Raw genomic sequence first — 62,687 nt, forward strand, 5'->3', positions numbered from 1 at the left:
TTATTGTTTGTAAGCTGCTTTGTGATTCATTGGAATGAGAAGCATATAACAAACAAATAAATAAAAGATATCAGTGCCCCTGGGTCACCAGGCTGTTGGTAGCAGGGCCCAGAATATATCTCCCTGGGGAACTCTTATGCTATGATAAGACTTTTTGAGAGAACTTATGGAGTGGTTTACTAAACACACATATAGGGGGTGGGACTGTGCCCACTAGTCTCCCCCTCCTTCAACACACATTTGTGCCAGTGGCGGACTTTGTTCTTTAACATTTCAGCAGCACCTTGTGCAAAGCTAAAATTCAGCACCCCGGTGCCTCTCATCTTCTGTTCTGCTCCATTCACTGTATTATAGTTGTGAAGCCCTGCAGCGCCCTCTAGTGTTGGCTCCCAGTGCAGCAGAGCCAGTCGCACCAAAACCTGTTTCTGTTTGTGCATACCTTCTCAAAAAAACCCTACACACATTCTGAAAGTACTGAGGGCTTGACCAGTGACTGTGATCCTGTCTTCCTACACACAGAGAAAGAGAGAAAGAGAGAGAGAGAGAGAGAGAGAGAGAGAGAGAGATTAGTTTCAGAAAATGATTGTATAGCATCTACATAGTTCTTGGTTCAAAACCCACCCACAACTCCAAATTTGTTGCATGTGTTTTTGTACATTTCAAGCATTCCAAAAAGTTGATGAGATGAACTTTGGAGAAGCTGCACCAGTTATTCTACTACAACAAGGCATCCTTTATGACAGGAGTGGGCAACCTGGACTCCAACTCCCATCGGCCCCAGCAAGCGGGTCAATGCTAGGCTTTATTTAGCAGGGGTCAAAGACCCAGTTTGGCACCCCACCCCATGCGCATTTACGCGCGCGCGCACACACAAACACAGGTTGGGAGCGTCAATGGCGCCCCTCTGGAGCCTTCATCCGGGACAAAAAATCTGGGTAACCCTTCCCCCCGCCCCTCGCCCCGGCCCACCCCGCAGGTACGGCTCCGCCAGCAAGTATGGCCAACCGTCAGGAGTTGTGGTCCAATTGCACTTGGAGAGCCACAGGTTTTCCACCTCCGCTGGAGCTGTGTGGAGACTCCTAGATTTAATCATTCTCTCCACCCAATGAGGTGCAACAGAGACGAAATACTTGGCCCGGCCAGCTCCTGAGCCTAAGTTAGTTTCACTTCGCCGTGCCTTCTGCAGCGCTTCCTGTTCGGGTGTCTCAATAGTCTGTTAACCTGTTCAGCAACCTTGAGGACGCGAAAACCTTTCGCTGGTTCTTTCTTTGCATGCGCAACAACACTTGCCTCCGCTCGGCTTGCATGGGAAAGGGGAGGGGGCGTTTGAATTTCTGGGGGTGGCAATCGAATCCTGCGAGGCTTCGGTCGGTCTCTCTGCTGCTCTGAAGGAACCCGGGCTCGCCTTTCGTTCCCTCCCGCGCGTGGGAGGGGATTAGGGACGCTCCTTCCAGCTGCCTGCAACCTGAGTATCACAGCCACGGGAGAAAGCAGGAAATAAGCTACAGCCCAAGCCAAGTTCGGTGAGGAGGAAAATCCAAGGGCGAAAGCAGGCGCTCTTCCGAGCCGCAGCGACATGGGCTTCCTGCACGCGTTTCTGGTGCTCCTGGTGGCTGCCCTCTTGGCAGCGTTCCTCCTGCTGGTTCTGGGAAGCATTTATTTCGATTACGCCAACTCGGAGATCCCTCCTGGAGTCGAGCACCCGGCCAGGTTGCGAATCATTCACGCCACGCTGATTGGCGCGTCTGTCCTGGTAAGTGGATCGCAGCGCTCCATCCAAAGGCGAGGTTGTAACTTGCGGGAAATCCATGAACTTAACCGCCTCCCCATCCGCCACGCGCAATTGCGCTCTCCTCCTGATTTTAACCTGTTTCTATCCGACATCGAGAATGGTGAAGTGGGCGCTCCCCTGTCGGAGAGGGAGAGATCTAACGAAAGAGGAATTATTGGGCAGGAGGAGGGGAAAGGAAAGGAACGAGCTTGGCAGTGTTTAAACGCAACCCAGAAAAGTTTGACTCTGGTGCTGAATGACTGGGCAGGATTAACCCTCCAGGTTCAGAGTAGCTGCTTGGCGCTAGCCTTTCGCTGAACTTTCTGCAGTGACTTGAGTGAGACTCTGGTCACATCCACGCTGCACGTGACTTTCCCCCAAAGTATCCTGAAGTAGGGACGCGGTGGCGCTGTGGGTTAAACCACAGAGCCTAGGACCTGCCGATCAGAAGGTCGGCAGTTCGAATCCCCGCTACGGGGTGAGGTCCCGTTGCTCTGTCCCAGCTCCTGCCACCTAGCAGTTTGAAAGTCAAAGTGCAAGTCAAAGTGCAAGTAGATAAATAGGTACCACGCCGGCAGGAAGGTAAACAGCGTTTCTGTGCACTGCTCTGGTTCTCCAGAAGCGGCTTAGTCATGGTGGCCACGTGACCCAGAAGCTGTACGCTGGCTCCCTGGCCAGTAAAGCAAGATGAGCGCTGCAACCCCAGAGTCAGTCACGACTGGACCTAATGGTCAGGGGTCCCTTTACCTTTATCCTGAGATGAGAAGTGCAGTTTGCTGGGACTTGTAGCTCTGTAAGGAGCAAACTACACTTCCCAGGATTCCTTGGGGGAACCTGTGTGCTTTAAACAGTCTGGATGTGACAGCTCTCTCTCTCTCTCTCTCTCTCTCTCTGTGTGTGTGTGTGTGTGTGTGTGAGAGAGAGAGAGAGAGAGAGAGAGAGTTTTAAAAATTATTAATGGTGTTTGACAGGACCTCTGGAACATTTTCATCCAAAGGCCAATTACTGCCTGCTGTGGGAGCAGTAATGTTTGTAGCAGGCTCACAGGCAGACTTCAAATGAATAAATGAAAGAATGAGAAAGAAGAAACTTTGTGAGAAAGAAAGTCAACACAGATTTTTTTTAAAAAAATAAATTACACAATTTATATCGTGCCCGTCTTTTAGTTTGGAGCCCAGGGAACCTAAACATTAACAGATGAAACAGCTGTGCTGAAGTAAAACAGAAGTTAAACTCTCAAAGTTGGCATGGCCAGAGCTGCTGCGATAATATCAATAAAATTGCACTCCAAGTCACCTCTTAAAACATATCTGAGGTGAGCACAGACTGAAGGGAGCTCCATTGGCAAGGTGCCACCACAGAGAATGGTATGAAGTGAGGTGAAGGAGGCATGTTCAATCTTTTCCTGCTCACTCTCTTTCCTGCTGAAGCACACCCACCCACACCTGGGCTGCTGTTTGCCCTTGAAAGTGTTGTTTACTACATATTAACCTTTCAGAAGCAGATAAAAGTTAATAGGCGGGTAGGTTTCCTCCAGGCAATTAATGTAGGAGGGATTCTGCAGCTCTGTGGTAGCTGCTACCCAGTGTTAAGGTGGAAATCAGAAAGGTGGCACCAGAGCTATTGAGAGGGGGGCGTTTAAGAAGGATATTGACAAACTGGAATGTGTGCAGAGGAGGGCAAGCAAGATGATTGATGGTCTGGAAACCATGCCCTCGATGAGGAACAGTTGAGGGAGTTGGGGATGTTTAGCCTGGTAAAGAGGAGACTGAGAGTTGATAGGAGAGCTGTCCTCAAAATATCTGAAGAGCTGTGGCATGGAAGATGGAGCAAGCTGGCCTCCTAGTGGTGCAGCAATAAAACTGCTAGCACATTTGCAAAGTTAAGCAGGGTCCAGTATGGTTTCAAATTGGATGGGGGACCGAGGGTTGAGATGCCGGCATTGCAGAGGTGTGTGTGTGTTGGACTTAGATGACCACCAGGATCCCACCAGGTTGGTAGGACCCAAACCAGTGGATTCAAATTATAATGAAAGAGTTTCCTATGAACCATTCTGATGATAAGAGCTGTTTGACAGTGGAACTGACTCCCTCGGAGAATGGTGGGCTCTCTCTTTCATTGGAGGTTGGATGGCTACCTAGAGGGGGTTTTGTTGAATTTATTTGCATTGCAGGGTGGGACTGGATGACCCTGGGGGGGGGGAGGTCCCTTCCAGCTCCACAGTTCTACAATTGTACAGTTCTATGGAGCCAATGAATTCAACTTTTGCTGAGTTCAACAAGGACAACACTGAGATTAGGGTGGTGGTAGAGGAAGTTGATAAACAGGCACAACAGGCAGGCAGGCAGGGACTCGCTGAGACTGGTGGAGCAGGGCCTCATTCCCGCCAGTGGATCAGCCTCCATTGCCACAGCAGCTTTTTCTTCAAAGCAATCAGCTGAAGCATGCCTTCCATAAAGCTAGTTTGTTCATCTAGCCCAGCAGTTCCCCAAAGGGGCAGTGGGATTACCTGGGTGGGGGCCGGGGGGGTGCTAAGAAGCAAAAAAAGGGATGCGGGTGGCACTGTGGGTTAAACATCCTTACATTTTGAACATCTAAATAGTTGTTTGGATGAACTTGCCACCAGTTAATTCCTATATGACTTTCGTTTCTTCTCCCTGTCCCACTCTCAAAAGGGAAGGATCTTAGAAAACCTACATATCTGCACACAAATCCAGTTTGTGCGGTTTGTGCGAAACAGCCGGAAACTGGGGAAAGAAAACGCGCTCTTCATTAAAGACGCAAAGTTTAAGCATGTGCCTGTCCGGATTTACCAACCGAAGGCTCCCTCTGCTGGCAGAAGGAGGGGGATCGTGTTCTTTCATGGAGGCGGCTGGGTGTTCGGAAGCATCCGTGAGTTATGTCCAAACTTAATCTGCGTCAACATCTGAATGAAGTGGGGTAATGCATACACAGAGAGCATTTGCAGAGGGATCTCTTCTGAATTAAAACCCAGTTCATAATAAGGTTTCTCCTCAAAATAATCAGCCATCTAACCACACCAAAGCATTCCACCACAAAAGTATCTCAAGCCAAAGGGGGCTTTCTGGAGTCAGGATGTGCCTTTACAATCCTAAGTGCTGCAGCCATCATTTATTGACAAGTTTCAAAGTACCGTATTTGTCGCTCTATAAGATGCACCAGACCACAAGACGCACCTAGTTTTTGGAGGAGGAAAACAAGAAAAATATTCTGAATCTCAGAAGCCAGAACAGCAAGAGAGATCGCTGCGCAATGAAAGCAGCAATCCCTCTTGCTGTTCTGGCTTCTGGGATAGCTGCGCTTCTGTTCTGGCTTCTGGGATAGCTGCGCAGCCTGCATTCACTCCATAACACACATGCACATTTCCCCTTACTTTTTAGGAGGGGAAAAGTGAGTCTTATAGAGCAAAAAATACGGTAGTTGTTGATTCCTGTACATCGTTGTTGCTGCTGCTGTTTTGTTTTTTTTGTTTTTTGTGTTTTGTTTTGTTTTGTTTTGTTTTGTTACCGCGCCACCCCTCCAACAAGCTCAAGTTGACCTGCACAATTCTCCCCGCAATTATATCTTCCCAACAACCTTGTGAGATAGGTTAGACCAGTGTTTCTCAAACTTGGGACTCCAGCTATTGCTGGATGCTGGGAGTTGTAGTCCAACAACAGCTGCAGACCCAAGTTTGAGAAACACTGCTTTAGAGCATGGGGTGGGAAACCTTTAACTCTCTTGATGTTGCTGAACTCTAACTCCCATCAGCCCCAGCTTGTATTACCAAAGGTGATGAGGGACGATTGAGTCCAACAACATCTGGAGGACCAAAGGTTCCTCATCCTAGCTTTAGAGAAACAACACCAACCTTCTAGTCCTCGTGGGCTCTAGAGGAAAAACTCTGAAATCTTTTTGAAGAGACTTAAAAATCAGAAGGTGGTGGTCAAGGCTTTCCAGTATAAGGCTGGAGCTTTGCATCTTGGACCACTTTTCAGTGGGGTTATATTTATTTATTTGCTCTGCTTGTAATTAACCTGCTAATTTAGCCCACCTTAACTCTCTGTTCTTCCTTCAGTCACTGGAAAGTAATGGACAAAAATCTTTTGGGAGGTGGGGCAGTGATCTGCATTTTGGAACTAGAAGAAACTGTAGGTTTGGGATTTATGTGGTTTACAATAATGCAATTCTGTAATTTTACTGTTCTTCCATCCACTCCCTGTTGACCAAAGGGGATGGAGTCTGACTGGGGCAGGCCCTGATGCCCCCCTGATCATGGGGGAAAACATATTTATTTTCCCTATTTTGTCAAATGAATATAGTGCAATAACATCCCCAGGGAGTTTGTTCTCTGTTAATTTTGTTGACATATATTTTTGGTGGCGCTGGTGGCGCTGTGGGTTAAAGCCTCAGCACCTAGGGCTTGCTGATCGAAAGGTCGGCGGTTCGAATCCCCACGGCGGGGTGCGCTCCCACTGTTCGGTCCCAGCGCCTGCCAACCTAGCAGTTCGAAAGCACTCTCGGGTGCAAGTAGATAAATAGGGACCGCTTACTAGCGGGAAGGTGAACGGCGTTTCCGTGTGCGGCTCTGGCTCGCCAGAGCAGCGATGTCATGCTGGCCACGTGACCCGGAAGTGTCTTCGGACAGCACTGGCCCTTGGCCTCTTTGAGTGAGATGGGCGCACAACCCTAGAGTCTGTCAAGACTGGCCCGTATGGGCAGGGGTACCTTTACTTTATTTTTGGTGGTGATGAAGTTCTTCTCATTAACTGTTGCACCTGGGAGGTACATAATCAAATCATCACATCTTACTAATGAATAAATACATGGATAACTCTGTGAATATTTTTGTTTCAGAAACCCATGAAAATATCTGCCGCTATTTGGCCCGAGAGAGTGAATCTGTGGTTGTGTCTGTGGAGTAAGTCAATGTTTTCCGCCCCACCCACCCCCAGCCCCCCGTGGTCATGATGGACTCAACCACAACATGGCAAAATGTTAAGAGCAGCTCACTTGCCGGCTGGAGAAGGAAACCTAATTGTGTGGTTGCCCCGTGAGCCGCACCTTACCCTAGCTCTCTGACCACCTTCCAAAGAGCACTGAGCAAGTCGGATAACCCACTCTACATACATAAGAGGCTACTTTATACCATGCCAGACTTTTGTCTATCTAGCTCAGCATTGCTCATCTCAGGGAAAGAGCGCCCTTTGCAGCCCAAGGGGAACATTCCCTTTGTGGACCACCTTCCGGGTCTGCGTGCCCATGGAGCAGTGCCGTAGCGTGGGTTGCCAGCACCCAGGGCCATGCAGAGCAGTTGAGTGGGAAGGAGGGAAACAGACGGAGCATGCATGAGCATTCAACTGCCTAATAGCATCTGTGCCAATGTCCCTGTGGCCCCCTCCCATGCTATGCCACTGCCAGGGAGGGTAAGCCCATGTGCCTAAATGGCATATAGGGGGAAATGGGGCCCTGCACCACCAACCTTAGTCTTGATTCCGCCAAGCCCTGCTGCCTTGTTATTTACAACCCAATACCATCTTATCGGGACGCGGGTGGCACTGTGGGTTAAACCACAGAGCCTAGGACTTGCCGATCAGAAGGTCAGCGGTTCAAATCCCCACGACGGGGTGAGCGCCCATTGCTCGCTCCCTGCTCCTGCCAACCTAGCAGTTCAAAAGGACGTCAAAGTACAAGTAGATAAATAGGTACCGCTCTAGCGGGAATGTAAATGGCATTTCCGTGCGCTGCTCTGGTTTGCCAGAAGTGGTTTAGTCTTGCTGGCCACATGATCCGGAAGCTGTCTGCGGACAAACGCCAGCTCCCTTGGCCAATAAAGTGAGATGAGCGCCGCAACCCCAGAGTCAGCCATGACTGGTCAGGGGTCCCTTTACCTTTACCTTTACCATCTTATCAGGAGGTCCATTCCACACAATGTAGGAAGTACTTTTGGTACTGTGGCATCTACCTCCTCCTGTTAAATATTACAGGTGCTGTGAAGATATTCCTCCTGCAACAAGCCTTTTGAGACGTATTTTGCAGTCTGCATCTGTATTGCAGCTGCTCTTACGATGTTTTACTTGCTTTTTTCATTTGTGTGCTGGCTGCCCTTAGCTTCTTTGGGAGGTAGGGTAGAATATATTTTTATAGTAGATAGATAGATAGATAGATAGATAGATAGATAGATAGATAGATAGATGATAGATATAGATAGATAGATAGATGATAGATAGATAGATGATAGATAGATAGATAGATAGATAGATAGATAGATAGATGATAGATAGATAGATAGATAGATATAGATAGATGATAGATGATAGATGATAGATAGATAGATAGATAGATAGATAGATAGATGATAGAGATAGATAGATATAGATAGATAGAGAGATGATAGTAAGTATGGTTTGTCTGCTTCCTCCTTAATCTCAGCATTGCTCCTGAAGAACTCAGCAGAGGGGAGATAAAGGGAAAGAGTAGAATTAGCTGTCTGTCATTGGCTCTGGCTCCACCTGCTGGTGGGCTTCCTGCCTTTCACCCTATGGGGACTGGCCACGATTTGATCATTCAAAAGCAGCAGCAACATATACAGTCTCAGATGGAGATGATTTACTGTGGATTGATTTTGCTTTAGGTACCGCCTGGCTCCTGAGCACAAGCATCCAGCCCCGCTCAACGACTGTCTTGCTGCCACCACCCACTTTCTGGAGACGGCAGAAGACTATGGTGTGGACAACACCCGTGTCATCATTGCTGGTGACAGCGCAGGTGGCTGCATGGCTGCCTGTATCTCCCAGAGTTTAGTGAATAGACCAGGCCTTGCAAAAGTGCGTGCACAGATCCTCATTTACCCGGGCCTCCAGGCTGTAGACTTCAACTTGCCTTCATACCAGCAAAACCACGCCGTGCCCATTTTATTCAGGGAACGGGCTGCTTTTTACATATTGCAACATGTGAATGGGGAAGCTTCACTCCTCGAAGATATTTTGGAAGGCTCTCATGTTCCGGTGGACCTGAGATTGAAGTACAAGAAATGGCTGAGTGCAGAAAACATCCCGAGTGAATTTAAAACCAGAGGCTACAAGCCCGTGGCGACAGTTCCCTGTGATGATGAAGTCTACAACAAAGTGAAGGTCCTAAGTTCTTCAGAGTGTTCGCCCCTCCTTGTCGACGATGCCATTGTCCGCCTGCTTCCTGAGACCTGCATCGTGACCTGTGAATACGACGTCCTGAGGGACGATGGATTACTCTACAAGAAAAGATTGGAGGACAATGGCATAGCAGTGACTTGGTACCACATTGAAAGTGGGTTCCACGGGATTCTGACCTTCTTCGACAGAGACTGGTTGAATTTCCCTTCTGGTAAAAGAGGGCTGGACAAGATAGTCAATTTTATAAAGAGCTTATAAAACCAAAAAACATCTTTCTAAATCGGGGATGTCTGACCATTTTGGACCGGCGGGAACATCCTGAACTTTGAGAGAGTGCTGGGGCACCAGCCATAAAATAGCTACCATGGAGGGGCTATGATATGACACTAAATGGCTGCTAGGGGGTATGGCATAATGAAAAATGGCTGCTGTGGGGAGCATGGCATAACACAGAGAGAGACAAACACACCCAACCTTATGCTTACAATGGGAATTGAGCTATGTTCTGCTGGAAATCACACACACACACACACACACACACACTGATGCCATCATGGTTTAACAACCACAAGGAGTTTTTCTCAGTATTGAGAACAATATACATATTGAGAATGATATATGCTGGCTAAGCTAAGCTAAGCTGGCTAAGCTAAGATCTTGGAGAAGGAGTCTGGTAGGACAAAAGTTAACATCCCCTGCCTTAAAGAGAGCTCATATGTACATGTTAAGCAGTTTAATAAATTGTTCTGTGCACACGTATGTTCATGTGGCAACCCTAATACAGTGGTACCTCGGGTTACATATGCTTCAGGTTACATACGCTTCAGGTTACAGACTCTGCTAACCCGGAAATACCCGGGCTAAGAACTTTGCTTCAGGATGAGAACAGAAACTGTGCTCCAGCGGCACAGCAGCAGCGGGAGGCCCCATTAGCTAAAGTGGTGCTTCAGGTTAAGAACAGTTTCAGGTTAAGAACGGACCTCTAGAACGAATTAAGTACTTAACCCGAGGTACCACTGTAGTGCTTATGGTCCAAGGTTGTTGAACCCTTTTTAAAAAATCTTCATATGGATGATATTTAGGAAAAGAAGCAACCTCAATAAATGTTTGAATGTTGCCAATTTAAGGACAAGATAATTGGGAAACAGCTTTGTGTCTTTCAGCTTTTTGTGCCAACCTTTTTTTCTGTAGGGGATCAGTCATGTGACCATTCTTGGCAAACCATTCCTACAAACCCTCAAATGTTTAGATGCTTTTTTAGAGGAGCAAGACTGGAGTCTGTACCTAGTATCCCTGGGGGGCAACTGGAGCCCCAAATCCCTGGAAGGGTTCCCTACCCCGCCCCCACAATTTAACAAAATTGGAGTGGTGGTCAGAATGTTGGACTAGTATCAGGGACATCAGGGTTCAAATCCCCATTCCACCATCCACTCAGTCATGAAGATATTATATGATGTTAGACCAAGGAGAAAGGGGATAGAGACCTTGTGCCGCTGGGAGGAGGCCAAGCAGGGAACCCAGTGTGATGTGACTTCCTCTCTCATGCTCAGGAGAAGCCAGCCATTGAACCGCACTGTGCTCAGCCTCCTCCGCCTACTCGTCATCAAGGGGGCCCAGCCCTCTACCAGAAAATATTGGGGGGTGGAGGCAAAGACCCCACTAGGCATTGTCAGGAGCTCGTCCTACACTTGAGTAGGACCCTTGCAGACACACATGCCTGACTGGCATGTTCTCTCCCTCCTGGTTGTTCGTTCGGGAGCTTCAAAAGCTTTCTTCAGCCCGAACATCACAGCGACCGATGCCAACAGACACCCGCACATTTAGGGATCCGCAGAGTGTTCGCAGTGTGCGTCACAGACCTCAGCAACTCAGCATTTTGGCTAATCTACTTTATGTACATATAAACATAGACGGAGCACTCCAACATGGCTCCCTCTCTCTCTAGCATCAGACAGCAAAGAGAGAGAAAACAAAGGACAATAGTCCCACTTCACGGAACACAGTAAGACAAACACCCTGTCTCCGTCACTTCCCACTCTCTGGAGTCAAAACATACACCGTCACATGAAAGACAACAATCCCATGACTGCAATCACAGAGCAGGAATTCTAACAGGCGTTGGTGTGCCTGCATTCTGACCACCTGGTCCAAAACAATAGCCAGGTGGACACATCAGATTGTATCCGATGTTAGCTCCACTCACAGCTGACCCACAGGAGTTAGCAGATATGACATACCATAGATCTTTTAATTGCAATGGGTAAACTCTGAGCAGGACTTAGTTGGATACAACCCATTTTGTACCAACCGAAGCTTCTGAGACATCTTCAAAGGTAGCCCCACACTAAATGCTTTGCAGTAGTCTACCTTGGCAAGTAACAAATGCATAAATAAAGGAGGCAAAAATCAGACAGTGTAGTTAGAGTTGCAATTGGACTACTAGCCTAAGTTGGGTAGGGGGTGGGGAGAGTGAGCGCCTAGCCACCACTGCAGCTGCATGGGCTTCCCTAGAGGGCAATATAGGTTTGCTTTGGCACATTGTGCTGTTTGTGGTAGTGCTGTCTGCCACTAGGTAGAGCATGCTAATGGAAAATGAGGGAATCTGGCTCCCTAAATAAAGCTCAACAACACTGTCAGTTCTTTAATACTGTGAGTAGATCGCAGTCTCTTGGGAGTTGGACATGCCTGCTGTACACATTTAGCTAAGTGTAAGTTCCAGGCAGTGGCGTAGCGTGGGGGGTGCAGGGGGGGCCGGCCACGCCGGGCGCAACATCTGTGGGTTAGGGTTAGGGTGCGCAAATCCACAGGTTAGGGGGCGCAAATCCACGGGTTAGGGGGCGCAAATTACTTGCCTTGCCCCGGGTGCTGACAACCCACGCTACACCACTGGTTCCAGGTTAACCCAATGGGAGTAGTTTCTGAGTAGGCATGCATAAGGATGGTGCCCTTTTCTGTCCAAACCCAGACATCTTCACAGGGGTGAGATTGCAATCCAGTTGTGGGTAATCTTCATGTTGCTGGATTCCAGTTCCACCAGCCCCAGCCTATCATGCCTCTGGATTTGGGTTCCTCATCTTTGGGGGGTAAGCAGCAAATTATCCCCTTATTCTGCGTCCATTCACAAACACGTGTTTTGTTGCCTTCAGTGGAATAGTAGAACTGATTTCACCACGGTAGAATCCCTTGTTGCCTGGAGTGTTACCATGGGGATGGTCAACAATAGGCAACCCGAGACCAAGGAACATCAGAGGTTAAATGTCCTGCTCTGCACATACAGAGATGGAAGTCTAGGACCTTTCAAGTTCACTATTTGCCAAAGCATGTGAACGGGACCATGTTTACTCAGTCTAGAGATGCACAGGAATGGTACACGCCCGGCTGGAAGGTAGAACCCAAATATTCTACTAAAGTACTTATTGGAAACTGGCTGGAAGAAAGAAAAAAGGTAGGTTTGGGAAGGAAAGAAATAAGGGGAACTAAATCCCAGGTGGTTGCAGTAGAGAGGGGAGGGAGAAGATTCTAATGAAGCATCACCCCACCCCCAACAGCTATAACATGGGATAAAATTGATGGGACACATTAATTTCCTGGTCCATTTCTAGCCACAGATCAAAGGGCTTGCATTCCTATAAAGAATACCTGAAGGAGTGTCTCCACCCCCATCGTTCTGCCCGGACATTGCGGTCCAGTGCTGAGGGCCTTCTGGCGGTTCCCTCTCTGCGAGAAGCCAAGTTACAGGGAACCAAGCAGAGGGCCTTCTCTGTAGCGGCACCCGCCCAGTGGAACGCCCTCCCATCAGATGTCAAAGGAAGAAACTACTACCAGACTTTTAGAAGACATCTGAAGGCAGCCCTGTTTAGGGAAGTTTTTAATGTTTAATAGACTATTGTATTTTAATATTCTGTTGGAAGCCACCCAGCGTGGCTGGGGAAACCCAGCCAGATGGGCGGGGTATAAATATATTATATTATTATTATTATTATTATTATTATTATTATTATTATTATTATTAAGCTCTGTGTGGTTTAGAAACCAACTACTGCAGCTCGACACAGGCAGAAAGTCCCAGGTTCAATCACTGGTCTCTCCAGGTAGGGCTTAGGAGATACTTTCTCTGAAACCCTGGGAAGCCACTTCTGGTCAGTGTAGACAATACTGCAGTAGATGGACACATGGTCTGACTCAGGATGAGCTGGTAGAGCAGATGCTTGACATGAAGGAGGCGTCCCTAGCATCTCCAGACAAATCTGTCCCCCATCTGAAACCACAGAGTGCTACTTCCAGTCAGTGTGATGATAATAATAATAAGTTTATTTTTTGTACTCTCCCTATCTGACTGGATTGCTCCAGCCCACTCTGGGTGGCTTCCAGGAGAATATACAAAAACACAGCAGAACAACATGGATTAAAAGCATCCCAATAAAGGGCTGCCTTCAGATGTCTACAGAAGGTCGTATGATTATGTACACAATTCTGAGCTACATGGACCAATGGGGTGAATTAGTCCAAAACAACTTCCTGAATGACTGTATAAATTTCTTGGGGACCATTATGTTAGAGGTGAGGTGGGTGTAACTACTGGCAGGGTCTTCTCAGTGGAGACCCCTGGATCTGGCAATTCTCTTCCCAGAGTGGCAACCAGGGCTTGTTGGCGCCACATGAAAACACTTTTGAAAACGCCAGTCATTTTGGATCTCTGGTAATTTTGAAAGCCAGATTTTATCTGATTGTGTTATTTTGTTTTTGCAAGAATTTGTGTATAACTTTACTTGGATTATCTTGGACTTTCTGTTGGGAGTTGCTCTGAAAATTGGGTTTTCCAGCTTATATCGTGGGGTGGTAATATGATAGAGGTGTAAAAACATTTGCACAGTGTTTATGCATCGGATTATGCACTATACCAGAACTTGGAGACACCCAGCAAATGTGAATGTCAGAGATCCAGGACAATAGGAAGCACTTCTTCAGAGCTGAACGATGGAATTCACTGGCAGAAGATGGGTGGCTTTAAGAAAGGATTAGACCAGGGTTTCCCAACCTTGGGTCTCCAGCTGTTTTTGGACTACAATTCCCATGTCCCTTGCTAGCAGGACCAGTGGTCAGGGATGATGGGAGTTGTAGCTGGAGACCTGAGGTCGGGGAGCACAGGATTAGACAGACTTCAGAAGTTGATGAACTACAACTTCCACTATCTCTTTGCTGACTGGGGTTTATGGAGCTTGGAGTCTTATTACATCTAGAGAGTCACATGCTAGCCACCACTGGAGACCAAGAAGATATGGATGCCCATTTGTTCCTTACCCTTGCTGTGGAATCTGAGAGGGTCATAATTTTGCTCCAGGACTCCAAGGTGCGTGAATAAACCATGCTTGCTTCCCAAAGAGTGACTGCCACTTGTCTGCATTTTCATAGTTCATACGTGACCATGAGGGAACTGGCGAAAGCACCTATGACCGAGATTACGTTCGTTACCCAGGTCAGATTCCAGACCGAATTGTGATGAAAAGAATTATGAAGCAGCTGGATGTAAGTAATAGAGAGGGTGGGAAGACAGATCTGGGGCTGCATGTCTCCAAAGGCAGAATGGATTCTTGTGCTAACGCTCAGCATGTGTTATACTTTAGGGCCTGCCAAAGAAGTACATATTGACCCACCACGAAGAACCGAAACACCATCACTTAGTATCGCAATATGACGATCAATATAATAGGCACGGCTACAACCCTTTGCTGCCTCCGCTTCGCAAATGGAATAGACACAAAATGGCTTGGATCCCAGAGAAGACAGACTACCCGCTTGTTGGTATGTGGTAGCATGTCAAGAAAAGAAAAGAGAGACAAGGCAACCTTGAAGGTTGACAACAGCGGAGGTTGCTCTCATCATGCATACCAATCCATCATTTATTATATGGTCCTGTTAACCTATTAACATCCCATTGACCCATTAACATCCCAAGAATCTATTCCACGGGGATCCTGTGCGAATACTGTAGGAACTTCCAGATGTTGATGGCCTCCAACTCTGATCATGGTCAATAGTCAGAGATGAAGGGGGCTGTAGTTCAGCAACATCTGAACTATGTTCACACAGCTTCCCCATCCCTGCATTAAAAGAATATTGTAACTAGCAAACCTATGGCCCTCCAGATGTTATTGGACGACAGTCCCAGCCAGCATGACCAATGGGCAGGGATGTTGGCCGCTGTAGTCTAGCAACGTTCTGAGAGTTACAGGTTCCCCATCTCTTCTACCTGCTATTTGGATTGCCCATCCCTTCCCCTCATTAAGGCCTTTGGTTTATTGCCAGGTTTATTCCATCATCATCATAATGCCGAGAAAGTCATCCAAACACACAGATTTTTATTTTTATTTTTGCCCTATGCATCACAGTGCTTGCAATATTCTCCTCACTTGTGTTTCTGCCCGGATAATTCATTGGTTAGATACTTTGTTTGGAAAGATTTATATGCTGCTTAAGCAAAGCAAACCAAAGCATGAAGCGGTTTACATTAGTGGGGTAGGAGAGCTGAAAATAATGTCAATATATTTCAAAAACAATGTGTCCTTTTGCTTTCAGATGGTACCTGGGTAGGCAAGGCTAAAAAGCCCAGGACACAAATTTTCTCAGCCCTCTAGCATCTATGGTGGTTCATTTACCAGAATTAATGGTGGCGCTGTAGGTTAAACCACAGAGCCTAGGACTTGCCTCAGAAGGTTGGCAGTTTGAATCCCCGCGACAGGGTGAGCTCCTGTTGCTCGGTCCCTGCTCCTGCCAACCTAGCAGTTCGAAAGCACATCAGAGTGCAAGTAGATAAATAGGTACCGCTCCAGCGGGAAGGTAAACGGCTTTTCCGTGCACTGCTCTGGTTTGCCAGAAGCGGCTTAGTCATGTTGGCCACATGACCCAGAAGTTGTCTGTGGACAAACGCCGGCTCCCTCGGCCAATAAAGCGAGATGAGCGCCCCAACCCCAGAGTCAGTCACGACTGGACCTAATGGTCAGGGGTCCCTTTACCTTTAATGCATTTAGCATTATCTCTGGAAGTGTATATTTGCCTCCTAGAGCATAATATGCATCAGGGGGCTTAATATCAACAGTCTGGGAGTTCCAAAGAGTTGGTGCTGCCATACTGAAGCACTGATTCATTACAAGTGCAGAACGGACATTATGTGACACTTGTAAATGTGCCAGTTGCACAGATGGAAGTGGTTGAGTGGGCAGATATAGGGTAAGGAGACCATTCAAGTAAACCTGTCCCAAGCTGTCGAGGGCTTGAATTTCAAATTTTGAATGGCTAGGTCTTGTTTCCGAATTGGTAAATCTGTAAATCACATCAGAAAAAAATGTTGCACAAATCACATCAAAGTTGTTTCCAGCATTTCACCTAACCTAAGGCCCAGGGGCTAAGCTCAGAAATAAATAAACTGCAAACTTTCTGCAAGACCATCAATCCAGGAAGCTCAGTAGCAAAACAGAGAAGAAGAATAAGCCAATGAAAACAGGTGGGTCTCTAAGGCCACCTGGTATGAATTCTAAAGTTGTGGGGCTACTACAAAGACAGCCCTGTCCCGAATGCCTGTCATGAGTGGCAGGCAAATGAGAAGAGCCTCTGTCATTGATCTTAACATGCAGGCAAGCTGCTCTGGGTGCAGGAGACTTTTCAGATAAGTACCTCCATCCCTAGAGCAAGGGTGGAGAAACTCAGGTCCAAGGTCCTCTCTACCTGGCCTTCATGACTCTTTCCAGGTCACACCTCCTCCTTAGTCACCCCGCTTTCCCCAGACCACACCCTCTCACTTGCCTTGCTTTGCATCCTGCTTGAGCATTTTTGCCCAGCTGTAATGTGGTCCTTGAATTCTGATGATGATTTCCCTGTGCAGAGGATCCAGAGGAATGGATGGCTGTGTGTAGAAACTAGGACAGTTTCTCTGCCCACTTTTGCCTTTGTCCTCATTTCAGAACCACCAACCAACTATGGGCTTTTCGAGCACATTGTGAAAAAATGGGGCCAGAATGTGCCTGGAGTGATGAACAGCGTCTACATGGTCTCCTACGTCAAGCCACCTAGTACAGCCTATAGTGCTCGCCGGCGGCCTGTCGCATTTCACACCCTTGAGGCCAGTGTTCCTCAGTGGCTGCCACGAAGTTCTGTGTAGTCTCTCTGAAAGGGTGCAGACCATCCATGTTTCAGCGCAGAGGTGAATTAAATGTTGTATCTTTACCCAACCAGCTGCAACAATCAGTGCTTTGTGTCAAGTTGTAAGGGTTTGGATGGAATCATGGAACTGCAGAGTTGGAAGAGATCCCAACTAGAGTCAACTAGTCCTACTTCCTGCAATGCAGGAATCTCAACTAAAGCATTCATGACAGGTGGCCATCCAAACTCTGCTTAAAAACCTCCAAGAGTCCACCACCTTCTTGTGGGAGTCTGTTCCACAAGCAAACAGCTCTTACTGTCAGAACATACTTCATGATATTTAGTCAGAATCTCCTTTCTTGTCACTTGATTCCATTGGTTCAGGTCCTAGCCTCCAGAGCAGGAGAAAACAATGTTGGTGGCAGTCGTTTAGATAATTGAAGATGGATATTGTATCTACTCTCAGTCTCCTCTTTTCCAGGCTAAACATGCCTGTTATTTGCAACAGGCCCCAGATCTTCTGATGCTTTCCCTGCTTTTTTTTTAATTATTATTTGCATTTGCAGATTGTAAGCAAATTTGGGTCATGAGCCTGGGCCACTGAGCCCTTGAAGTAACTATCAGTTCCCTGGTGATCATGCTTATGACAGCTTCATTGCCAAAGCAAGGATCACATGTATGTCCATGGCCAAGTAAGCCCTACCCAGAGTAGACCCACTGGCCCAAAGAGAGGTGCCTCCTAGAGGCACCATTCGCCTGAGGAGCTTGTAGCCAGGGCTGCTGCAACAAACAGCTGTGTAAGCCTTTGGGAGGCAGAGACGCGAGAGGCCATCAGAGGAGGGGGGGGGGAGAAAAGAGGGACAGAGGCCAGTGTTGTCCATGGCACCCCTGACCATCATTCAAGGCACCCGAGGGTGCCATGGCACACTGGTTAAAAAACAACTACTCGAGGCAGAGTGTGCCGATGCAGTTAAGCTAGCACTTGCAACTTGACTGATCTCAAGGTCTCCCAGGACGCAGTAACCACGACACCCCCCTGGCTCTTAGGTTTATTCAGCAAGCCCTAAACCACCTGGGCCCAATGTACCTTAATGATTTGCTATTCTACATGCTACACTTTGATCACTGACATCTTCTGGCGGGGCACTTTCATTGGTCATCCCATGGCCGAGATTTGGCCAGGCTCCACCAGGAACCAAGCCTTTGGAGTGCCAGACTGCCCCCTGCAGAACATCCCACCAGTAGAAGTCCTGCCAGAATCAGTCCTGCTTTCTTTGAGATATCTTTACAAACATGTACCTGTTCAGATTGGCCCTTTGGGAGGCTTTTATTGTTGTTACACAAACCATTCTTAACTGATGATTTGGTAGTATTACAACTTTACGTTTTGCGCTGCCTTGGTTTTGCATATTCTTTATTTATTGTAAATGAATACAAAAATAACTCTTTAGGCTGGACTCGAACCAGATGACCTTCTTCAAACAGAGAGACGGTCCTCTCTAAAGGCAGAACACAAGGCCACCCTAATGCAAATAAGGCATGCATTCAAGGTGAACGAAAGTCACCGCGTTCCTGCCAATTCTCTGGCTCTCAGTGCAACTTGCAAACAAACCTTTCTGTGCCCTTGGCTTCAGTAGACCTTTATACACCCTTGGCTTTGAAGGTGTGTACATCGCCCGGCGCTCTGGGAAGCACATTACGTACACAAAAGCAGTTGGAGATGCACTGAGCCAGCAGGTTTTGCCTTTGCTTTGTAGAAAATGAGGACACAACCTTCAAGTTAAGGCTGCCAGCCACCTGGTGGTGTGTGTGTTTGTGCGTGTGATAGAAATTACCTGGCCTTTACCTTTAAGTGCTGATGGAGCTGCAAAAACCTACAGCTGACGTGTTTCATGGGGTGCAGATAAAGCTTGCCGTTTGCTAATATTTGTAGGTCAAGCCACAGTGGAAAAGCACATAGGCTGGCCACCAGGTTCTCTCAAGGTGAGCTTGCTGTTTTGTTCATTTGCAACAAAGGAAGCTGCCTTATACCAAATCAGCTCCACCTAGCTCAGTATTTGTCTCCACTGGCTGGCAGGCGTGTCTCCTGGCCCTACCTGGGGATGCCGAAATTGAACATGGGAACTTCTGCGTGAAAAGCAGGTGCTGTGTCCTGATTTGCTAGTACAACAGCCATGGCACAGCACATCCCCTGGCAGGGGTCCTAAACCTCTTACTATGCTGAAGTCTTACAGGTACAGTTCCAGTGACAGGTAGGTAGCCGTGTTGGTCTGCCATAGTCAAAACAAAATAAAAATAAAAATTCCTTCCAGTAGCACCTTAGAGACCAACTAAGTTTGTTATTGGTATGAGCTTTCATGTGCATGCACGCTTATTCAGATATAGCTCCACTTCTCCAATGGGAAAGAGAGTTAGTGTTTCTTTTTTTGCTCCTTGTACAAAAGTCAAGTCACAAGATGGTCCTGCCCAGGGTGGGAGCAGGGGAGACAGAATAAAGCAGCTGACAACACTGAATATTCCTACTTAAATTATAAATCAACATAGGCAAACTTTGTGCAATTCTCTGGTTCTCTTTGTTGGTGAAGTGTTAGTGTCCACTCTAAACAGAATCCCCAGCCTCAGATGTGCTACTCATAGTCCTGTTAACTTAGGAAAGTCAGGATCTGCCTTATACCAAGTCAGACCATTGCTCATCCAACTCAGTATTTTCTACACTGATTGGCAGCAACCAGGGTGGTGTAGTGGTTAAGAGCAGTGGACTCGTAATCTGGTGAACCGGGTTCACGTCCCCGCTCCTCCACATGCAGCTGCTGGGTGACCTTGGGCTAGTCACACTTCTTTGAAGTCTCTCAGCCCCACTCACCTCACAAAGTGTTTGTTGTGGGGGAAGAAGGGAAAGGAGAATATTAGCCGCTTTGAGACTCCTTCGGGTAGTGATAAAGCGGGATATCAAATCCAACCCTGTATGATTTCAGAGTAGCATCTGTCCCAGCCCTGCTGGGAGATGCTAGGATTGAACATTGGAGCGCCTGTGTGCAAAGGCAGCTGCCTACATTTCTGAGGACTAAGTGATTGATTAAATAAGTGATTTTCCTACTCCCAAAGTGCAGCTTTCCCCAGCACTGACATCGAGGAAGCTGCACCATTTGAACTTTGGCCTGCAACCAGAAGTCAACAGGAAGCACAGCCAGGCAATGGAGCAGCCGTGTCCTTAATGAAGCACAGTGTACCTTTTACACTAATTATCAAGCTTCTTTTTTTCTGGGATCTGGATACTTCGCACAGGCTGGCTCGACAGTTTTTATTTATAGGAGAAGTGTCACCGAGCCACCTCTCCCAAGCAGCATGTCCTATCGTCTCGTTGCTGCAGGCAGCATGATGCTCCACTTAGAACCCAACAAGATGGTGCTTTGATGATGCTCTTTGTTCTACTTCCCCTCACCTGACTCTGTCACAGCTGCTAAGAAGCCCAAGCTGCGTTTCCCACCAAAGCTGTTATCGCCTGGAAGGTGTTAAAAAAGAAAGACTAAGATTAAAACAAACACTGAAATAGCTCGCCAGCTACATGGGAAGATGTCTTTTCTTCTTCTTTTTTAAAAAAAGAGGATTAGACAATTCCATAGAGGGTAGTGCTAGTAGTGGCTACTAGCCACAGAGTGTTATGGACCATCTGGACGATGAGGAATGGTGGGAGGCTGCAGCCAGGAAGCCCTTCAGGGAAGTCTCAGAAGAGGAAGAGGAAGAGCCAGGGGAGTGGTGGTGGGATAAGGAAGATAGGTCAGAGGATGAAGTGAGGTCAGAATGGATGGATGCTGAAAAAGCAACAGGCTAGAGTGAGAGAGAGGAAGAAGAGGCAGAGAGCACTGCAGACACAGGACAGGCAGCTGAGGAGGAGGTGGGGACTGAGATTCACAGGAGCCTGCCAGTCCCACTGTATTCAGCTCCCCTCCTCCCTTGTCTCCAAGGGCACAGAGAGCTTTGCAGAGGAAAGAGCACAGGGCCCCCCTCCCCAATGGAGTTCAAGACTGCTGGGAAAGCAGCCAGACCAGAAGGAGACTTAGAGGGAAGAGGGAGGCACAGATTGTCAGTTCTGGCTGTAGGTTTCTCTGTAGTCAACTTTATTGCTCGTCTCTGAGTTGCTATGCTGACCAGCAGCTGAACCAATCCTGACCCAGACAGGGGCTGTGCTCAACCTCCACTTTCTGAGGCAGCACATGGCCCTGAATATCAGCTGGTGGGCATCGCAAACAGAAAGAGGAGTGGTCCAGATATTGGGGAGAGGTGCATTAACCCCATTGCCTGTTTTTAAGCGGTGGTTCTTGCTTTTAATCAATCAGCATATACGTTTTAGGGGGGGATTTGTCATGGTCAGACTACTTCCTGGTGAAACTTGGACTTTGGGGAGTCCTGATCCCTGAGATCATTGTCTTGAACTCCACAGGAGATGTGCATTGTGGCCCCATTTCTGGCTGAGATCATACAGGCCCTGTCTCTGTTGAACTTTTGGTGTGTGGTGAAGACTTTATTTTTTTCAGCAGGCATTTTAAGAAAGCTTTTCTAACTTTAATGTTAACCTCAACTGAACTATCTCATTCATATATACAAACCCTCCAACATTTCTTCAATGAAAATAGGAATGTCCTAAGGGAAAGCAGGATATTCCGGGGACTAATCAGAAACAGGGTGGCTTCTGTAAATCTAGGACTGTCCCTGGAAAATAGGGAAACTTGGAGGATATCTCTCTATAATCATTGTGTGCCACTTAGAAACTGTAGCGTTAACCAGGATGAAATTTGTTGCAATGATATAACTGTGGCCAGAATGATTATAGCAAAAAATTGGAAGGGAGGAAAAAACTCCCTCAATAAGAGAATGGCAAATAAGATTTTGTGAATATATAGAATCAGCAAGATTTACAGCAGGGGTAAGAGGCCAATCAGACCAGAAAACTGATAGAGGAGTGGACATGCGTGAAGGAATACATCAAAAAACATTTTTCTGGTATTAATATATCAATATCAATATATCAATATGCAATGAATGAAACTTATAGAGTAAAAAATTGAGAAGAAATGGGTATAAGATGAGATAGTCAAAAATAAGATTGATAACACAGCAAAAAGAAGAAAAGAAACAAAGGAAGCCACATATACAGAAGTCAAAATTTATGTCTGTATTTTTAGTTTGTATGTTTGTTGTTGTTTTTTTGTAATCTAAGTTGAGAGGTGTATGTAAAGGTAAAGGTAAAGGGACCCCTGACCATTAGGTCCAGTTGTGACCGACTCTGGGGTTGCGGCGCTCATCTCGCTTTATTGGCCAAGGGAGCCAGCGTACAGCTTCCAGATCATGTGGTGTATGTATCTATGCATAATAAGTTTGTTTAGTGTTCTGGTTTGTGTTTGTAAGTATTGCATTTATCAATAAAAGTGTTTTTGTTTTTAAAAAAAAGAAATTATATAACTTAAGGGTTGTGTCCAATGTTAGTCCTACTCAGAGCAGGCTTATTAAAAATAATATCAGGAGGTCTTCTCCAGGTAAGACTTAGTTGGACACAACCCTAAATAACTAAATAACTGCATTTAATTAGAGGGGGGGGGGAGAGAGTTCCTTTTTTTGGAAAAAGAAAGAAATTCTTCTTTTTTGTAGATGGATGGGGCAGATGTTAAACCATCCATGCAGGTGCCTGGTCATGTTTGGTTGCATTACAAATCCTGCACTAACCTGATCTAATGTGCAGCTGCTTCTCCGTGTCTGCCCGATTAACCTATTAAGAATGGAATTTAACCACAGGCATCATTTCTGCATAGCTGCTGGTTAATTTATTGACAAATTAAACACACAGTCCTTTCTCTCCAACCAGCCCACAGCAGGGTGTGCGCTCGTGTTACAGCAACAATCGCCTTGAAATGTAACTCCAGGACTTTCTGCAGAAATGATTCATATATGAGCTCACCACTGAGGTGTCCCTCAGAGTGACATGGGATGGTTGTAACAGAGAAGGTTGTCATGGAGATGCCTTCAAGCCTGTCTTTGAATTCCCCAGCAACTGAAAGCCTGGCCAGTTCTGATACACACTTCAGGCAAGCAGTGAAGAAGCCCCGTGGCCCTCCAGATGTTGTTGGAAGTAACCAATGCATGAACCGGTAATAGCTCAGTTGGTAGAGCATCAGACTCTTAATCTCAAGGTCGTGGGTTTGAGCCCCACATTGGGCAAAAAGGTTCATGCATTGCAGGGGGTTGGACCAGACCACACTTGTTGCCCCATCCAACGCTACAATTCTATGATTCTGCGAAACCAATTGCAGCTGGTAGAAGGCATGTCTAGCCACTGAGTCTCCAGTCACATGGCTGGATCCCTTGGCACTCACAAAGAAAGTCAACCTGCTCCTTCATATGACATTTTAATGTATTTTTAATCTTTGTTGGAAGCCGCCCAGAGTGGCTGAGGAAGCTCAGCCAGATGGGCAGGGTACAGATGATAATAACAACAACAACAACAACAACAACAACAACAACAACAACAACAACAATAATTTATACCCTGCCCTCCCCAGCCAAGGCTGGGCTCAGGGTGGCTAACAAGCAATAATAAAAACAAGTTGAATGAATACAACTTAAAAACAATATTAAAATACAACATTAAAATATTGAAACATTAAAATATTAAAATGCAGCCTCATCAAAGGAGGAAAAAGGAAAAAGGAAAAAGAAAGAGGGGGAGGGAATCAAATTGGCTCCAAGCCAAAAGCCAGGTGGAACAACTCTGTCTTACAGGCCCTGCAGAAAGAAATCAGATCCTGCAGGGCCCTGGTCTCATGAGGCAGAGAGTTCCATCAGGCCGGAGCCAGTGTTGAAAAGGCCCTGGCTCTGGTTGAGGCTAATCTGACTTCCTTAGGGCCCGGGACCACTAGGGTGTTGCTATTTATGGACCTTGAGGCTCTACTTAATTATTAATTTATTATCATCATCATCATCATCATCCACAGTAGGCAATGGAACAATTTCTTAGACACGGGAGCTACAGTGTTTCTATCATTCCAGGATTCAAGCTGAGATTGGTTTTCCTCCTCCATCTCACCACTGCATCCCTGGTTTAGAACTTTAACGGCTAAAGGAGTGTTTCGCAAACTTGGTTCGCCAGCTGCTTTTGGACTACAACTCCCATCATCCCTAGCAAGACCAGTGGTCAGGAATGATGGGAACTGTAGTCCCAAAACAGCTGGAGGGCTGAGTTTGGGAAACACGGGGCTAAAACCAGCACCCTGAATTGCACCCAGACACAAACAAAATTTTGATAAATTTGCCAAGTTATACAGGAGGGGTAGGGGAGATTGAATCAGAAGAACATAAGATTGGCTCAGTACTGCCTGCAATGGCTGGCAGTGGCTCTCTGGGGTTTCTGACAGGAGTCTCTCCCAGCCCTACCTGGAAATGCCAGGGACTGAACCTTGGACCTTCTGCATGCATGCAAAGCAGAGAGCCAGTGTGGTGTAGTGGTTAGGAGCGGTAGACTCGTAATCTGGTGAACCGGGTTCGTGTCTCTGCTCCTCCACATGCAGCTGCTGGGTGCCCTTGGGCTAGTCACACTTCTCTGAAGTCTCTCAGCCCCACTCACCTCACAGAGTGTTTGTTGTGGGGGAGGAAGGGAAAGGAGATTGTTAGCTGCTTTGAGACCCCTTCAGGTAGTGATAAAGCAGGATATCAAATCCAAACTCCTCTTCTTCTTCTTCTTCTCTGCCACCGAGCTGTGAACGAGGAATTCGGTGGGGGAATTCCAATATCCCTGTGAGGCATTCTGTCTTTTATACAGCAGCCACAGTGACCAAGGGTATTCAGAGCAGTGGCATAGCGTGGATTGTCAGCACCCGGGGCAAGGCAAGTAATTTGCACCCCCTAACCCGTGGATTTGCGCACCCTAACCCTAACCCTCAGATGTTGCGCCTGGTGCGGCCGGCCCCCCCTGCACCCCCCACGCTACGCCACTGATTCAGAGACAGGAAATGCAATCTCTCCCCACTCTGCACATAAGCAGGTTGCCACCCTGAAAGCCTCAACCCTGCTTCCGTTTGAAGCTTCTTCGTTTATATATATAAAATACGCATTTGGGAGTCTGATGCAGCAGGGGGAAGAAACAAATTGAATCAGCTCACTAAAGCTGCTCATCAAGGAGATTACATGGAGCAAAACAATTACTTTCTGCCTTTAATTTTAATCCAAGGATCAGTAGCCTGGGGAGGGAAGTCGCTCTCCCCCGCCCGCCCCCCTCGCCTGCTCCACAGTCTATTCCATGAGTCACAGAGTTGGACAATCCTTTTGTCTGACCCATCCTCTGCAGAGATTAAGAATATGATCTGGGAGGCTCAAATGCATGGTACCACCCGATATCATCTGCCTCCACTAAGGATGGAGAGAAATTCAACTCGCCTCCACATTTAGATGCTCACTCAACTAATTCACTCTTTCCAAAACGATATGCAAACTGAGACTCAACAATTTTTTTACTTCTCAGAATTTTGCAGGGTAGTTCTCCAGCGTGGACAAAATGGCATATCGTGGGGTGATATGTTTCCCCACCCCCCAAAAAATGCACATACGAGTGAAACTAAAGTATAAAAATGCATGATTTGGGGGCAAATTGCTTTGCAAGAATGTGTCTATTGGGCAAGAATGCATACACTAATTTTGCACTAAAGCACGGGCAAATTTTCATAACGACTTGGAACACTCTGGTCTGAAGCAAACGGAGCATTCTGATCTGGAACACACGAGGCTCAAAGCTGCTTACATACTGAGATCCACATGGAGACTGGGATAACAAAAGCCTTGGTGACCCTCATGGGCCAAATGAGAAGGTCTGAAGGACCATAGGATAGGCTGGAGGTCCCCACTCCCCCGATTTAGGAGGTTTGGAGGAACAAGAAGACTCTGTTGGGGCTGGGGAAAACCACAGGTGTGTCCTGCTCCAATTTTTAAAATTGAATTTTAATAACAGCTAGCGAGTTACAGAAAGAAAGGAATGAAAGAAAAATTAGCTTTTCAAAACAGGACAAGTTGTTGCAATTGCCAATAAAGAAGTATAGGATACAGCTATGTGATTTACTGAGTCAATAATAAAAATACCAAGAGGAAAAGGATGTGTGGCCTATCATTACAAAGAGTCATGTGGTCAGAATTAAAGCAATTGTATTTTTTGAATTCAAAAAAGAATATTAAAAAATAACCATGGACTGCACTGAATCCAGGCACTCACATAGAGCTGTGGCAACTGACACACCTGAGGCACCGTATCTGTGTATAAATTAGACAAAATGGCAAAGAAGCAATTTGCCCCCCGGACACTTTTAGCTTATGTGAGATTTTTAATTTTTTAAAAAAACAGTGATTTGCCAGTCTTGGACTGCCAAGTCACAGGTGTTTGAGGGAGAAAGCGTTTGGACCCATCTGTGCTCTCAATGACATCATCAGAAGCATAGCGTAATCTGAAAAATCTGAGCTATTCTCTGATTTTTTTAAAAAAATATATTAAGGAAAATGCAATGGAGGAAACAATTCTCATTCCTTGAGAGAACCCTACACAACAGCTGCTGAATTCTTTCACACATAGCTGATACCAGCACTCAGCAAAGCCAGGCCCCTTCCTGCTGTTTAGAGATGGATGCAAGGCTCTATGAAAGGAAGAAAGGTCAATGAAAAAATGCAGCAGACCAGGCTCCTAAGAGATCAGGGAGCATTGCAGACTCGGCCACTGAGTTTTCCCTCTCTGTGTGTTGGAATCAGTGCTGATTTCCTGAACAAATCTCTGCACGAGAACCCCTTTCTAGTCTAGTTCTGATATGTGGAGGTCGAAGGGGTTATTCAAGGAGACGGAGACATAGCCCTGGGCCTTTTCACAGCTATATTCTAGCTCTGCGCTCACAAAACTGTATCTAGGTCATGCTCATTGTTTTGTCCCCCCCCCCCTTGCAGCAGGTACAACATTTGCTTGTTTCAGGAAGACAGTGTGCGAGAAGTGAAAACGCTTGCTCAGTACCCCCAAATAATTTGCAGGGATGCGGGTGGCGCTGTGGGTTAAACCACAGAGCCTAGGACTTGCTCAGAAGCTCAGCAGTTTGAATCCCCACAATGGGGTGAGCTCCCATTGCTCGGTCCCTGCTCCTGCCAACCTAGCAGTTCAAAAGCACATCAAAGTGCAAGTAGATAAATAGGTACTGCTCTGGTGGGAAGGTAAACAGCATTTCCGTGCACTGCTCTGGTTCGCCAGAAGCGGCTTAGTCATGCTGGCCACATGACCCGGAAGCTGTACGCTGGCTCCCTCGGCCAATAAAGCGAGATGAGCGCCGCAACCCCAGAGTCGGCCACAACTGGACCTAATGGTCAGGGGTTCCTTTACATTGGCCTTACTTTGCTCAGATTCATTGTGAGATGTCTGGACATGTGCTTGGGGATGGGTCTGTGCAGGGCTATCTTGAGCATATGCAGCGCCAGGGTGCATAGATCCGCCCAGCGCCCTCCCCCCCCCCCCCAGATTGCCCAGTCCCAGCACACAGAAGGGCGGCACTGGCCAGCCACCTCAGTGTCTCACTGGCTCGGTCGCCCCCGAAATTGCAGCACAGAGCCACCCGCAGCAGAAGAGCCTGCCGCGACACTCCGACTGATGGGTGGGCTCTTCCCCAGAATCAACTCTTGGGCCCCGGACTCTCGGCCTGGCGCCCATGAGAGCCTGGCGCCCAGGTGCCCCGCACCCCTGGTGCCATATGGGTAAGACGGCCCTGGGTCTGTGGCTCACCGGTAAAGCACCTGTTTTGCATGAAGGTCTCTCGTCTGATCATTGTTTGGTCTGGGAGGTCAAGCGTAGGGTTGCTGCAGCCAGATGGAGAGTGGCTGTTGAAGCTTTTCTCCCTCCCCAATAATTCGGGAACTCAGTTATGTTTCCTATTTAGAAACTGCATGCCATTGAATATCAGGTGACGAGGAGCAGGGGCAATGAATGGTTGTTGCCTCCATATCCTGGTTTAGAGCTTCCCAGATGTAGCTGGTTGACACACAGGATCCTGGACTAGATAGATCTGTTGTCTGATCCAGAAGGGCTCTCCTTTAGGATTAGGGCTAGGATCAGATAAACTGAGATGGTGTTTAGTAACTAGTGTGCTGCCAAAGATTTCTGTGGTTGTTACTGGGTGGGAGAGGTTAGTGTATCTGTGTGTTGTAAGTAGCTTAGGGACCTTTGGGTATCAAGCAGCTATCAAATATAATAAATAATAAGAATGTTGAAACTTGCAATTTGCACACACAGCATAGTCTTCTTAATAATAATAATATGTATTAAAGCTGCTTTTACTTACCCTCCACCTGCTACTGTAGGGCCAGGTAATCCTGGAGATCTGGCAACCTTAGGTGGGAATGCCTCAAAATCTTTCTTAGCAGGTGAGGTACTAAAGGAATTTGGGTTGATCACAAACAAAAGGGATTCCCCCTCCCCACAAGTGATGTTACTGAGCCTATTTGGGGAAGAGGGCAAATATTTGCTCCATAAAAAAATGGGTCATTCGCTTCCCCTCCCGAAGATTTCCAAATGAATGACCCTGAATAGTGGTATCACAAAGTGTGGTTCATTACCTCGTTAGAGAAACTTATGCACAGAAAGTGAGCATTTCCAGGGGACAAAGGACACAGGATACATTTGCAGCTGTGTGACGTTGTTTTATTTTTTTATTAACAACTTTTTATTGGGTTTTATAAATAAGGATCATAGGAATAATAAATCATACAAATAAATAGACCGAGTCTTCTCATGTCACAAAAATAGCATAATAAATTTGTAGTAATATCTACAATATATGGTGCATTATTAGTAGTCAGTGTATAGGTTCTTGGTTGGTGAATTGGTTTAACGAAAAACAAAGGAGCAACAGGATAGAACAGAATTATCAGATAACATTCAACATCGCATAGCTAAACGCCCAGTCAAGAGCCCTTGTGGTTGTGCTTAAATTAAGTATCAGTAATATTCATTTTTCCTCCTATGCTACCAATGAAACATTATAAAATGTTGGTATATTGATGAACAAGGGAGGGAGGGGTTCAAAATGAGGGTAATATTTATGTTTAAATTTAGATTTAGATCAACCAGATTTAGCCAAATGCTGATGGGAGGGATTGTTCATTTTCTGGCTTACTTGTGTACATTATGAAATTAAACCAGGCTTGGATAAGACTGTCTTTCTTGATCTCTCCTCTTATCAACTGCAGTTTATTTGCTAATCTCTCAAGGAGGGCTGCTTCCCAAACTATTTTGTACCAATTGTCTATCTTTGTGCCATAAAGGTATTTCCAGTGTCCTTTGGTTATTTTGCGTCTCACCACTTGTAATAAAATGTAAATCCAGATTGTTGTCTTGAAATATATGTAATAATAAAGAGAATTTAATTCGGCTTCCAATTGTTATTTCATTGTTTCATTAATTCCTTGGAATATCAAATTCCAGGAAGGCTGGATTTTTGCACATTCCCACGACATGTGGCGATATGTACCCTGTGTGGGGCAGCCCCTTCCGCAACATAGTGAGGTACCAGGATGGAGCATTTCCAGATTCCTAGGGGTTAGGTATCACCTACATATTAGTTTAAAGGTTAATTCTCTATTGCTCAGTGAAAAAAACTTAAAAGTCCCCCCCCCAAGTCTATTCCATTTCCCCTGGGTGAAATTCATAGCTGAAATCGCCTTCCCATTGATGTTTAACAGGGTCAAGTGAACTCACCAATGCGCTGAGTAGAATTTTATAGACTGTGGATGTTATACATAGGCCTTGTCCTTCTGTGGATATTACAAGTCTTTCAAATGTCCTCTCTGCATCTGCAGCATATACTTGCTTGTGATTCCAGTACAGTGGTGCCTCGCAAGACGAATTTAATTCATTCTGCGAGTTTTTTCATCTTGTGAATTTTTTCGTCTTGCGAAGCACCACTGTGTATTGACGGTTTCCCATAGGAATGCATTGGCAGTTTTTTTAAAAAGGCGCAAGACGTTTTCGTATTGCGAAGCAAGCCCATAGGGAAATTCGTCTTGCGAAGCAACTCAGAAAACGAAAAACTCTTTCGTCTTGCGAGTTTTTCGTCTTGCGAGGCATTCGTCTTGCGAGGTACCACTGTAATAGCTTTTGGTTTGGGAGGGAGGAAACTTTTAATCTGGCACCTGCAAGGAATACGCTTCTTAATTCGTAACGCTCAACCATCTATATTGTCTGATTGGTTCTTCCAGTTGATTACATCAACAGTAGATCATTCAGTTGTAACCACCCTTGACCCCAAAATATGTTTTGCGTGGAGTGAAATGGTTTGCTTTCATTTACCCCCACCCCACCTGCAGAATTAATGAAAGCTATTATTGTTTTTATTTTTTAAAAAACAAGAACAACGTGGCTTGGGAAAGCTCTGGGAGAGATGAGACCTTCAAAGCTGTCAGAGCCCTTGACTGAGATTTGTACAGATGTCCCTACAAGGCACGCACAGAGAGCATATCATCTGGTTCAAGAGAGCCATGAATGAATCAACAGCTCCCAGTCCCTAGTCCAGGGGTTTCTGACCCCCAGTTTAAAGGACTGATCTATCCCATCCCCCCCATGAAATAAAAAACCCCTCCAAGACCCCACTGGTTCGGGTGGCTGCAAAATAAATGAATCAAAAGGAACGTTGCAGTGCTGGAGTAGGCTGAGCCCAGTGACCTGTTGGGGATGTAAATCAACCCTACCTGGCCATCTGATCAATCACTAGGTGAACAGAGAGTGGGTGACAAACCCCCTCTTCAGCTGATGTGCATGAAATAGCTGAGGAGAGCGGACTGTCTCTCTGTGTGTCCTGGGTCCAACTGTCCATGCAAATGTCCATGCAAGAATGCAGGGTGGATGCCATCTCTCTTGGTCATGGCCATCACTGGCATGTGAGCAATGGAGAGTTGGCCAAGAATGAATGAAGATATATGGCCTAGTCCCACCCACCAACTTACCCCATCACACTGGCTTAATGGCAGAACAATTATATTACACTCATGCATGCATATTCATGCGCACCTAGACCATGCCTGGAGGTGCCTGCCAACATTTCTCTGGTGAAAATAGGGACATCCTTAGGGTTGCCATATTTTGAAGAGCAAAAAGGAGGACCTGGGGAGGGTGGTGGTGGTACGGGAGCAAGGGCATTCTGCAATGTCCTTTCAAAATATGCAAAAACATGCCCTGCATCGTGCAAAACTCACAGAGTATGTATATGTTTTATACTTGGTTGTCTAGTACTGCATATGCAACATAAAAAGTAGTCTGCTCCAGCACCCCCAGACATTTTGGCAAATTCAAAAAATCTGCCCGGACAGATATTTTACCCCTGAAAAAGAGGACATATGGCAACCCTGTAATTCAACAATAATAACAACAACAACAACTTTATTATTTATACCCCATCCATCTGACGGGGTTGCCCCGGCCACTCTGTGCAGTTTCCAACATATATAAAACCATAGCAAAACATTATATTTTAAAACTTCTCTATACCAGGCTGCCTGCAGATGTCTTCTAAAGGTTGTATAGTTACCTATCTCCTCAGTTCGGGGTTTGCAAAACTCCAAACCCACCAACATTTCTCAGATGGAAATAGGGATGTTCTAAGGAAAAGTGGAGGGACGCGGGTGGCGCTGTGGGTTAAACCACAGAGCCTAGGACTTGCCGATCAGAAGGTCGGGGGTTCGAATCCCCGCGACGGGTGAGCTCCCGTTGCTCGGTCCCTGCTCCTGCCAACCTAGCAGTTTGAAAGCACACCAAAAAGTGCAAGTAGATAAATAGGTACCGCTCCGGCAGGAAGGTAAACGGCGTTTCCGTGTGCTGCTCTGGTTCGCCAGAAGCGGCTTTGTCATCCTGGCCACATGACCCGGAAGCTGTACGCCTGCTCCCTTGGCCAATAAAGCGAGATGAGCGCCGCAACCCCAGAGTCGTTCATGACTGGACCTAATGGTCAGGGGTCCCTTTACCTTTATCTTTAAGGAAAAGTGGCACATTCCTGGATCAAATCAGAAACTGGGATGGCTTCTGTAAATCTGGGACTGCCCCTGGAAAATAGGGACACTTGGAGGGTCTGCCTGGATAATGAGAACACCCTAAAACAGGGGTGAGGAGCTTTTCTTAGCTCAAGGGCCAGATGAACATCTGGGCAACCTTCTGGGAGCCAAGTGGGAGTTAAGGGGTGAGGCCAGAGTCTAAGGTGACCAGAGCATCAAATGTTAATTCCACCTTTGTACAGTTAGGCTAGTTTCTACCCTCACTCATATACCCCTCTCTAACCAGACAAGCAAGAGGCATTTATCAAGGATACATTCCCACCAGACAAAAACACTCAAGGATTGGTGAGGCTGCAGTATACAGAGGATCCTAAGAGCCAGGTGAAGAAGCTTGAGGGCCACATTAGGCCTATTCTCTCCACTGCTCTAAAATGATAACAGTTTTTCTGGGTGATGATGGTGTGGAGAATGGACTTAACAATAAATGCACACTGGGGAGTTAGCTGCACAATCCTTTGCAGGTTTACTCATAAGTAAGCCCTGCAAAGTTCAATGGGGCAAATTCCTAGGTCAGTGTACAAGGGGCTGCTAGCCAATTTGCTCCATCCAGGTTTGCATTTTCGGTGCCAGTCCTCTTGTCTGCAGTACGAGAACAAATAACACTCAAGAGAGTAGCACTGAAGATATAGAAAGTGCTCATTATAGTTTGGAAGGCAAGGCTTCCAGTCCACATGAAATGGCTTCCATTTCCAAAGAGGCCTTCAGCCCCCAAACAAAATTAAACGTAAAGAAATAAGAGATGTATCATGTTGATAACAGATGGCCAAATTTATCATGATCACAATCATAACACACCAGGGAGTCCAAAAATAAAGGAAAAATAGTAAAGCAAAAATTAAAAAGAGAGAGATTTGGCTTTCCAACTCTTCTCTGGTTGTCCTAAAGTTATAACCCACCCACCCCGTTTTGCAAGATATTCTTTTAAGCTACAGATATATAGCATTTTCTAAATTACTAAAATAATTTCTTTTTTTAAAAAGTGTCCTTGCTGCAGTATTTTTTTAAAAAAAACCACAAGCAAACAATTACAACTTAATGAAACATAACTTGTAATAAAATCTGTTTCAAAGTATTTCTTCTGTGAACAGAGACATAGATCTCCTCCATGGATGACATACAGTCGAAATTTGTCTCTCTGTATGTTTACCGAGTTTTACTTTATTTTCTGTCGTCATCATCCTAGTTTCATTTCTACCTCACTTTTCCTCCAAAGAGCTCAAGGTGACATACACAATTTCCCTCCCCCTGGTGTGAACCTCAGAACAACCCTTTGCAATTAGACTGAGAGGCAGTGAAACCGCCCAGTGGGCTTGAGGGTCAAATAAGGATGTGAACCCTGGTCTCCCTGGTCCTGGTGCAATACTCTAACCATTGCATCTTGAGACATGATCTCTTTTGTTGGGTGGTTAGTTTGGGATGCTGGACGGCTTCTGCATTTCCTGACAGTGTGACCACTTCGCAATGCCTTCTCAGCCAAGAAAACTGACCGGGTTAAGCTCAGGCCAGCTCCCATCCCTCAGCCTAACCTATCTCTCAGGGTTGTTGTGATGATAAAGTGGGTCAGGTGAGAATGGTGCGCCCCATCTTGAGCTCCTGGGAGGAAAGGTGGGGGCATGAATGCAATCAATCAACAACGTTACGAGGAAGAGCAGGATGGAAACGTTCTAAATAAATATAATAAATTTTCATTTTGAACTGTTGGAGTATCTCATGGAGTTAAGGATTCCTTTACTTGATTTGCCCTCCTTTCCTCCCCTCCTGAACTCTCATTTAGCTAGGAGAATTCCCTGTTTATGAAACTGAACCATGCACAGTTCTCTTCAGCTTTATACATTACTTATTCACAATGCTGTCCAGGGTTGTAAAGACTGCAGAGAGAATAATTGGGTGCACTCTTCCCACCTTAGATCAAATCTATGCTGCCAGGTGCCATAAGAAAGCGGCAGAGATAGCGCGGGATAATACGCACCCCGGAAATGATCTCTTTCAGCTTCTGCCTTCTGGAAGAAGGTATAGGGTTATAAAGGCCAGGACTAGCCGCCTGAAAAACAGTTCCTACGCAAATGCAATTCTGGTTCTAAATGCAGCATAAGGGGTCTCTGTAGTATAGTGTATTTTAAAATGGGGTTTTAGAGATTTAGGGGTTTTTGAATGTTTTCTGTAGTTTTTCAGTTTCATTGTTCTGCATGGGACAATGACAATAAAGATAACGTATCATATCGTATTGTGTGCATTGACCGTATTAATTTTTTAAAAATACTAGTCCCTCCCCCCACAAGAAACTATGTTGATGTGACCGTGACCCTTCTCGTGTGGCATTTTACTGAGGCAGACATGCAAACGGATCTCATCGGTGCTGAATGTACAATCATATCAGGGATGCTTTTTCTCTGCTGTGTTTTATCATTAATGATACAAAGGGTATGGAGGATCAGAATACTACGGCAAATGGCACCTGCACAGTGCTATGACTATGATTCAGAAAGAGGAGTTTTTTTAAAAAAAAAGCAGAGCCACAGAGGCTCTTGGTGTATTCAGGCCACATTCATGTTAAGCTATCATACCTCCCTCCAAAGAATTCTGGGAGCTGTAGTTCATTAACTGTGCTGAGGGTCATTAGGGGAACCCTGTTCTCCTCCCAGAGCTACAATTTCCAGAGTTCCCTGTGAAGAGGGATTGATTTAGTGGGCTTATTCCACACTTCCTCTTCCTCTTGTCCCACTGCTTCCCCCTGGGGGGAACAACTCTTTAGTGCTCAATCGGAGCAAACAGCAATTCAGGTTTTCTCTGGATTGACATTTGCTCCGATTGAGCAGTAAAGAGCAGGCTTTCCCTTGGAAAGGGATGGGGCAAGAGGAAAACCACTCAGACCCATGCCTAGAAAGTGTGGTTCAAGCAGAAAACTACTCAGACCCGTGCTTTTTGGGTACAGGACAAGCAGAAGTGCAGACGAGCCCCAGGCCCAGCAAGACTTTCTGTTGTTTGTCCAAATGCATCCCAAATGTGATCTTGCTGCAAGCAAGAGGTCGGGTGCCCCAAAACCAAGAAAACATGCTTTTCCTTTCTGTGATTCTGCAGGGTCAGCAGAGCTTAATGTTTCCTCAGACACCAAGGGATGAAACACTTTGATACACATGTAAATTTTGAAACAGGTGGAGGAAATAAACTTCATGAGAACAATGATGCAGGTATCCATAAGAAGGCTTCCTTCCATACCAGGAACACACTGTGATTTACAGTGCAGCTGGGCTAATAATGTTTTACTTCTCTTCCTTGCTGCTCATCTGTTAATCGAAATAACTCTGCTATCTGAAATTGCATCTCACATAATCATAGAATGATAGAAACTCAGAGCTAGAGGATCCTTTGAAGGTCATCAGGGCTAACTGTTTGATGCAGGAAATCCAGAACTGGAACATCTCCAACAGATGGCTGTTTTTATTCCTTTAAAAACATTGTGGAAAAACCTAAAATAAAGACTATTAAAAAATAAAACCCAGAGAGAGAGAGAGAGAGAGAGAGAGAGAGAGAGAGAGAGGCCAGAACGAAATCCTAGCCTTCTCCAATATTGGCGATCTCTGATCTTCTTTATTTTCTTCCCTCCTAGTAAATCTATTTTAAGATTAATTTTAAACTCTGGATTGGATCAAGAGACCTAACCAGGAAAGGTTCCATAAATTTAAAGCATTTCCCAGGGATATATAAATGGGGAAATACCATTGAGACTTTGATAGGAGTACTGAGCCCTTAGATATTTGTTTAGTTGCGATGCACTTTTAAATGGTTCTTGTCTCTTCCTACCCTGGTCTTTGGACTTATTCCGTGACACGCCAAGAGAAGGGGGTTCAGTCATCATCATCTTCATCTTCATCATCATCCTTACTGGGTGCACATCTTTGGAAGCAGTTCACAATCAGTGCCAAAACGAAGCTTGACACGATAGCAGCGATGGAGACGGCGACGCCAGAGAAGATTATGATTATAAGGTCTGTGAGTGACAAACTAAATTTGCAGTCCCTGAAACTGGCCTCTGATAATTCACTGAGAAAGACGGTGATTTCTTCCACAGGGACAGTACACTGGATTTCATCGAGACCTGCACGGAGAGAGAGAGGGAAGAAGGAGAATTTTTTTTCCAAAAAAAGTAGCAATATTATTATTTATCCAGTTATAAATGTGACTCTTCCATGCAAAATGAAGCATGGCAGCTCATTCAAGGAAGGCAAAGATTTTTGATGGAAAGATGAAATCATCCATATAGCAATACAGAAATATAACTTTTGTAAGCATATCCAATCCATTTAGCATGTTTGTAAATTGGGCTTTATTTTATTTTGGTTTTTTGGTTTTCGTTTTTTTAGTTCAGTGTGAAGGCCAAATAACGAGGCAAATCAAGTTGATCTGGGAGACTTCCGTACCCCCACCCCTTGAGATGAAGTGCCGTGACAATACCCCTGCAATTGGATCAGTCCCCACCCAAACCTCTAGAATCATAGAGTTGGAAGGGACCTTGACGATCATCTAGTCCAGCCCACTGCAATGCAGGAATAGGCAGCTTTCCCATACAGGGATCAAACCTGCAACCTCGGCATAATTGGTACATCGCTCTAGCCAACTGAGCTATGCAACCTCTAAACCTCCTGCCACTCTTCCACTCTCATTTTTCTCTCTGTAAAGAACAACTCTACAATTTCCTCTATATATCTATGTTTCTCTAGGACAGTCGTGTCCAAACTTTTTTCAAAGAGGGCCAGATTTGATGAAGTGAAGGGCCATGGGGGCCAACCAAAGTTGTTGAGCTTCTTTTAGGATTTTACCCCAGGAAATAAACTGCAACAGAAACTGGATAAAACCAATTGACAGGCCGGATTAGGTCCCCAAAACAGACTTTGGATATGCCTGCTCTAGGAGCTCATATGCGCTTCTGCTTCTCCCATTACTTCCCCCTGAGAAGATCTGTTGTTTACCACTGAATTGAAACAAACGCCAATCCATTTTTTAGTTTCCAGGCACAGAAGTGGAAGTGTGGACGATCACTTAATCCATGGGCCTTGCAAGAAATGAGGCTGTCCAAAGTGTTGCCTGTGGAGCACTGAACAACTCTGGATTTTTTTATTTTTAAGGAACAGCAGTAGAGGATTGTGTTGTTGTTGTTAAAACTGTCAGAGCCCATAGAATATGTTGGATCTCTGATCTTCTTCCCTGCCACCACAAGTTACATAGGTCCCAAGGTTTTATTTCTTTTAAGAAGAAGCTGCATGCTTTAAATACACTTTCAATTTATTGTTTTGGAAGTGACATTAGGGCTCATCTAGACTTCCACATGTCCTGCTCATTTCTCCTGGGAAAACCTGATCTTTGCTACTGAATCGGAGCAAAAGTAAATAGAGTTTTACATGGATTGGTGCTGATAAAGTGTGCGACAAGCAGAAAACTGCTCAGATTCATGCTTTCTAGGCACAGGAGAAACGGGAGAGTGGGTGAGCCCAAGTAAGTGTGCCTAGGATCACAGGCTAAAGCAACCCTTGTGTTTAAAAAGACTAGGAGGCACACACACACACACACACAGAGAGAGAGAGAGAGAGAGAGAGAGAGAGAGAGAGAGAGATGAGCATTTAATTAGAGATTTAACCAGAAGTGAATCATTGCAGCATATTGCAGATTAAAATGAACAGGAAGACCGGAGTTACAGCAGAGAGGAGACGGATCACTCTGAGATTAATCGTAGAACAGGAGACAGGAGGCCTGGAAAAAATCCAGTTCCCTGCGGAGAGGGCAGAAATTCACCCAGATCAGGGAGCGGCATGCAATCCCCAGGGTCAATGCTCAATCCATGTGCAAGCCTCTCCCCTTGCGAGTGAAGAGACAGATTGGGGGCAAGAGCTACTTTGCAATATGAAATTGCCCAGCTGGTGATGCTCAGCCTTATCCCAAACCCAGTGCTATCCTTCCCCTCTCTGGATTCTTCTTTAGCTTCCATTGCAACCAAAGCCAGAGAAGGATTCCTTGGACCCATCCTGCCCACTTTTCTGACAGAGATAGGGTGGTCGTGTGCCATCTACTATATATTTTGGGAAATGGTTTGTATGTTCTCTCTATGTTTCTCTGCCTCTAGAGATATCGCCACCCAACTTGGCATGAGGATTCCCAAGGTGGGGCAGTGGTCTTTGTTGGTGTTTCTGGGCACTATTTTCAATCAAGACGGTTGGTACTAGGTCTGTCTGCCATTTTCAATGCCCATAATGGGCAGTGAATCACAACAGAATAGCAGCTAGACTCCCAAATTGCAGTTGTGCTCCCCTGACAATGAAAGAGAGAAACCAATTGATGAGAACACTTTGCTTAGGGACCATTCAAACCCTGATGATGATGATGATGATGATGATGATTACTACTAGTAGTAGTACTTCTTCTTTGGAGGTCTTTAAGCAGAGGCTTGACAACCATATGTCAGGAGTGCTCTGATGGTGTTTCCTGCTTGGCAGGTGGTTGGACTCGATGGCCCTTGTGGTCTCTTCCAACTCTATGATTCTATGATTCTATGATTCTACTACTACTACTACTACTACTACTACTATTATGGAGAGCCAGTGTGGTGTGGAGGTTAGAGTGTTTCACTAGGACCTTGGAGACCAGAAGTCCAAATCTCCTCTCAGCCATGAAGCTTGGGGTCCAGTCACTGTCTCTCAGCCTAACCAACCTCACAGATGGGGAGAACCATGGGTACAACCTTGAGCAAATTGGAGGAAAAGTTGGATAAAACGAAATGCATAAAATAGTTATTCCACTTGGTGACTAAATAGGATGGTGAGCAGTTTGGAAAGTGTAAAAAATCAGTTGCTCAAACATTAAAATATAAGCACTCACAACTGAAAGAAAATGAAAACAACACAGAGGTGTAAACAAGAGAGCCAGGATGAATCCTAATCATAAAATTGTAGAGTTGAAAGGGACCCTGGGGGGTCATTTAGTCCAAACCCCAGCACTGCAGGAATCATGACTGACAGATGACCATCCAACCTCTCTCTGCTTGAAAACCTCCAATGAAGGTCTACAACCTTCTGAGGGAGCTGCTCCACTGCTCAATAGCTCCTACTTTCATAAAGTTCTTCCTAATGTTTGGTCCTTTCTTGCGTGTGATCAGGGGGATGCCTCTGTAAACAGGTGTGTCTTCAGAAGCTGGTAGAATTCCAATACCAATGGGGCCTCTTGTATCTGAGAAGGGAGTGCACTCCATTGCATTGGTGCTACCAGGAGAAAAGCCTGCCTCTGTGTAACCACAAGCTGATGATCATCATTTCAAAACAAGACCAACCAGGTTCCCTTTGTCGATCCCAGAGTCCTTACCAAGCAACAGAGGGGAGGTCTGCCTTTGTTTAAGGCTTTGTATGTAAGTAAAAAGACCTTGATACAGGCTCAGTGTCTTATCAGTCAACCATTGCAAGTCTCTCAATGTTGCTGTGATATGTGACTGGTATAGACCCTCCAAGGGACAATCCCAGATTTGCAGAAGCCATCCCAGTTTCTGATTTGATCCCAGAATGTCCCTCTTAGGATGTCCCTATTTTCATCGGAGAAATGCTGGAGGGTATGAAATTATCCCACCCCCTAAGCCATCAGAGACATCACCTTGCCAACAAAGGTCCATATAGTTAAAGCTATGGTTTTCCCAGTAGTGATGTATGGAAGTGAGAGCTGGACCATAAAGAAGGCTGATTGCCAAAGAACTGATGCTTTTGAATTCTGGTGCTGGAGGAGACTCTTGAGAGTCCCATGGACTGCAAGAAGATCAAACCTATCCATTCTGAAGGAAATCAGCCCTGAGTGCTCACTGGAAGGACAGATCCTGAAGCTGAGGCTTCAATACTTTGGCCACCTCGTGAGAAGAGAAGACTCCCTGGAAAAGACCCTGATGTTGGGAAAGATTGATGGCACAAGGAGAAGAGGACGACAGAGGACGAGATGGTTGGACAGTGTTCTCAAAGCTACCAGCATGAGTTTGACCAAACTACAGGAGGCAGTGGAAGACAGGAGTGCCTGGCGTGCTCTGGTCCATGGGGTCACAAAGAGTCAGACATGACTAAACGACTAAACAACAACAAAGCCATCTGAAGGCAGCCTTGTATAGCAAAGTTTTAAAATATTTAATGTTTTTATATATGTTGGAAGCTGCCCAGAGTGGCTAGGGCATCCTAGTCAGATGGGCAGGGTATAAATAATAAAATTGTTGTTGTTGTTGTTGAAGAATAAAGGTAAAGGTAAAGGGACCCCTGACCATTAGGTCCAGTCGTGGCCAACTCTGGGGTTGCGGCGCTCATCTCGCTTTATTGGCTGAGGGAGCCGGCATACAGCTTCCAGGTCATGTGGCCAGCATGAGTAAGCTGCTTCTGGCGTACCAGAGCAGTGCATGGAAACACCGTTTACCTTCCTGCTGAAGTGGTACCTATTTATCTACTTGCACTCTGACGTGCTTTCGAACTGCTAGGTTGGCAGGAGCAGAGCAGAGACTGAGCAATGGGAGCTCACCCCGTTGCGGGGATTAGAACCACCAAACTTCTGATCGGCAAGTCCTAGGCTCTGTGGTTTAACCCACAGTGCCACCCGTGTCCCCCCGCCATCCATCCCTATTTTCATCAGAGAAATGTTGGAGTGATATTAGCTGGTAATATTAGCTAGCAAAACCAAGGATTGAATGAGGGATCTTCTGCCTATAGAGCATCTCCTCTGGCACTGATCGCCTTTCCTGGTTGCGCAGAGCATCCTATGGTAGCAGGAGTGGTGTCAGACCTCATGCTCTTGCCCGATTCCAAGGACAACCAGAGGGATCAGAGGAACATAAGGCAGATGCTGCCTCAGCTTAGCCGCCTGCTTTGCTGACAGATGCTGCTGGAGTTTATTGGGGTTTCAGCTTCGCTCTTCCTATCTGCAGAAATAATCAAATTGGCACATTGCCTCCGGAGGCCCATTGCCCCTGCCATTGACGGGAAGCTAAGGAAAGAGCTTCTATTGGGTGCATTCCCAGCAGAGGAGCGGACTTGCCCCCTCTATTGAGGGGGCCCAAGTCGTGTGACTTGCTGACGTGGCGCACATGACATTGACACTCAATATTGTGGGGGCCCAGCGCTCTTCTTATGATGGGGCGTGGGGCAAATTGTCTCTGCCCCCCTAGCTGGCATGCCTGCTTCCTGACACACCTTGGGAGTAACAGAATGTGAAGTAATCTGGCCTCCATTCCAAGTAGTGATGGGTGGGAGATTTGGTTCAGCTTGCACTTAAAGCCAAACTTACCTAATTCACACTTTCTGAAACAATACAGGAACCAAACCACAGCCATCCTTTGAAATTCACACTTCTCCAAATTTTGCAATGCAATTCTCCAGTCAAGTAATGAATACACTAGGGCAGAGGCAGAGCTAGCTGCTCTGTGCACCCAGGGGCGGGACGAGCATCCCAGGGGGCGGGGCAAGCATCCCAGGGGGCGCCACCCACAGTGAGCATCCTAGGGGATGAGAAACCTATGCAGGATGGAGCAAGCAGGCCATGGCAGGCTGCTTCCTGGGTGAGGTGGGGTAGGGTGAGCCACGCCACTTTGCCAGCAGCCTTCCTCCCTTCCCGCTTCTTTTTGACAGCTCTGGGGAGGCTCCCCCCCCCCACAGGAAGCAGCCCGGAAGCAGGGGGCAATGGCGTGCTGCCCACCTGCAACTCCCAAGCCTCCCCCGAAATGTCAAAATAAAGGGGGAAGGGGGGAAGGCCGCCAGCAAGGCGGCTCAGCTCCGCCTCTTCCCCTGACAGCTCGGGTTAGGCTTGGGAGTCGCGGGTGGGCAGTGCGCCGAATGTCACCCCCCTCAGTGAGGGCACCCGGGGCGGACTGCCCCCACCGCCTCCCCTTCCTCCACCCCTGCACTAGGGTAAAGCATGCATATAAATGCAAATGTTTGTGAAAATATAGAAGTCCTCCCCCCCCCCCAAAAAAAACCACCCCTGTGGTTTTAGACTGGCCCTCACACAACCCATATCTAGGCCCCAAACCAATTCGGGAGCCTTGCACAGTGTTTAATTAGAGCTTAATAACCATTTAAAGGTATTAAAGGTATTTTAAGCCCCTTCAACATACATTTAAAGCATGTGATTTATCCCAATGAGTGCTGGGATCAGTGGCTTCCCTCCCACAGAATTACAATTTCCAGCACCCTTAACAGACTACAGATCACAGGATTCTATGGGGTAAGTCATGTGCTTTAAATATGCATCAAATGGGCTTTAATTGCATCGTGTGGATCTTCCCTCTCTAGTTAAACATGTGGTTTGGAAGGGGCCTGTCTCTCTCTCTCCCCTTGCCCTCTCACCTTGCCATCAGACACCCACTCATGTGTGTGTGTGTGTTAAATTAATACTTTTTCAGTGCATTGGTTCAACTTAAGAAAGAAGCCCAGTTATTCCAAAATCCAGCGAGTGATTCAGCCGAGCATTTCAGAACCATTCCTGGTGGTGGAGGTCACATACTTCTTTCATTTTTTTTTTCCAATTAGCTGCATGCATTTGGGTGTCCTACCTCCTGGAATTTTGGCATCACCCCCAGTCCCAGCCTCAAATTTCAAACAGTTGCAGTTTGTATTGCAACTCTAAGCAAAGGTCCTGAAAATCTAATTACAAGGAATTTTGGTACTGGCTAAGTAAAGCATCTGGGACATGAAGTTTCAGCCACTGCAGAGACACCGGGATTTGGGAGACCCTTTGAAGTGAAGCCACACTATCCTGGAGTTAATAATGTCGTTTCCTGGCTGGACAGACTCACAAAACATTACATGGGACAGAATGTCGCCCGCTTTCCAAATTGATGGGGGCCGGTTCTCCAAGGGAAGAAGCAAAGACTTCCTCTTTCCTTTAGAGCCAACACAAGGGCAGAAAGCTAAGGATGGAAACTGCAGGAGGGGAAGGTTTGCCACTGCTTGGCCACTGTGAGAACAGGATGCTGGACCAGAGGGGCCTGATCCGGCAGGCCCGTCTTGCATTCTTAAGTATGCTTCATTTTCCTCCTCCAAACTGCTATCAGGATTTTAGAGTTGCAAACGCACCAGGATGGTTTCTGAAGTGATTACATTGTTCTGCTTTTCTTTTCTTTTTATTTCTTTCTCCGGAGACCCCCAAAATACAAAAACCTGTATTTCCCCTAGATGCACAACAAGTTAGTATAAAACTTTGAAACAGGTCTTAAGAATTTGTAAACGAAACGAAGTGCCTGCAGAAACAAAGTCCAGTCTGGAGAGATTCACAAATCAATCCCTTTACTGAAGTGCAGTGGTACCTCGGGTTACATACGCTTCAGGTTACAGACTCCGCTAACCCAGAAATAGAGCCTCAGGTTAAGAACTTTGCTTCAGGATGAGAACAGAAATCGTGCTCCGGCAGCGCGGCAGCAGCAGGAGGCCCCATTAGCTAAAGTGGTGCTTCAGGTTAAGAACAGTTTCAGTTTAAGAGCGGACCTCCAGAACGAATTAAGTACTTAACCCGAGGTACCACTGTATTACCTTAAAAGGGGGGGGGCAGTACAGTGAAAGTTGCAGTCAACTAAGTCCTACTCAAAGTAAACTCATTGAATTAACAAACCATATGTCAGGGCTTCTTTAGCTGTGATTCCTGAATAGCAGGGGATTTGATGAACTGCATAATTCTATGATTCTGTCTTTGTGCTTTGTGGGAGAAAGAGGAGGCAGAGAGCTGCCCCCTTTCCTCACTCCCTGACCAAACCCAAGATTAAACATATGGTACTGGGGTGGGGAGGTCTCAGCTCTTTCTCCCTTTCCCCAACAACATGAGCATGCGAACAATCAGTTATGCTGTTTCCTGCTGCTCCAGAGGGGCGGGGGACCCAAACAAATGGATTCAAATTACAAGATAGAAGATTGCGAATAATTTTCTGATAGTTAAGAGCTGTTGGATAGTGGAACAGACTACAGTGGTACCCTTGGTTCTCAAACTTAATTCATTCCGGAAGTCTGTTCCAAAACCAAAGTGTTGCAAAACCAAGGCACACTTTCCCATAGGAAGTAATGCAAAACAGATTGATCTGTTCCAGACTTTTAAAAACACTCACTGAAACAGCAATTTAACATGAATTTTACTCTCTAACAAGACCATTGATCCATAAAATGAAAGCAATAATCAATGTACTGTACTATAAAATAAATAAGACACTATTGTAGATGATAAAAAATTTTTTAAAAAAATTCTTACTTACACTGATGATAGTCACTGTTTGGATGGGGGGGCTTTTATCCATTTCCACAGTCACATAATCAATCAATCAGTAGCTGAACTGGGTTCCACACAGACACAAAAGCAAATTAACCGAAAAAGCCTCAAAAACAAAAGCGCCAAATACAGTGGTACCTCGGTTCTCAAACTTAATCCGTTCCAGAAGTCTGTTTGACTTCCAAAATGTTCAGAAACCAAGGCGCAGCATCTGATTGGTGCAGGGATCCCAGAAACAATAGCCGACAGCTGCACCAGATGTTTGGCTTCCGAAAAACATTCGAAAGCCGGAACACCTTCTTCCAGGTTTTCGGTGTTTGAGAACCAAGGTACCACTGTACCTCAGAAGGTGATGGACTCTCTATCAATGGTTTTCAAACAGCAGATGGATTGCCATCTGCCAGGGATTCTCTAGCTGCGATTCTTGCATTGCATGGGGTTGGCCTAGATGACCGTTGGCGGCCCCTTCCCACTCTACAATTCTGTGATTCTATCAATTCAGTGCTCTTATCTAGTCAGCCCCAGAGTTTGAGGGCCACTCTAGATTGGGGGTACCCATGAACAGTCCTACCAGTGGCCCCAACTGCAGGGAGCCCTGGGGACCCGGGCATCCACAATCTTTGGTCGCTCCAATTCGCCACTGCTGCCCTGTATTCCCACCACCCCTGCCACATGCCATCCCACTGCTACCCTGCTGCTGATACCCCCCCCCCCTCGCTTTCCACCTCACCATGAAATAGCATATGCCTTGGGGCCTCTGAGGCCCTGCGGTGGAAGCACAGGTCCCAGAAGTGCAGGCCCAGACCAGTTTTTTTAAAAATGGCACTTGCACGCCCACACGCAGCGCAATGTCATGGCATCATGTCACCCACAGTCAAGAGTCCAAGTTGGTGCCCCTGAGTCCTACAGCAACCCCTTGTTTTGCCTCAAGCACACCTTTAACTGGCCCATCCAAAATGGCTCCACAAACCAAATGGGGAGGCCTAGTGGATCTCATTAGGTCTCCTGCGCCACTGAACACTTTGCAAACAAAATAAATACTGGGGGTGGGGATTTTTGTTTTTGTGACTATGTTATATAACTTTGTGTTTTCGTATTGTGAACCGCCCTATGGTTCTTGGATGAAGAGCGGTATAGAAATCTAATCTAAAAATACGTGCACAAATAAAAATAAACAGCTTGCAGGTCTGTCAGCTCACTTGCACCCACAAACTCCGCATCACACATTGTGCACATCGGTGAAAAAAAGCGCAGGAAAAGCAACCTTCATTTATTTCTCTCTCTTTTTTAAAAAAAAATGTGAGGGATATATAATCCGCTTTTTGAGGAAGCCCTCTACAAAGAGGCTTTGCGACACATGTTACAAATCCCAGTCCAGCTCACTTAGAAATGCAGCCAACGGTAATGATAAAATCCAAAGCATACAAGAGCGATCGTATTTCCCTGCAATAAGCACCACAAGCAGGAAAACTTTCTTTAGCTCAAGGGCCACATTCTTTTTTGGAAACACCTCCAAGGGCCACATGCCAGTGGTGGGATTAGGCCAAAGGCCAAATTGGGTGGAGTGATGGCAACTCGCAGCCTCTTCTCTACCCTCTGTTCAGGCAAGGAAGAAGCCTGTTGAGAACATTTGACACAGGAAAGTACTGAAATCTCCTTCATTGGAGGTTTATAACAGCAGTTGCATCACCTCTAACATTTCACTGGTGAAAAAAGGGACATCCTATTACTATCCCCCTTCCATGAAAGTAGGGACATCCTACTCTACCCCCTCCAACATTTCTCAGGTGAAAAATAAAAAGGTAAAGGTAAAGGTACCCCTGCCCGTACGGGCCAGTCTTGACAGACTCTAGGGTTGTGCACCCATCTCACTCAGAGAGGCCGGGGGCCAGCGCTGTCCGAAGACACTTCCGGGTCACGTGGCCAGCGTGACATCGCTGCTCTGGCGAGCCAGAGCCGCACACGGAAACGCCGTTTACCTTCCCGCTATAAAGTGGTCCCTATTTATCTACTTGCACCCGAGAGTGCTTTCGAACTGCTAGGTTGGCAGGCGCTGGGACTGAACAACGGGAGCACACCCCACCGCGGGGATTCGAACCGCCGACCTTTTGATCGGCAAGCCCTAGGCGCTGAGGCTTTAACCCACAGTGCCACCCGCATCCCTCAGGTGAAAAATAGGGATGTCCTATTACCATCCCCTCCATTTCTCAGGACATCCTATTCCATCCCCTCCAATGAAAATAGGGACAGCTTATTCTATCCCCTCCAACATTTCTCCAGCGAAAAGAAGGATGTCCTATTCCATATCCTCCAACATTTCTTCAGTAGAAATAGGGGCATCCAAAAGTGGGAGCTTCTGGAATCAAATCAGAAACCAAGATGGCTTCTGTGATTCTGGGACTGTCGCTAGGAATCAGAACACTTGGGGGGGGGGTGTCTGAAGTTGGATGGCCATCTGTCAGGCCAAGTTGGATGATTCCTGCATCCAACTCTACAGTTTTATGATTCTATGACATTAGAAGAATGCACAAATAACACTTCTAAATAGGGCTGGAACAGCTGACCATATGGACCATGATAGCAGGGTCATGGTGTGGCGTCACAGTGATGGAAACAAATGACCGCCATCTTGTCCCAGGGCCTCACCAAAGCTTCTACTAGCTCTGCGTCCCATAGAACTACGGCCTTCCAAAAGAGAGTTTTGGAAGCTATGGACAGCCCTGCCAACATTGGGTGGGCGACACAGTGTTCAGCGTCCTTCAAACAAGGCCGCAAAAAAAAAAAAAAGCGAGGGGAGGAGATTTGCACAGCACAAGCATGTGACTGTGCCCTCTGGGCTGAAATCATTAGATAATGTGCAACCCAGGACCAAAATAATAGAAGTGACCTATCTGTAATGCTCTCGCCACTTGTGTGTTCGTTTACAGGAGGGTTTCCTGCCCCAAAAGGGCAGCGCTTCAGAAAACCTGGAGGGCACCGACTCAGCTTGAACTTTAATTGGCAACAGCTAAGATTGGAAGTGCAAATTCCTGTCCTATAAAGAACAGGGTTTCTTTAGAAGAAGGAAAAGGGAGAAGGGGCATGGGCAAAGTGCACTTTCTTCACATTCCTGAATTGCCTTTCTAGAGAAACTGAAATTTGTGAGGAATGGAAAGCAGAGCAAAGCAAGCGAAAGGAAAGATAAGCATGGAACTGGTGGGGGTGGGAAAGACCACTGATCTTTACTTCTGTGTAAGGGGCAGGACTTGGGTGTGATCTGCTCGCTGAATCTGGCTGAGCCTTCCACAAACTGCTGCCTCCACCAAAACCCCACATTGATGCCTCCTGCATTTCTGCTGAAGGCATTGGAGCCCAGGGGACTGAGGAACATGGGGATTTCAGAAGCGGCCTTATACTGAGTCAGATCTTTTCTCCATCTCGCTGGCAGCAGCTTTCCGGGGTTTCAAAAAGGGGGCTGTCTCAGCCCTACTTGGAGATGTCAAGGATGGAACCTGGGACCTTCTGAATTCAGATTGGATGCTCTACTCAGAGGAGTGGTGTTTTCCCTTAAAAATAAAGCAAGATTTCACTCTTCATTGTTCTAACTGAGGAGATTTTTAAAAAGGAGCTGAAGAACCACCTTTTACTGAGTCACCAAGCTAGTCTGTCTATCTCAGTAATGAACTGAAGGTCTCCAGGATCTTCAGGCTAAGGTCCCTTACCTAGCTTGTAGCCACTGGCAACCCTCTCCTCCATGAAACTTGCCCAATCCTCTTTCAAGCCATCTGCGTTGACGGCCATTGCTGCCTCCTGTGGAAGAGAGTTCTGTAGATTTATATGCTGCATGTTTTAGTATTTTAACTTCTGCATGTACTGTTAAAAAAAAGAAATCTTGGTTTTCTGCCTCTAGTCAAAGGGAGTTCTGTAGTTTATATGCTGCATGTTTTAATATTTTGACTTCTGCATGTTTTAAAGTACTGTTGTAAAAAAAAATCTTGGTTTTCTTGTTTTATCTTTTTGAAAAACCACTTTGAGGTGTGTTTTTTAATCAAGTGGTGTGCTTTCTTTACAAAATAAAGAACAAATTAACCACTATCCTGACTCTTCCAACATTCAGCTTCCTTGGATGAGAGAGAGATAGTTCAATCAGTTCAGCATGCATCTCTTCCTCTCAGGGTTGTGGGTTCGAGCCCCACGGTGGGCAAAATATTCCTGCATTGCAGGGGGTTGAGGTAGATGACCCTCGTGGTCCCTTCCAACTCCACAATTCTGTGATACTATGATTCTATTCTAGAATGTCCATGAGCTCTAGTGCTATGAGAAAGGGAGAAGAATATTTCTCTAGCCCCTCTCTCCTTGCATGCATAATTTTTTAAACTTCTATCATGTTGCCTCTTAAGGGCTTGTCTGCACTATTGCATGTCCCATGTCTGAGCCAGCTCCCCCTTGCACCTCTCCTTTCTCAAAGAAAACCTGCTCTTGAGTGATAAATCGAGCAAATGCCAATCCGGAAAAATCCCAAATTGCCATCCGTCCCGATTGAGTCCACGAGGAAGTGTGGACAAGCCCTTACTCACCCTTACTAAAAAAATCCCAAATGCTTCAACCTTTCTTTCTTCAACCTTGCTCCATCCATTTGATCTGTAGCCATTTATGGACAAACCTAGGCACCTCTGCTAGCAGTTTACAAACGAAATGCATCCTGCTTAGTGCTTTCATGGCTGTAGTTTTGCCTGCAGTGACTATCTCCTTCCTCCAGCCCCACCATCTGGGATATATTTGGTTATGTAGCAATAAAGACCTGAATTCTTGAGCGGGAGATGAAGCGGCTCTCAAATCCTGCCTGCAGCTACCTGAACAAGGAAACATGGAAAGCACACATCAAAACTAAGTGCCTAACAGAAGACAACCCAGGAACCTGTGCTTTGACAGCTAAATGGAGCAGATGAATGTCTTGGGGGGGAGGGGGATGACCGTGATTTTCTCGTCTTTAGTGGGTGTGTTTGAGGTTTGTGCATTTTCAGAATGCAGCATGTGTGTGTGAGAGAGAGTGTTTATTGAAGGCTGGATTTGGGGGGCTCCCAAATGCCTGCAAAGGTAGCGTGTCAACCCAGGGTATACCTTAGCCAGGATTGTCAAGATGGCATCTGCTGGGACCAGTGTGACCACCAGCACTTCCTATGGCGCCTGGAAAAGGTCTTGGTATATATGTCCACTCAAAAACCCACAAAGTTCAGACCTTTGATGATATTCCTCCTGCCCAAATTCCATCCAGCTATAACTGAGGACTGGAAGGATGCCTTGACCTTTACACTGACCGTGTGGTATAAAAAGACTCTGGAGAAGCTAACTAATGAGCTGAAAGCCACCAAGGGCTTTGCTGCACCACAAGATTAAGTGGCCATATCTGGCGCGGTGGGGTGGAGATCTTTATTTACATACAGGAGGTACTCTGAAAGACCACTTAACCATTTTTCCACCTGTTTTCTGCAAGTCGTGTCCTCCATCATGTTGTGGTGAGATCGCCATAAACTGCCTCCCTGTTGTGGGGTGGGACCATTTGGATGGTAACAACTCCCCATTGGTTGCCCCTCTGTTGCTGGGGCAGAATTATGGCAGGTTGGGATGGCTATTGGCTGCTGAGGGGCTATTTAAGCTGCTGTACATCTCTGGAGAGTTTCTCTTTCTTGCAACGTGCAGCGGATCACCCGTCCTCCTCTCCCTTTATTTAGGGGTGTTCTTTTGGCCTTGCTATGCCTGTCTAGGGGTCATCTGTTTTGGAGCAGGGGCCCGGTAGGAATTTTGCCATTTGGCTGATTGGCTGGTGCCACTTGGTTTTTGCCTACCGTGTTGCAAATTGCCACAACTTTGTAAGGTTGGTGGTTAGACATTTGGTTCAATGTTTTGAGGAGGGGACATGGTTGGCTGTGCCTGCCCCTCCATTGCTGCTGCTAAGGAATTCCATTAAAGGAATACAGGGGCTTGCCTTGCTTTTGTCCGAAAACCCTGTCAGGGCCACATCAGAGCCTCTGAGAGCATCTGGGGTGAGCTGTGAGATTGAAGCCAGCTTCTCGCTCCCCTAGGATGCTTTCCCTTACTGACATTTGGTGGTGCTCAGTATCAGTCCTGCTCCTGCCACCGTGCAGGTTCAGGTGGTCTGGAACCAATGCCTAAGCAACCACCCACATGATGTAATCAATAAAGTTGTGGCCAAAATTAATGCCAAAACCCTTAAACTAAAATCTGTGTCTATTGTGTCTTTACAGTGGTACCTCGGGTTATAGGCACTTCAGGTTACAGACGCTTCAGGTTACAGAAATAGTACCTCAGGTTAAGAACTTTGCTTCAGGACGAGAACAGAAATCGTGCGGCGGCGGGGGAAGGCCTCATTAGCTAAAGTGGTGCTTCAGGTTAAGAACAGTTTCAGGTTAAGAACGGACCTCCAGAACAAATTAAGTTCTTAACCTGAGGTACCACTGCATTTTGGGGGTGGTTTCGGGGGGTCTTCACACGCAATTGCAATTTCACAGAATTCAAATTTTAATACAATTTGTATTGCAATTTGAAGTTACGAGATTGCAATTAAAGTCAATATGGATACTCAGTGAGACAGGTGCCCCAGCCTCCCATCTTCAGCCACAGACACACAGGCATGCCAGGTCTGTTCTTGTACCCAAGAAATTGCTTTCGCGACATGCAGATAAATTACCGAGGGCAAGCCCAGCACTTCAGCCCAGCCATATTTATTTAAGTGGTTTGTAGAGGTGACCATTTAAAGCCTTTTATGGGAATGTCTTGAGTCGCCGCAAGAGTGACCTTGTTTACTAATGGCTGATGCATTTTTAACATTACTTTTAATTAGAGTTTAAGTAGTCCTCGAAGTGTGACAGCGGTGTCTCCTTTCCCTCATCCTTGACCTTCTTTCGCTTATCTCTCCCCACCACCACCGTCACCACCATCTCTGCTGCCTTACAGTGCCTTGGGAGACATTTTCTTTCCAGGTAAGGAAAAAAGAAAAGAAAAGACTCTCTCGTAGCACCACAGCTGAGTCCATCAAATGAAGGCTCTCCTCAGACACTTCGCCAATGAAGGGCTTGTTTGGGTGCCATGCTAATGGTTGCTCTGAGCCAAAGCCCTTGCTCCACAACACACGAAACACACATAGTGGAGACTAAGGATGGGCAAATCTGTACAGTCTGATTTCACACAGTTCCTCATTTTCCCCATAATCCTGTTTGGTTTCCCGGGTTCACACATCAGTTAGTTTGCGAATTATTATTATCCCTGTGAAAATTCATCAGCATTTTGGTGCGAATTTCTCCTGATATACATTCTTGTATATGGTGCATATTTGTCTAATATACGCAGTTGTGCAAAGCAATTGCCTGTAACATAATGCAGTTGTGTATGTTGTTTTCCCGAGTACAGTCGTACCTTGGTTTTCGAACAGCTTAGTTCTCGAATGTTCTGGCTCCCGAACGCCACAAACCTGGAAGTGACTGTTCCAGTTTGAGAACTATTTTTGGAAGCCAAACGACCAACAGGGCTTCTGCAGCTTCCAATTGGCTGCAGGAGCTTTCTTCAGCCAATCAGAAGCTGCACTTTGGTTTCCGAATGTTTTGGAAATCTTCCAAGGTACAACTGTACAGTGGTACCTCGGGGTGCGAGCGGGATCCATTCTGGAGCCCCGTTCGCATCCCAAAGTGAATGTAACCTGTGTCCGCGCGTCTGCGCATGCATGGGTCACGTTTCGGTGCTTCTGCGCATGCACATGATGTCATTTTGATGGTCTGCGCATGTGCGCACAGCGAAATCCGGAATAACACGCTCTGTTACTTCCGGGTCGCCGCGGAGCGCAACCCGAAAATGCTTAACCCAAAGCGTATTCATCCCGAGGTATGACTGTAGGGCACATTTACCCTAGTAAATAAATGCAGCTCATAGAGGATAATGGGTGTATCTACATTCAAACTTTAAATGTTCTTTTTACATTTAAAAGTAAGAGGCTATCACCAAAAGGAAACATCAAAGATTATTTTGAGTGGGGGCTAATCTTTAATATAATAATAATAATAATAATAATAATAATAATAATAATAATAATAGTAATAATTTATTATTTATACCCCGCCCATCTGGCTGAGTTCCCCCAGCCACTCTGAGCGGCTCCCAATCGAGTATTGAAAACAGTACAGCATTAAATATTAAAAACTTCCCTAAACAGGGCTGCCTTCAGATGTCGTTTAAAAATAGGATAGTTGCTTATTTCCTTGACATCTGATGGGAGGGCATTCTCATATATATACGAGAGATCCATTATTTTTATAACACTGCCAGTGGTCTGGAAAAGCATTTGTGTTGAAATCTTATTCATTATCATTATCCTCTGAAGCGTTTAACACATATTTATGGTTCTGAACCTGGCTGGATAAATCCCACTCACAGCTGAATCCTAGCTGGGTGTTCGGACTAGACAAAAAATGATTCTCTGGTTCTGTGTTGGGCTGGGGAGTCAATGCATCCCTGCAGGGGGCAGAGAGCCACCTAGTGTGAACTTCTGTGCAAGAATAACAGCATTTTCCTCTACAGAGCATTGCTTCCCAGCAAACACACAGTTACAACTCCCTGGTTGCGTATGAAGGCTATTGGAAGGCACCCCAGCTCTGGGGCTGGGGGGGGGGCAGGAAATCCCGTATTAAAACACAATCGAACTAGACCAGATTGCTGGCATTTTTAGTTCTGCCAGACATCCTGCTCTCAGCTGCTGTTCTTCTTTGGGGAACTGAGCACAAAGAGGAGCAAATGGTTTCACACTGGAATGGATCTGCATCCCCCTTCAAAACATATTCCAAGAAGTCTTAAAAGAAAAAAAAATGGTGTTAGCATCCAGCCAAGGAACCATAATAATCTTATCCCCAAGTGGAATTAAGCTTAGGTATATGTAACAACATTTGCTGTGTCCTTGAAATACCCTCAAACTCATCCTTTTTTATTCTCACCTACTGTTAAAATTTGGATTGGGAGAGCCTCACAGCGGAGTATCAAGGGAATACTAATTCCAGAGAGATTACTTAATCTAATGTTCTTTCTGAGAGGAGAAAGGCGATTGGGGTTCCTGTTTCTGGTGGCATAAGAAAAGACCTGCTGCAGGATCAGGCCAGAGGCCTGTCTAGTCCAACATCCTGTTCTCACAGTGGCCAAACTAGATGCACCAATGGGAAGCCCACAAGTCACCACACAAACTTCCTAAGAGCTATTTCCTTGATAAAGAGGAGCTGTGGACATTTAGAAAACGGAACAACACCTTGGTGTGTTGGTGTGTGTCTGCCGTTTTCAAATACAAGAAGGAACAAAACATAACCGGGATGTGAATGGTTCTGAGAGTTGTTCTTATGGTGGTGGTTGTTCTGTCTGTCAAGGGTAAGAATGAGAGGAGACAGACTGATATCTAAGGAGAGAAAATCTAGAACGAATCGAATCAAAGACGGTGCTCCAAAATATAATATTCGTTGGGCAGCAGGGCTCATTACCAATTGAGACTGCGTCATTACCAGTTGAGACTGCGTTGCTGGAATCATTTAAGCTTGGTCAGATAAACATCGTAAGGTTAGATAGATGGTTTAGGTGACACAGGGCTGGATAAAGGGGAAAGAGACGGAGTCCAACAGCACCAGATCCCATCTGGTTTGCTCTGTGGACCAAACATGCAGATTCCCAGTGGCTGGTTTTTAGGTGCATAATGCCTCTTGACAACGGAAGGCAGAGCATAGCCATCCTGGTTAGTAGTCATTCATAGCCCCGTGATCTGCGATTTTATCTGCCCTGAGCCTTCCAAGTTTAGAAAGTTGAATTGCTTCATTCAGAAGTGTCCATGTGTCTTTCTAAAAATCATTTTTGAAATGTAGACATGAGTGATGGTGCTTATGTAGCCAAATTGGTGGGTGTGGTCGGGGGGGGGAAGTGGACAGAGCAGTGGCCGTAACTTATATTTTTCTAGGGTAGGCTATACATTTCAACCATACGAAAGTTGGGGGGTTCCCTTCCCATATACCTCTCTTCATCCTCCATTGATAAAGAAACATTATTCCAGTACTGGGAGAGAATTCAGGCAGGCAGAAGCACTTGGGAAGGGTGTGGATGAGAGAAGTGATCTGGAATATAAATTTCATCAGCATATTTTCCTTCCTTTAAAAGGCCCCATACAGATGTCAGCCCCAGGAGGTCCAGTAGTTTTCTAATTTGCAAGAACCAATGAGAGACTAGTGAATGCGGAAAGGCATTTCCATCATTTTCCCAGTTTCACTGAAGTCTGGAGATGAGGAGGAGGAAGTGTGTCACCAAAAATACAAGGATGAAAGATTGCATCTGCTGCATCAGTTTCTCACATTTCCAATTTCAATTTCATTTCTCCACATTTCCACATCAGTTTGTAATTATTATTATTTTTTAAAAAGACGTTCTCGTCAAAATTCACCAGCATTCCTGTGCAAATTTCTTCCAATATAAATCTTTTTTGTACGAAATTTTGTACACATTTTTGCAAAACCATTTTCCTCCGTATAATTCATTTTTGTATGTTATTTCCACTAATATATGCATTTTATACATACACACTTTTTAATGTATTTATCTTGGAGAACTGCATTTCAAAATTCGGAGAAGTGCAAATTCCAAAAGGCAGCTGTGCTTTGGCTTGAATCTTGCTTTAAGAAGTGTGGTAAGTTCACCTTTAAATGTGAACTGAATTGAATTTTTCCTTGATCCCTAACCAGAAACCTCTCACAAGCCACTGTCATTCAACATCTGGGGCAGGCAGGTGACAGTGTGCCTTCCATCAGTTTGGGTGGATCTACTGCAGGGAGAAGGAATGCGGGTGGCACTGTGGGTTAAACCACAGAGCCTAGGACTTGCCGATCAGAAGGTTGGCGGTTCGAATCCCCACGACGGGGTGAGCTCCCATTGCTCAGTCCCTGCTCCTGCCAACCTAGCAGTTCGAAAGTGCGTCAAAGTGCAAGTAGATAAATAGGTACTGCTCCGGCGAGAAGGTAAACGGCATTTCCGTGCGCTGCTCTGGTTCGCCAGAATGGCTTAGTCATGCTGGCCACATGACCCGGAAGCTGTACATCGGCTCTCTCGGCCAATAAAGCGAGATGAGCGCCGCAACCCCGGAGTCAGCCACGACTGGACCTAATGGTCAGGGGTCCCTTTACCTTTACCGCAGGGAGTACCAAATATTTTGGACCAGTGGCCAAAATTAGATTTTTGAGAAAGTGCTGCAGGTGGCAGTAGTGGTAGCATTACCCAAAATCGCTACCATTTGGGGGTGGTATGTGACATAGAACAAATTGATTGCCACTTCTAAACAGGCAGAAAAGGAGACAGAGCCACAAAATAGTGTGGGCATGGTCATTGGTCAGTGAGGAAAAGGCATCTACATCAGCTGCACCCAGGCGCACTCCTAGAGAGAAGCTCTTTGGAGCTTTCATAGGGTTGGCGTCATATCCTGGTATCCAAGAAAAAGTGGACATGGAACCCATGCATGTCCAGTGTAGGAGAGGCCAAGTCAATCGGAACAGGAATGGGGCAAGAAGAACAAACAATCACTTGTGCATTGTAGATTTTTGAGATCTTTTGAGGAGACCTTTTGCAGGCACCATAGAAGGTGCAGATGGCCACAGTGGGCACCATGTCAGTGACCCCGATCTGGTGACATTTAGGCTGCAAACCTATACTCACTGCCTTTGAAGTGAACCCCTTCCTTGTGCCTTGTGGTCCTGATCCTGATGATCACCCAACAATGATGCAATTTAAATTTTAAAAATGAAGCCCATTTCTTGCATTCACATAATTAATGTGCCCTGTTTAGGGAAGTTTTTTAATGACTGGTGCTTTAATGTATTTTTAAACTTCTGTTGGGAGCTGCCCAGAGTGGCTGGGGAAACCCAGACAGATGGGTGGTTTAGAAATAAATTATTATTATTATTATTATTATTATTATTATTATTATTACTACTACTAATGGAATTTACTTCTCTGTAGACGCGCATAGGATTGTACTGCTAAACAGGAGAAGTGTGATCTGCAAGCTATGCCTGAATTTAAAAGGAGACAGGTCCCTGAGTGATTATTATACTGTTAGAAAATCTGTGGAATGCTCTCCCCAGGGAAGTTCGCCTGGTGCCTTCACTGTACACCTTTAGGCACCAGGCAAAAACATTTACAACCAGACCTTTGCCTGACTTGATCTATGTCCTATACCCTGTTTAAAGATGCTGGCTCCTTGGGTTTTTTTTTTTAATTGGGTTGCCAGTTTTGTTTTGATTTTATGTATTTTATATTTTATGTGAACCGCCCTGAGACCTTCGGGTATAGGGTGGAATAATGATAATAATAATAATAATAATAATAATAATAATAATAATAATAATAGAAAATGAACGTGGAAGTCACAGCCTGCATCATCTTCCTCAACCTGGTGCCCTCCAGATAACTCTTCTGAATGATGTTGATTGGAGTCATACCCTAACATATCTGAAAGGCACAAGGTTCAGGAAGGCTGGTCTACAATTAGCCATTGTGTGTGAGAGAAAGACAGTGTGTTTGTGTGTGTGTGTGTGTGTGTGTGTGTGTACGCACGCATGCACGCACACACGCACACACATACAATAGGGGCTGCACCCCTGCTTGCTCCACTCACCACAGTGGTGTAGTGTGGGGGGTGCAGGGGGGCCGGCCGCACCGGGTGCAACATCTGGGGGTTAGGGTTAGGGGGCGCAAATCCACAGGTTAGGGGGCGCAAATCCACGGGTTAGGGGGCGCAAATTACTTGCCTTGCCCCGGGTGCTGACAACCCACGCTACGCCACTGACTCACCAACCCCTTGCCATCCCTCCACCCTTTACTCTCAGGAGCTTCCCTTTCACACCCCATGCAATTACTAAGTTTTCCTTTGCCTCTTGAGTTTATAAATCCAGCATTGTGACAAGGCACTACAAATCCTCCAATGGGGCTGTGATGACAGACTTAATATTTTCAATGTATACAGAAATACATGCATAGAGGGTCGTTGTTTTTTCAGGGTTGAATTTTAAAAAACATCCACGAAATCTTCCCAAAAGGAAAAATGGGGACATGGGATTCTCCTAGGGAGAAGTAGCAGGAATCAGAAACTATCCCTGCTAGGAAAAAAAAATATCCCGTAGAATACTATAGAAATACTATAGTATACTATAGAAACAATTGGAGCTTATCACTTTGGAATTCTACCTAAAATGGAAACAGAAGCAGAAATTGCCAGTTTTCATTTAATTGTCCCTTGATAACCAATAATGATGGGTTAGTCACTTTTGTTGCTTCAAGTGTGCAGGTGATATACTTTTATGTTCCCCCAACACTATTGTATTTGCATTGCATTTCCTTTGCACTGAAATGTCTGGGATGGAATAGCATGACGGTACTATGTAAATTACATCACAGACGATGTTGAAATGAATGGTAATTTTTGCAGTAAACGAACTGCAGCAGAATGGAAACAGTGCTGCATGGATGAATTCAGGGAAGAATAGAAAATGTTGCCTCCTTACATCTCTAAGGGAACCCAGCACCCATGGAGCATTACAGGGGGGACTGGAGTCCATGGCCTAATTGTAGCTCTTAACATACTGAAGCCAGGCGAGTGTCTATATAGGAGCAGGTGCTTCAGAAAAGGGGGGAGAGAGAGATGCAATGCTAGATGCTCTGGCAGTGCTTTGTTAAAAGCTCTCTGATGGCCTGGGGGAGAGGCCGGCTTGCTGTGTCATAAGGCTTTGTCCTCCATCAGCTGATCCAAAGTGGCAGAAAGATCTGGTGTAGTTCTAGAGATGTGGAAACTGCTGAACTACACACACACACACCAATTCTTACAGTTCTTTCACTGGAGCAGCAAACCTGCCTCTGATATCACTTCAGGCAAAAAATGCAGTGACAAATCAAGTTATTGTTTTCCAAACTATCCACACCACTCCAATCCACTTGGAACTTCTAGTTGTCAGGAAATTGTGGTACTTGACCCAGCCTAGCAATTCAGTGGTGCACCCCCTGTTTCTATTAACTCATGGAACCCATCCCCCCACTTACACTTGATTTGGAGAATTAATGTGCCCTTCCCTGACAAATGGGATGCACAATTGCATATGATGGTGATGATTCAAAATGGATAAATACGCAGAAACTATTGAAGTGCCTCTAGACAACTTCACACGATTTGCAAAATCCATGTTATCTACAAAAGCTGGAGTATGGGGAGGGGGGGGGGTCACAACGAATATGTCGCTTTTTAATTAAATAACCTAAAAGAATCTCCCCTGCTGTTCCATGCGTGAACTGAAGTAGCACAAATAAAGTGGATATTCCCAGCACATTGTCACAAACCATTCAGTATTCAGAGGGCTTATTGCATGTGGCGGCGCTCCTTATTTATGTATACAGCCTCCAAGAGTCTCTATTCTGCGTTATCCTATTTGACAAGGCCCCCTGTCTCCCTATGTAGTTAAAGAGTGTAAGAAGCTCTCATTATTAGGAGTTCTTAATTGCATGCAGGAGGAGTCCCCCCCCTCCCTCCTGCCAGTGGAGAAACTCACCATCAACCTGCCTTAGACGGCATAGATTTTGCTCTCACGGAATCAACAGACCCAAGAAAGAGACCATCTGTCCGCGAAGAACAGCCTGTACACAGACAGGAAGACAGACAAAACAAGACAAAGCTGGGTGGCAGGCAGCATGCCCTGGGAAGCTTTGGAAAAGATTTACCTTTCTGGAGCTTGGGCGCATTAGCCTCCAGCCAGCTGAAGAGGCTGGCAAAGTCACAATCGCAAAGCCAAGGGTTGCCCTCCAAGCGGATGGTCCGGAGGTTGGGCAACGCATCAAAGGTGGCCACATTCAACGTCTGCAAGTTGTTGTCGTTCAGCTCCAGGACCTGGAGCTGCTTCAGGCTCTCGAATGCGGCCTCGTCCACCTCGGCCAGGTTATTGTTCCCCAGGCTCAGCTTGATCAACTTCTCCGCCGACTTGAAGATGCCGGCATCCAGCTGCGTCAAGTTGTTGTAGCTCAAATCCAAGTAGACCAGCTTGCTGGAGCTGCTGAAGGTGCCGTCCTGCAGGGTGGCGATGGAGTTATTCCTGAAGTCCAGGTAGACCAGGTCACTGTAGAAGATGAAGAAGTCTCCCGGGATCTCCTGGATGTTGTTGTCAGCGATGAGAAGTTTCCGCACGTCCAGCGGGAAGGGGCTGGGGACTCGGGGAAGCCCTTGGTCCCGGCAGTCGATGGTGTGGTAGTCCATGCAGCTACAGACGGAGGGGCAGAGGTGCCCCGAGGGTAAGAAGAGCAGGCAGAGAAAGAGCAAAGGAGGTAGGCAGCAGAGCGGGGGACATGGCCACATCGTCAGGCACAAGCCAAGTGGGGGGAAGCTCCTGCTGCTAGGAGAACGGCATTTTTCGTCGCCGCCGCTGTTCAGTAGCAGTACCCGTGTGTTGAAGAGATGGAGCGTGCGTGCGTGGCTTGGAAGTGTGTTGTTTTATCCGAGAGATCACATATCGTAGATCAGATAGCAGCAGGCTAAAGAGGAGGCGGGGAAGAGAGAGAAAGAGAGAGAGAGAGGGAGACTAGTGGAGAGGGGGGAGGAGGAGATGAACGAGAGGATTTGTGCAGGCAGGGGAATGAGAGTACCATCGAATGGAGGGGGGAATGAAAGGCGACCGAGCAAACGGATGAGCCTCTTAAGGGTTCAGCGCTAAAGGAAATGAGGGTTTTGCTGCCAAAAAAAGGCCTTGTCAGCAGCAACAGGGTTTCCAATAAGGGAGCGGATAATAAAAACGAGGCTGGCTGTGTCTGTCATTGAATGTATTTTTGAACACATTGGCTGACGCTGCAAAGGCAGAAGGAGGCAGAGGGCAGGGCCGGACGTGGCGTTATTGCTCCTCAGTGCCTCTTTCTCCATCCCTGTGTGTTCCACATTGAATGTAGGCTCTTGCAGGGGAGTTTTGTTAAGGGCTCCCCTTTGGAAAGGGAAAGCTGCCCCTCCCCACAAAAGCTGATCTCTCTCTCCCCATTAAGAAGGAGATGATGTAGGGCTTAATTTGTGCCTCTGTAAACGCCATGCTAGTTCACAGCAAGGCCGCTTTTATGGGGCTGTCCTTGGAGACTCTTCAGAAACCACTGCAGGAAGTTGTGGCGATGCACCCAGTGAGAGAAGGTCACTGGGAACCACAGTGTCTGCCTATGAGTTGCTGGCAATCACATGTGAGGAGAGCTGCTATCACTCCCAGGTCCTATTTGCAAGCTCTGACTTGAGACATCAAACTGACCTAATGGAGGAAGAGGGTGCTAGACTAGATGGCCCGCTTCGGCCTGATCCAGCCCCAGCACTCTTCCTGTGCTCATTCATTCTTTCCCTCTTGAGGTCAGGCAAGCTCCCACTGCCATTCAGTTTCAACAGCAGATGGGGGGGGATGTTTGTTTCACTGGAAGGCTATCAAAGTGAATGGAGCAGTTGATAAAATAATGTGCAGTCAGCTGGTTTCTACCCACACTGACACACCCCTCTTCGCCCACCATCTAGTGAAGAAAGAGGCATTATCAGAGTTCAAGGATACATTCCACATATCCACCCAAGGAGGATATGGAGGAAGAGTAGTGAGGGGCATTGCCTGGGGTGAGTCCCAGGGGCCTGATCCGGGGTAGTGTGTCCTCCTGCTTCACTGCTTGAAGCAAAGCAGGAAGTGCAGTCTCGCTCTGCCCCACAGAACTCCCTGCCACCGTGCCTCCTGCCACCACGCCACCTCCATGCCTCATTTCACAAGATCTTGCCAGAAATCAGTGCTAATGCCGGTGGCAGAGGCGGTGGGCTGGGTGGGGCGCTCATAGGGGCATGGCCTCAGGACCTTTTGCTGTTTGAGGAAACTGCTTCACCCTGCCTCATGGGTGAGCCAGCCCTTGGCCAGATAGAGAGGCCTAGAAGGCCACATTTAGCCCTGGGTCTGAGATTCTCTACTCTTACCTTGAAGGCCCATTCAGTTTCAGCAGCAAATTGAAAGATGCATGATTCACTAGGCCTACGTGGGTGATGGGAGAATATCCTTCCTATTTTATTCTCAGATGCAAGAAGTCATTTTGGGTTTTTTATCCACTAGGTTGTGTACTTGGTATTCTCTGTTGTAGAGTATATTGTGCTGAAACTCACCCTGCAAACTTTGGGTGAAGGGCAGGATATAAATACTGCGGACAAACCCAGAGGACATGAGTTGACTCTCAACTCCTCTCTCGCTATTTACATACAGTATTGTTATCTACGTTTCCAAATTGCTCCTCATCTGAATTTTGCAGTGGATTTTGGAGTTCTGAATCACCTGGGGAAGGGTCATAGGCCAGTGGCAGAGAATCTGCTTTGCATGCAGAAGATTCCTAGTTCCAATCCCTGTCATCCCCAGGTAGGGCTGGGAGAGAACCCCACCTGGAACCCTGGCAAGCCACTAAATAGAGGTGTGGACAATGCTGAACTGGATGGATCCATGGTCTAACTCAGCAGAAGATGGCTTCCTACATTTCTGTGTTAACAGTTGCTCTCCTACTGTTCCCCATGGGAGACAAAGGTCACTCACTCTGGGCCAGCTCAGGACTTCATGGCTGCCCTGTTGATGACCATGGAGTTCCCCCAACATATCATCAACCTAACCCATGTGGCATGCCATTCTCTGGGTCTGGTTATCTCAATCAGGCCAGAAGAGGCTGATCTGAGAGTGGGGGGAATATTAATATCAGCTGCTTTTTTTCATGGTCAGATCACCTCTTGATGAGATTTAGACTTCCAATGGCTTTTCCCTTCTGCAGAGTTTGGGAAACCTATTAGGATGGTCCACCTATGGAGGCTAATGCGTCCAGGTGGTTTGGGGGGATTTTCCAGCTAATACGACTCATGCTCCTGTTGAAGCTCTGTTTTAATAGTAGAATACTTGGATGGACCGGGCTGTTGATACAATGGCCCCTGAGCGCCCTCTCCCAATTGATAGGGACTGGCTGGCTCCTTGGTGTGCACCAGAGCTAAGGGGGATGAAAGAAGCTTGGAGATGGCTTGAAAGCAAATAGACGAACACTCCAGGTTCCCCATTCCTGATGCAACAACCTTGCAGAGTGTAAAAGAGAAAAGGAAGCTTGTTTTCAGTCGTACGTGGACCAAAGGTGCCCATTCTACTTTCCCACCTCGCAAAGGTGTTGGATACAAAAAGATGAGATGTAATTAGTTTCCTGTTGGCTGTTGACATATG

General features: G+C 46.2%; 4 protein-coding genes and 1 long non-coding RNA gene across 5 annotated transcripts in view; 3 read left to right on the forward strand and 2 right to left on the reverse strand.

The window, feature by feature from the left end:
• The window catches only part of LOC310682905 (arylacetamide deacetylase-like 4), a 12,652-nt gene extending 12,587 nt beyond the window's left edge, over positions 1 to 65 (forward strand). Inside the window, exon 4 of the mRNA XM_083452232.1 lies at positions 1 to 65. This exon is cut by the window's left edge and continues 1,526 nt beyond it. The gene's annotated coding sequence lies outside the window, so the exon portion shown is untranslated.
• A 965-nt stretch (positions 66 to 1,030) lies between these two features.
• Positions 1,031 to 10,069, forward strand: LOC310682897 (arylacetamide deacetylase-like 4). Its single transcript, XM_083452220.1, has 4 exons — positions 1,031 to 1,753; positions 4,447 to 4,663; positions 6,629 to 6,692; positions 8,406 to 10,069. Exons 1-4 carry the CDS (start codon positions 1,577 to 1,579, stop codon positions 9,178 to 9,180), a joined length of 1,233 nt encoding a protein of 410 aa, XP_083308346.1. The 5' UTR covers positions 1,031 to 1,576; the 3' UTR covers positions 9,181 to 10,069.
• Positions 10,070 to 12,133: 2,064 nt separating this feature from the next.
• CFAP107 (cilia and flagella associated protein 107) lies at positions 12,134 to 17,147 on the forward strand. The gene is made up of 4 exons (XM_083452291.1): positions 12,134 to 12,367; positions 14,335 to 14,448; positions 14,547 to 14,724; positions 16,881 to 17,147. The coding sequence occupies exons 1-4, from the start codon at positions 12,257 to 12,259 to the stop codon at positions 17,075 to 17,077; spliced, it is 600 nt and encodes a 199-aa protein (XP_083308417.1). The 5' UTR covers positions 12,134 to 12,256; the 3' UTR covers positions 17,078 to 17,147.
• A 3,195-nt stretch (positions 17,148 to 20,342) lies between these two features.
• On the reverse strand, positions 20,343 to 22,938 carry LOC310684083. Its single transcript, XR_014514680.1, has 2 exons — positions 22,780 to 22,938; positions 20,343 to 20,560 (listed from the first exon to the last, which is right to left on the reverse strand). It is a non-coding gene; the product is annotated as an uncharacterized lncRNA (long non-coding RNA).
• A 9,971-nt stretch (positions 22,939 to 32,909) lies between these two features.
• On the reverse strand, positions 32,910 to 60,618 carry LRRC38 (leucine rich repeat containing 38). The gene is made up of 2 exons (XM_083452261.1): positions 59,179 to 60,618; positions 32,910 to 36,256 (listed from the first exon to the last, which is right to left on the reverse strand). Exons 1-2 carry the CDS (start codon positions 59,804 to 59,806, stop codon positions 36,006 to 36,008), a joined length of 879 nt encoding a protein of 292 aa, XP_083308387.1. The 5' UTR covers positions 59,807 to 60,618; the 3' UTR covers positions 32,910 to 36,005.
• Positions 60,619 to 62,687: the final 2,069 nt, after the last annotated feature.

The sequence above is a fragment of the Podarcis tiliguerta genome (genome assembly GCF_965153285.1).
Source record: "Podarcis tiliguerta genome assembly, chromosome: 8".
Lineage (NCBI taxonomy): Eukaryota > Metazoa > Chordata > Lepidosauria > Squamata > Lacertidae > Podarcis > Podarcis tiliguerta.

Coding starts and splice junctions, on each gene's coding strand:
- CFAP107 (XM_083452291.1), top strand. CDS start 12,257: ATGTTTACTCAGTCTAGAGATGCACAGGAATGGTACACGCCCGGCTGG. Junction 12,368..14,334: donor GGCTGGAAGAAAGAAAAAAG/GTAGGTTTGGGA, acceptor GCATTTTCATAG/TTCATACGTGACCATGAGGG. Junction 14,449..14,546: donor GAATTATGAAGCAGCTGGAT/GTAAGTAATAGA, acceptor GTTATACTTTAG/GGCCTGCCAAAGAAGTACAT.
- LOC310682897 (XM_083452220.1), top strand. CDS start 1,577: ATGGGCTTCCTGCACGCGTTTCTGGTGCTCCTGGTGGCTGCCCTCTTG. Junction 4,664..6,628: donor CTGGGTGTTCGGAAGCATCC/GTGAGTTATGTC, acceptor TTTTTGTTTCAG/AAACCCATGAAAATATCTGC. Junction 6,693..8,405: donor TCTGTGGTTGTGTCTGTGGA/GTAAGTCAATGT, acceptor ATTTTGCTTTAG/GTACCGCCTGGCTCCTGAGC.
- LRRC38 (XM_083452261.1), bottom strand. CDS start 59,806: ATGTGGCCATGTCCCCCGCTCTGCTGCCTACCTCCTTTGCTCTTTCTC. Junction 36,257..59,178: donor TGCGCCCAAGCTCCAGAAAG/GTAAATCTTTTC, acceptor CTCTCCGTGCAG/GTCTCGATGAAATCCAGTGT.